Source organism: Aquarana catesbeiana, linkage group LG01 (genome assembly GCF_042186555.1).
Source record: "Aquarana catesbeiana isolate 2022-GZ linkage group LG01, ASM4218655v1, whole genome shotgun sequence".
Taxonomy (NCBI): domain Eukaryota; kingdom Metazoa; phylum Chordata; class Amphibia; order Anura; family Ranidae; genus Aquarana; species Aquarana catesbeiana.
The window spans coordinates 143,057,182-143,129,270 of NC_133324.1; the positions used below are offsets into that span (position 1 = coordinate 143,057,182).

General features: G+C 42.7%; 1 protein-coding gene across 1 annotated transcript; it reads right to left on the reverse strand.

Annotated features, from left to right (window-relative positions):
* Positions 1-20,900: 20,900 nt before the first annotated feature.
* LOC141135221 (avidin-like) lies at positions 20,901-36,773 on the reverse strand. Its single transcript, XM_073624412.1, has 4 exons — positions 36,630-36,773; positions 36,249-36,447; positions 24,872-24,989; positions 20,901-21,100 (listed from the first exon to the last, which is right to left on the reverse strand). Exons 1-4 carry the CDS (start codon positions 36,696-36,698, stop codon positions 21,034-21,036), a joined length of 453 nt encoding a protein of 150 aa, XP_073480513.1. The 5' UTR covers positions 36,699-36,773; the 3' UTR covers positions 20,901-21,033.
* Between the last annotated feature and the right edge of the window lie 35,316 nt (positions 36,774-72,089).

Below are 72,089 nucleotides of genomic sequence, written 5' to 3' on the forward strand. Positions count from 1 at the left end.
TAGAGGCAAGAGGGTATAGGCACAAGTAGAGAAGAGAGAAGACTGGCCAGTCATTATGGGCATTGAATTAAGTAAGGGAATGAAGGGTAAGAGACCCTCAAAAATGCCCAGCGCAAGAGGAGCGCTATATGTGAACCGAAGGTGCGGTTCTGCCTATACTGAGCCCCTAGATTAATGGTTAAAGTGGACAGGGATCCACAATGGGTAACTGGGTTACCAAAGTCCACAGGGACTAAGAATCGTGCAGAGTAAACAGCTAGAGAAACAGCTATCTATGTGAGCAGGATGGATCAAGGGTGACATTAGAACTAGACAGAAAGGGACATTTTCATGTACGTTGTGGGATGAATTTGGGGTCAGGCACTACAACTAGGAAAAGTCAGAAACAGAGAAATGAGAGGTAAAACAGAATACTTTATATGTTGTCAGAGAGGGAAGATGGGATGAGCACTGTGGCTCCCCATCTGATCATAGAATCATAGAAGCTAGATATAAAAGTTATTTAAACAAAATAGGGAAAGTAGAATTTAGACAGGAAAATATTAAAGAGTTAAAAGAAAGTGAGAGAATGATATGCATGTGTTGTGCACAAATGGGAAAAATGTAAGCGATTTTAGAGAGCTATTGGTGTATGTGTGTGCGAATGCTGGGACCTTTAGTTCTATTGCTTGTGTGTGTCATGTACGCAGATGTGACCCCCTCCTTTGTGCTCTCCTGAAAGAAATGTGGCTGGGATGAGAGGTTAGTGATAAGCTGGAAGGACATCATGCCAATTCCAGTTTTTTAGACAAAACATTTATAACAAAATGTGCCGGGTTAACGAATCTAATGGTAAACAATGTGATCACAATTATTTTGAATCTGTTTTCCAAACATGGTAAAATGAAGGTTACATTTAACCGTGTATTACACAAATTGAATATCCTTTGATAGTGGAAACAGTGCATTTAAAAAAGGGAAATTAAGTAAAATTAAGTAGTAATGAGTATTAATTTCTAATATGAGTTTAACAATTTTATTAATAATATAGATATATTGAAACTGGTTTAGACAACCTTTGGTTGGAAATGAAATCCAGGTTATTGGGGAAATTTGTAATGAATGAGATTAGTTTAGATTAAGATAACAATTTTGTAATTTTACATTTATACAATAAGCCCTTATTGAGAGAAAAAAAGATTAAGATGAGGTTGTTATTTTGAATAAAGCTGCCATAATATTTAACAAAGCCAAGATGGATGGAATACATAAGAAGTTCTTCTATAAAAATGAAATTTTAAGGTTTTTGATAATAACTTGATGTGCGGTCCATGATGTAAGAGTAATATTAAATAAAATGTAAATATAACAGACCCATCACATCAAGTCCACACACCCTGTTAGGATAGATGCCACCTGCAGCCAGTTGTTTTATAGTTTTTGATGCTTTCTGGTCCATCATACAGATTCTTGGTCCTTTTGTTTTTATTTATTTTTATTTTTGAAATCCAAAGCAGAATGTGTGGATTGTGAAATGATGTGCCCCTTTTTCTTGTAAGTACAGTGGTATAAGCAGAAGAATATTTTGGATTTATGGGCATCTCTCCATGACCGTAGGGTATTGTTATCATTTATTATGATATTGCCAGGAAGAAGTTGTCTTTTGAAACATGAAACTGGAGTTCTTACACAAACAGTGTGATAGAACACAAGCCATTGTAATATATTTATGCAAGCTGGACCCAGTAATAAATGGTTCACCCCGATATATCAGAGCTGTAGCTCTTATGCAAAGGTGCTATTAGACAAAGTTAGATATTGTTTTGGTCAATGGTCCGACATTCTGTGCAGCAAATTTACAGCTAACTAAATGTTTGTCTAATGAAAGGTTTAAAATATGAGTTTGTTTATGTACAAATCTAACAATGAAAAATGCGTACATTTATTCAAAAGAAAGGAAAAGACGCATGTGTTAAATTGATGGTGTAGGAATCAGCTGCTGTGAGTCCAGTGCAGGACACACTCCCTGAAGACCCAGATATTTAATTTTTTGTAGATTTGAGTATGCAGTTTATCACCCAGAAGGATACTCTGTATTCAAAGTCATTGGATCCTTTTTGCCCAGCTCAAGAAGCAGAGCTCCATGTTTTAGCAAAGCCTGTGAGCTATAAAAAGATTGTATATTTATATAGATAGTCGAGATATAGAGAGCTTTTGGTTCCATTTGAAGGGCCAGAAGTTTGTTTTTACTTCGGCAGGTAAACCAACCAAGCATGCCAAGTTAATTTGATCGGCTGTTTTCAGCCTTCCAGCTTCTTGCTGAGGTAGCCATATTAACTTTCACACATGACCAGGTGACTAAGGATGCTGCATTTACAGCCCCGGACACTTGATGGGTCTGTGCAACTCACAGATTCCACCCTAGTTCTGGCCCAGTATAGCTGGGATTAATAATTCAACTTTAAGGACCCCAGAACGAGAAGAACAAGTGGTCCACAGGGGGCAACTTCTTATGAAACAGGACTTTGGAAAAGGTGCTGCCAGCCACCATTTTCCCTCCAGCTTGACACATGGACCGTGTCATCAGTCACAAGAAGTTATGGCTGCCTTAGTAAATGAGCGTGGGATAGAGCCAGGGTTCACCACAGTTGTTTTTATAACATACCACTTCTTGTTTTACCTGTTACCAAAGGTGTTACCAAAAGCTGAACATCCCTTCCAGAGATTAAAAAAAAAGATATATCCAGATGTCCAAGTTAGGATCTTACAAGTATGCATTTTGTCTGTATGGACATGTTTTTGGATGTCCAGTGGCAAATGCTACTGCAAAGGCCACAGTAAAAAGTGTTATCAGAAGTAGTTTGTAAGTACAGAGTGCCAGAAAGTACAGAGAGTAACAGAGAAAATAATTTTTATAGGAGAGTCCTTAATAGAAGTTTTGAGGTTTTATTTTTACACCCCTTACTGTCTACAATATAGCGGACAAAGTAAAGTAAGAAACTAGAAAACTTTTGCCTGAATGTTTTCTTAAATTTTATCAGGCCTCTAAGGGGGATATTGGACTCTCTCCCTATGAGATTTGGTTTGGGAGTGTGTTACTCACTTGCTTATATTTTGTCTCATCAGCTGAAGTCCTCCATTCGGATCTCACGGAGAATGTTGATGATCTTTTAAGGTTTTTTACAAACTCATTTATGTGTTTTCTCCCTAATTCCAGATCCTAAAAGTTTGGAAGGATCTAAAACTAAAGCCAGGTGACTTTTGGATTGTTAAGAGACATTTATATATAAGGAAATGTTTGGAGACTCAATACAGCATCTATTTCATGTACAGTTTTTGCAAAACTTGAAGGAAAAGTCACCTGGATCCACACCAGACACTGCAAAAATGACTAAATTAAAGAAATCTCTGTGTTTGATTTGTTTCCCTCTTGTGATCACAGTCTAGGGTACTTTTTGATTCAATTACTTTAATTGTAAGGGATATATATATTTGAAAAATAGTTTAGCCATGTTGAAGTCATATTTGTCTTTTGTATGTCTTCCATTTTATGTAGAATTGTCTGTGTTTACATATGCTGATAAGTCAGCATGTCCACAATTCAGCTAGAAGGCCATTCTGGCCACAGGAGTGTACAGCCAGTACTCTGTAAATATGTCTTATCAATCATTTGTTTTTCACAATGAAAAGTCATTTTGTAATGAAAAAGTTGCTCAGCTATTATTTTCTCCGCAATGGAGTTTTTTGCCTCTTTGGCCAGGACTACCTCCACCTAAGCGTGTGGAGGTTCCAGGTTAAAGGTGATAGCAGGTATGGTTAGTGATCAAAATATTGATCAAAAGAGGGGAGACTGTAATGGAAATTTGTACGTTCTGTATATAATTGTATTGTATTTTGTATGTATTGCACTCTGCCCTCACTGTGCACACGGCACTAATAATGTTTTCAGTAAATGTTTACATTCTTTCGAGTCCTGATTAGAATTAGCCTGCCTATGTAACGCCCCTTGTTACCATAAATGTACAATTGTAATATTAATGTGATACCTACGTAATCATGTGCATAAAAACCTTCAATTGCGTCTTAATAAAGCAGAACAGTAATTTGGAAAGATGCTGAGCGTATCTTTTGTGTCTGTTCCCTACTGCAGTAGTTATTATTAATTTGGAACCACTAATCAATATGAGGATAGGAGTTGCCTATCATCAATTTAACCGAGTCAACACTCTAGCACGTACCGCATCAAACTCGTCACTTGATAGATCTTTAACCCCATCGGAGCCCATCAGATCTACCAACAGCCAAGCCTCTGGAAACCCTCACAGGTCCAGACCAACAAAGAAAAAGAAGTCATTTTCAAGAAGACAAGAAGAGGCGGTAGGAAACACAAGCGCAACGAGCAACTCACGCTACACACTGCGAGAGAAAACGCAGAGGAAGTAAAACATAGTGTGATCAATTTGTCCAAAAGACCACTGAACACAGAAGAAACCTTTTAGCAAAAGGATTGAATTTTTGTCCGACCAGACACTTCAATTTTTTTGAAACAATCTTGGACATTAACAGATTTGCAAGGACACTAACTCTTAGGAAACATTTTTTTGATTGCACAGTAGATGAGTTCAGTGGGTCCATAGACAGCTGTGATACAGGTGAGTCCTTGTCTTCACCTATTTTATTTGTAGACAATTGTGCTTTACAAGATTTGACTGATTTGGCGCATGAGTCAGATCCTTTCCCTCTGGACCCCACGGATGTTCACATTGATATTTCCAGGGGCAGATCAGATTTTTATCCGGTGGCAGCCAGGGGCAAAGATCTTGACACATTCCAAAAAATGGTAGAGGGAGTTCTGGTACACCTGGCTCACAGTTGCAATAAAAACAAGTTTACACAGGACAATCTGACCACCAGGGAGAGACAGGCGCTCAACCGACTCTCCATGGATGATCAGATAGTCATCAGGAATGCAGACAAAGGGGGTATGGTAGCAGTCTTAGATGCAGAAGCTTATAAAAATGAAGCCTTACGCCAATTGACTGACGAACATACATACCAGAGACCATGGGGGCCAAGTTTTCCCCCTCACTGGCCAATATTTATATGGGCTGGTGGGAGAGGTCCCGCATCTTTGAACCAGATAGTCCCCGCCGCAAAGACACCGTCTTTTTCTGTCGCTTTATAGACGACTTATTGTTTATTACATCAGATGAAGGGGCAGATTTGGACAGATGGCTCACATACTTTAATGACAATTCACTTAATTTGAAGTTCACTGGAAACTCGCAGGTCAGCTCCATAGACTTTTTGGATGTGAAACTGACAGGCTCTGGAGACACCATCCAATCCAGTTTGTACAGAAAACCTCTCAGTGGCAACACTCTACTCAGAGCCGACTCTGCACACCCTAAACACACTATCACAGGCATACCATACAGCCAGTTCTTGAGGTTAAAGCGTTTATGTAGTTCCCCTGAAGTTTTTGAAGCAGAGGGCGAAAAAATGGCGCATAGGTTTAAAGCTCGAGGTTACAAAGATACATCTATATTAAAAGCACTCAATACAGTAAAATCTATCCCAAGGTCCCACTTCTAAATAAGAAACCACATAGAAAAACCCAACATAAAAGAGAAACATCCCCGAGGACTCCAGTCTTTTCCACCCCATACAGTACAGAATTTAACACAATAAAGAAAATCATTGTGAAACATCTTCCGGTACTGTACAATGACCCAATTTACAACAACATCCTCTCTAAAGGGATCAAGGTTGTTTCTCGCAAAGCACCCACGCTGGGACGCTCACTGTCTCCTAGCCTATTTACAACCAAACGTACCAAAACAAATTGGCTTAATTTCACAGGCAATTTTAAATGTGGAATAAAAACTTGCAATTATTGCGGGTATATTAAAACCGGCCAATACATAAGATCATGCAGCAGCCAAAAAGAGTTTTTGATCCCCGCTTTTATAAACTGCAACACCAAATTTGTAGTGTATGTCATTACATGCACCAGCTGCCAGGTACAATATGTTGGACGCACAACACGACGTCTCAGAGATAGGCTACATGATCACCTGTATAATATTGAGAAGGAGATTTTGACAAATGTATCAAAACACTGGATTTTCACACACCACAAAAACATCTCCAGTTTAGTTATCCAAGGGATTGAGAAAATCATGACACCAGTGAGGGGAGGAGACAGATTCCAGATATTGTGTAAACGAGAAGTCCTTTGGATATTCTCATTAGACACTAGAATCCCACGGGGGTTAAACTTTGAGTGGGACGTTTCACATTTCTATGAATAATATTTCTGAAAGACATGTCCAGCAATATATCTGCACTTCTGTCCTCTCACCTCTCCTTCTAGTCATCCACTTACCCATCAACCCCAATTAAAAAATTGCATAAGAGCTTAAATTGCAACGATCCAATAGTTTGGTCTCATATTGTCTGGCTTAAATATTCCTTCTCTTCTTTTTCAAAATAAAACCTTGATGAGGTTCTTGTATTTACATTTTCACATGGATGAACGATTGGAGATATATCTATACACTCATACCAAAAGGACACTATGGGTTATATTCACCGACTTTTGGTTTGTCCGTTTAGTTATTTATTCTTCATCTCCAATCAGACACCATTGTTCAATGGTAGCTGCAAGCAAGCTACAACACCGGCTTCATAGGAATAGCCCTCATAATTCTGAATGCATACGTCCATTTTTCACTTTCATAGGGCCCACATACACACCATCCTATACCGGGGGTTGTAGCGAGCAAAGAGGTATACCGTCCACATGTCTATCTAGTCACTCACTTGAATTGGCATTTACTTAGAAACATGTGTATTTTAATGCCACACTTCAGATGGATGAGGGGGATGATAACATATTTAGACGTGACATTTTTCTTCTTTACCTCATATAGTTCTGCCTATACATATGAAGACGGTACATCAAGAGATGAGATTGCTGCAAAACAATACGCTTAGTAAACGTTTATCTTATTGTTTAACCACAGTGAATGTTATCAGGTTGATAAACATATGCTTTTAAAGATATATTTTTGAGAGTTTGAGCCACGGAATTATTAGTGCATGATATGTTTTATTATCGTTTACTTCCTGTTCATGTATTATAAGCTCGACAGGTATATATGTAGGAGATTGTATGGGAAATATATATTCACACATAGATCATTTATTGATCGTGCTTTTCAGTTAAGACACCAACACATGGTTCAGTTTCTACTTTATTTAATTTTATATATATTCTATATATACTTTCACGATGATAGATATATATACACATGCACTTTTCACGTTTTATGTTGATTTCCACTTTATTTTTCATTTTCACTTTTTAGATTTACGATATACATAAATGCACATATACATGCATTTATAAAACACTTTTTCTCCTTGTAGATTTCAAATCATTAAAAAAGCACCCACACACCATATATACATACACCTTGTTAGCATTTCAAATTTGGTAGATTTCACATAAGGTCATGAAATCTGAAAGTTATGCAAACATTGTCACAGATCTTCACATGTAAGATCTTGTCGTTTATAAAACACAGTGGTTTTTCACAGTATTTTTTATAACAACCTTTATAACATCCTCATTTATATAATATTCTCATAATATTTGTAAACCGAGTAGATATATGATACCTTTCACACTATGCCGTGGCTGCTGGACCACACGGCTCACACATACCTGTATTCATTTATATAATGGTTTACATGTTTATACGTCTAAGCGTCAGTTTTAGCACCTATCTCAGTCCCGTGGAAAGAAAGGAAACTTTATATCTCCCTAACTTTCCTTCTTCAAAAGACTTTTAAAGCAATATAAACTTTTTATTTATGTTTTTTTTTTGTATTGTCTATAGGAACATCTTGTCTGCACATTCACGTCGTTAATAAACACTCCACCATAAAACACACACCCAATTAACTCCATGTTAAGATGCCACACAACCTAACGATCAGCTGTTTAGAGTTATACAATCAGTATGGGGTCATGTGTGAGACGTATAATGTGTATATAAGTGGCCTTCATTGTTGTACAAACCAGCTATGAGTAAGCGCTCTATGGGAGCGTGAAACGCGTCAGCGGTTATGCTGTATCATTTTAACAGAGCAATGTAAGCATTTTAAATTATGTCATTTTTTCAATAAAGAAGATTTTACCTTTATTATTCCAATCCGGAGTGCGGCAGTCCAGATTTTTCATTGCACCTATACCATTGGAATAGCAATTGCCAGCACCTGGAGCTCTCACAACCATTCACCCAGCGGAGGACGGGAAATTTAAACCCAGTTACCTGGAGCGGTGGTCACCAACCTACCAAGCACCTGATGCTGATGTAACCGATTGATTTTTTTTTAAATGTGAGATCCCTTCAAGACTGCCTATGCTGATGCTGAGTGACTATCCTGTTATGCTGAGTGACAATCCTCTTCCTCCTCAATTTTCATGGTGATAGCTTGTAAGAACATTTTTGGTTCTGGGCACCGCCACCAGTGGCCAAGGCCCAATTTTTCTGCCCCTGTTTAACAGGAGCGTGTAATTACAATTTTTGATGCAATACTTTGCAGCAGGGCTCATTCCTGCGCTCCAACTATAGCACCTGTGAGGGGTTGCAGTGTTGTGGTACCAGCACCAGTGCCCAAGGCCCAATTTTTCAGCCCCTGTTTAACAGGGGCGTGTAATTACAATTTTTGATGCAATACTTTGCAGCAGGGCTCATTACTGCACTCCATAGCATCTGTGAGGGGTTGCAGTGTTGTGGCATCAGTGCCTAAGGCCCAATTTTTCTGCCCCTGTTCAACAGGGACATGTAATTACAATTCTTGATCTAATATTTCACAGCAGGGCCCATTCCTGCGCCCACCAAGAGTAACTGTGATGGCTTACAGTGTTGCGGCACCAGCACCACCACCACCATCACCAAAGGCCCAATTTTTCTGCCCCTGTTCAACAGGTGCATGTAATTACAATTCTTGATATAATAGCAGGGTCCATTTCAGCACCCACCAAGAGTAACTGTGAGGACTTACAGTGTTATGGCACCTGCACCACCACCACCACCAAAGGCCCAATTTTTCTACCACTGTTCAACAATGGCATGTAATTACAATTCTTGATCGAATATTTCACAGCAGGACCCGTTCCTGCGCCCACCAAGTGTAACTGTGAGAGCTTACAGTGTTGTGGCAACACCAACACCTAAGGCCCCAATTTCTGCAGAGTATATGGGGCAGGCCCCTACTTTCAAACATCCAACTTACAAACGAATCCTACTTGCAAACGGAAGGAGACAACAGGAAGTGAGATGAAATCTACCCCTAGGAAGGGAAATTCTCTCCTGTAAGAGTTAATGGGAAAAACGTGTCTCCTCTTCACTGATGCTTTATCAAAAATCCTTATTTCACTAAAAACCCCAAATTTTCAAAAAACATTTGTCATTGGGACAGAAAGAGAGGTGAAATCTTCTGAAGAGGTGCACAGACAGCAAAACAAATGTTACAGGGGTGATAACCCTTCCCTATGTTTTCCAAAAAGCTTAAAAATAGATTTTTTTGGCTGGAGCTACACTTTAAAAATGTGTCAGTTCAAAATTACAGACAGATTCTACTTAACAACAAACCTACAGTCCCTGTCTTGTTTGCACCGCCTGTATACTGCTGTTCAGAGTATATAGGGCCTGGGGACACCACGCCTTTCCTTTTTTTAATTTAGGTGTGGGGTTCCCTTTAATATCCATACAAGACCCAAAGGGCCTGGTAATGGACTGTGGGGGGGGGGGTACCCATGCCGTTTGTCTCACTGATTTTCATCCATATTGCCGGAACCCGACATTACATTAAACCTGCAAGAAGTTTTAAATGACTTTTATTCCTTTAAAAATGTCATTTTAAGCACGGGAAGCATGCGCCAGGCATTTACAGGCATACTATAGCCACCCCCAGGTACGATATTTAAAGGAATATTTCACTTTAAGCATCATTAAAATTACTGCTCCCGAAAAAACGACTGTTTTTAAAACTTTTTTTTTTGCATTGATACATGTCCCCTGGGGCAGGACCCGGGTCCCCAAGCTCTTTTTAGGACAATAACTTGCATATTAGCCTTTAAAATTAGCACTTTTGATTTTGAACGTTCGAGTCCCATAGACTTTAATGGGGTTCTAAAGTTCGCGCAAACTTTCGGTCCGTTCGCAGGTTCTGGTGCGAACCGAATCGGGGGGTGTTCGGCTCATCCCTACTAAGGACGTGGATTACTGGAACCATGTCCTGTGGTCTGATTAGACCAAGATAAACTTATTTGGTTCAGATGGTGTCAAGCGTGTTTGGCGGCAACCAGGAGAGGAGTACAAAGACAAGTGTGTCTTGCCTACAGTCAAGCATGGTGGTGGGAGTGTCATGGTCTGGGGCTACATGAGTGTTGGGGAGCTACAGTTCATTGGGGGAATCATAAATGCCAACATGTACTTTGACATACTGAAGCAGAGCATGATCCCTTCCCTTCGGTGGGCTGCAGGACAGTATTCCAATATGATAACGACCCCAAACACACCCCAAAGACGACCACTGCCTTGCTAAAGAAGCTGAGGGTAAAGGTGATGGACTGGCCAAGCATGTCTCTAGACCTAAACCCTGTTGAGCATCTGTGGGGCATCCTCAGACGGAAGGTGGAGGAGCACAAGGTCTCTAACATCCACCAGGACTCCAGTGGCAACCTGTGAAGCTCTGGTGAACTCCATGTCCAAGAGGGTTAAGGCAGTACTGCAAAATAATGGTGGCCACACAAAATATTGACACTTTGGGCCCAATTTGGACATTTTCACTTAGGGGTCTACTCTCTTTTGTTGCCAGCGGTTTAGACATTAATGGCTGTGTGTTGAGTTATTTTGAGGGGACAGCAAATTTACACTGTTATACAAGCTGTACACTTACTACTTTACATTGTTGTCACATGAAAAGATATAATAAAATATTTACAAAAATGTGGAGGGGTGTACTCACTCTTGTGAGATACTGTGTATGTATGTGTATATATATATATATATATATATATATATATATATATATATATATATATATATATATATATATACATATATATATCACACAGTTGAGTTCAAAAGTTTGCATACCCTGGCAGAAATTGTGACATTTTGGCATTAATATTGAAAGTATGATTGATCATGCCAAAAAACTCTTTTATTTAAGGATAGTGATCACATAAAGCCATTTATTATCATATAGTTTTTTGGATCCTTTTGAAATCATAATGATAACAGAAATCACCCAAATGGCCCTGATAAAAAGTTTACATACCCTGGAATGTTTGGCCTTGGTACAGTTCTTTTCTACCTCCTCATGGCTCAGTGTCTAGCCTGCTTAGTGCATCCATGTGAGAGCTAACATACCCATTGGGGGTTATTTACGAAAGGCAAATCCACTTTGCACTACAAGTGCAAACTACAAGTGCAAAGTGCACTTGAAAGTGCACTGAAAGTGCACTTGGAAGTGCAGTCGCTGTAGATCCAAGGGGGACATGCAAGGAAAATAAAAAGCAGCATTTTAGCTTGCACATGATTGGATGATAAAATCAGCAGAGCTTCCCCTCATTTCTGATCTATCCCTTAGATTTACAGCGACTGCACTTTCAGTGCAATTTCAAGTGCACTTTGCACTTGTAGTTTGCACTTGTAGTGCAAAGTGGATTTGTCTTTCATAAATAACCCCCATTGACTATTTATACACAGACACTAACTGTGATTTAAAAAGCCACAAATGTGAGAAATTAACCTTTAATTGCCATTTTAGCCCGTATGTGCCACCTTCTGTGTCTGTACCAAAGCCAAATATTCCAGGGTATGTAAACTTTTTATCAGGACCATTTGTGTGATTTCTGTCATCATTATGATTTAAAAAGGATCCAAAATGTGATAATAAATGGCTTCATGTAATCACTATCCTTAACCACTTGCCGCCCGCCATATAGCAAAATGACAAAGTGTTTGCGATATCCTGACCGGACGTCATAAGACGTGGTCAAGATAACAAGCCGGTGCGCATCGCAGGCGATCATCATCGAACTAGGTAAATAGTCTCAGTCAGAGTGATCAGCCCTATCCAATCACAGCTGATCACGATTTATCGACTTTTCAAGTCTTACAGACACGAGCAGAGGAGAGCGATCGGTGGCTTTCCTGACAGGGGGGCTCTAAGCTGATTGTTTATCAGCGCAGCCCCCCTCGAATGCCCACCCTGGACCACCAGGGATGCCACCAGGAACACTAGGGATGGCCACCACTGATGACCCCCAGGGATGGCATCCCTGGTGGCCATGGGTGGCAACGTGTGTCCACACATGATGCCAATGTGTGCGCACACATGATGCCAATCAGTGCCCACCAGCAATACCTGCCAGTACCTACTAATCAGTGATGCCAATCAGTGCCATCTATCAGTGTCAATCAGTGCCACTCATCAGTGTCCATCAGTGCCACCATCAGTGCCCATCCATGCCCATCAGTACCCACCTATCAGTGCCCATCAGTGCCACCTATCAGTGCCCATCAGTGTCACCCATAAGTACACATCAGTGCCACCTTTTAGTGCTCATCTGTGCCACCTATGAGTGCCCATCTGTGCCGCCTATGAGTGCCCATCAGTGCTGCATATCAGTGCCCATCATCAGTCGCCATCAGTGCCACCTCATCGGTGACACCTCATCAGTGCTAATCAGTGCCACCTTATCAGTGCCTGGCAGTGCAGCCTCATCAGTGCCCATCAGTGAAGGAGAAAATGTACTTATTTACAAAAATTTGTTTAACAAAAACAAAGAAAAACTTTTTTTTACAAAATTTTCGGTCTTTTTTTATTTGTTTAGCAAAAAATAAAAATCGCAGAGGTGATCAAATAACACAAAAAGAAAGCTCTATTTGTGGGAAGAAAATTCTAAAAATTTTGTTTGGGTACAGTGTAGCATGACCGCACAATTGTCATGTAAAGAGTGACAGCGCTGAAAGCTGAAAGTTTTCTTGGGCAGGAAGGGGGGGGGGGGAGTGCCCAGTATTGAAGTGGTTAAATAAAAGACAGTTTTTTGGCATGATCAGTCATATTTTCAATATAAATGCCAAAATTTCACAATTTCTACCAGGGTGTGCAAACTTTTGAGCACAACTGTCTGTGTGTGTGTGTGTATGGATGTGTATGTGTATATATACAGTGGGGACGGAAAGTATTCAGACCCCCTTACATTTTTCACTCTTTGTTATAATGCAGCCATTTGCTAAAATCATTTAAGTTCATTTTATTTCCTCATTAATATACACACAGCACCCCATATTGACAGAAAAACACAGAATTGTAGACATTTTTGCATATTTGTTAAAAAAGAAACACTGAAATATCACATGGTTCTAAGTATTCAGACCCTTTGCTCAGTATTTAGTAGAAGCACCCTTTTGATCTAATACAGCCATGAGTCTTTTTGGGAAAGATGCAACAAGTTTTTCACACCTGGATTTGGGGATCCTCTGCCATTCCTTCTTGCAGATCCTCTCCAGTTCTGTCAGGTTGGATGGTAAACGTTGGTGGACAGCCATTTTTAGGTCTCTCCAGAAATGCTCAATTGGGTTTAAGTCAGGGCTCTGGCTGGGCCATTCAAGAACAGTCACGGACTTGTTGTGAAGCCACTCCTTCATTATTTTAGCTGTGTGCTTAGGGTCATTGTCTTGTTGGAAGGTAGACCTTCGGCCCAGTCTGAGGTCCTGAGCACTCTGGAGAAGGTTTTCGTCCAGGATATCCCTGTACTTGGCCACATTCATGTTCCCCTCGATTGCAACCAGTCGTCCTGTCTCTGCAGCTGAAAAACACTCCCACAGCATGATGCTGCTACCACCATGCTTCACTGTTGGGACTGTATTGGACAGGTGATGGGCAGTGCCTGGTTTTCTCCACACATACCGCTTAGAATTAAGGCCAAAGAGATCTATCTTGGTCTCATCAGACCAAAGAATCTTATTTCTCACCATCTTGGAGTCCTTCAGGTCTTTTTTTAGCAAACTCCATGCGGGCTTTCATGTGTCTTGCACTGAGGAGAGGCTTCCGTCGGGCCACTCTGCCATGAAATTCCCGACTGGTGGAGGGCTGCAGTGATGGTTGACTTTCTACAACTTTCTCCCATCTCCCGACTGCATCTCTGGAGCTCAGCCACAGTGATCTTTGGGTTTTTCTTTACCTCTCTCACCAAGGCTCTTCTCCCCCGATAGCTCAGTTTGGCCAGACAGCCAGCACTAGAAGGTTTCTGGTCATCCCAAACGTCTTCCATTTAAGGATTATGGAGGCCACTGTGATCTTAGGAACCTTAAGTGCAGCAGAAACTTTTTTGTAAAATTGGCCAGATGTATGCCTTGCCACAATTTTGTCTCTGAGCTCTTCAGGCAGCTCCTTTGACCTCATGATTCTCATATGCTCTGACATGCACTGTGAGCTGTAAGGTCTTATATAGACATGTGTGTGGCTTAAATGAACTTAAATGATTTTAGCAAATGGCTGCAATATAATAAAGAGTGAAAAATTTAAGGGGGTCTGAATACTTTCCGTCCCCACTGTGTATATATATATATATATATATATATATATATATATATATATATATATATATATATATATATAAACCGAATTCACCAAAAGAAAATTATAGATGAAATAGTGGCGCTAATCCCCAGGTGGGGAGATGCCAGACACTCTTATCCAGCCAGGGAGCTGAATACAGACGTGACTAGAGAAAAAGTGAAAAAACATATATTGCTAAATATCCCAAAAAGTAAAAATGAATATTAAATAAAATAAAAAATTCAATATGAGCTAATATAAATTATAACACTCAGTGAAAGTGATATACAAATATATAAATCCAAGAAAAAATATATAATGAAAATTGAGCGGAGTAAATATCTATAAAGTCCAGAAACCAATCAATCGTGAAAAATAATAGTGAAAATATTTGAAGAAAGTCCAAAAAAGGAGTGAGGGTGACTCCAAAACTGCTCAGCTGTGTTTTCAAACATCCACCACACCTCTGTGACGTGAATCCACTCCCTGCTGAAATTCAAACTCACCAGCTGTTAAGGCCTCTCACTCTCGTGTTTGGCCTGACAGAGCCTCTAACCCACTTACATGGGGGTTAACATGCGAGCATACACCTCCACTGCTCCATAGGAACACCGCTTTTCTCAGGTTGGTAAGTATGACGTAAAAATAAAAGAAGCTCCAATAGTGTAATCTCGTTTAAAAGATTTAATCACATATAAAACAACTTGTAATGAACTCACATTTAAAATAAAATAACAGGCAAGTCACTTCACGGCAAATGGAGAACTCCCACAGCACAGCAAGCAATAGCAACCGAAATAACAACAGGCAGGCCACGGCGGACCCAGGAGGTGTGTGTGCTCACGTTCGTCTCACCCGTCTGCAGCACTCGTCCCTTCACTGGAGCTCCGCTCTGTCCCCCTTCACTCCCTCCTCTAGCACTCGTGTGAGATCGCCTTGTAGCTACGCCCCGACATGTTTCATCATAAAGATTTAATCATGGAACCCCTTAACCAGCCTTAACAGCTGGTGAGTTTGAATTTCAGCAGGGAGTGGATTCACGTCACAGAGGTGTGGTGGATGTTTGAAAACACAGCTGAGCAGTTTTGGAGTCACCCTCACTCCTTTTTTTGGACTGTCTTCAAATATTTTCACGATTATTTTTCACGATTGATTGGTTTCTGGACTTTATAGATATTTACTGTGCTCAATTTTCATTATATATTTTTTCTTGGATTTATATATTTGTATATCACTTTCACTGAGTGTTATAATTTATATGAGCTCATATTGAATTTTTTATTTTATTTAATATTAATTTTTACTTTTTGGGATATTTAGCAATATATGTTTTTTCACTTTTTCTCTAGTCACGTCTGTATTCAGCTCACTGGCTGGATAAGAGTGTCTGGCATCTCCCCACCTGGGGATTAGCGCCACTATTTCATCTATAATTTTCTTTTGGTTAATTCGGTTTATATATATTTTATTGTTAAGTGGCAGCTTTGGTAGGGTTTTGACATTTATTAACATAGCGCGGAGGTGGTAATACAGGTCAGGGGTGGCGTAATTTGCACCTGGTTATCTCCAGTTTCCAATATATATATATATATATATATATATATATATATATATAAAATAAATGTTAGCCTGTTTAATAATCGGGCTTTCGCAAAAACAAGTTCACACTTTTTGAGCAACATTTCCAGGCTTGCGAACAAAGATGTTTACTATAGTGGCAAACACTAATGTTATCCTTGTCATCTGGTGATTGGGATATTTTGAAATTAAATTTGTCAGTATCTTCAGCTGTCAAAAACAAGCTCATTGAACTGTACATTATCCACCAAGCATATCTAAAACCAACTCACCTACACAGAAAGGATTGGTTATACAAACTGTACATGCTGTCAACAACCCCAAGTAGACTTTGTCCATTGGATATGGTCATGTCCTGTAATCAATTTTTGGTCCCAAGTGACAGACTTAATGTCCTCCCTGATCACCATGTCCATCCCCTGCTCCTCTGAGATTTTCCTGTTTGGTGTCCTAGGTTGGGAGCTTTTTATGACCTATAAAGTGAGAGCTTTAACCTCCCTGGCTGTATGATTATTTCGGATTTTAGGTGCTGAAAGCGGTACCATTATTTTTGCATGGAAATGTGGCGTTTTTTATTGTAGGCCTGTAATTCTTAGGAATAACTCACTGAAATCTGTCCAAACAAGAGTCTAGTAGACATCTCGGGTATGATAAAGTTTGAAACACAAAATCATAAATTATAATATAATAAATAACTATAAATAATAACAAATAATAATATAATAGTAATAATACTTTTTATTCAATAAATTTTAGTAAATAATATAAATCAAAAAACACTGACATTTTTTTTGGCCAAACAAGAGTGCAATATTAGTAGTCATATTGCTTTGCTTTAGTAAACATCTCGGGTATGGAAAATTTTAAAACAGGGTACAGCACAAAGTCCGACGTCACAGTCAGGACAGTAGAACCGGGTTTCTTTTCTGATTTTCCTTCCTGTGTCGTCACGTTTAGAGCAGCAAACCACACACATCCTTGTGGGTGCTGCCTTCTTTTCCGTTGGTGGAATGTGGTCCATAAAATGTCGACCTGTCAGGCGTTCCGCGTTCACAACACCAGCAGCACGACTTCCAGATCTATTTACAGTGGTTGATGTTTGGTACTTGAGAAATATAAGTTCGGCAACTTTCCAAACAAAGTCTGCATGAATCACAGGCCTGTCACTCTTTTAGAAGAATGAACGCATTCCACAGGCACTGTTCAAGAAGATGCCTGAAGATTTTTTTGTAATATTTTTTTTGTTGCTTTCTCATAGCAGGATAAAAAGTCATGGCCTGGTCAGCTCTGTCAACACCTCCCATGGAGTTGTTGTAGTCCATTACGAGTTGAGGTTTCATTACGTCTTTTCCACCTTTTGTATGTACCATGACAGTAGAGGTGTTGTGAATGGTACTCATTAGGCACACATCTTTTTTATCGCGCCATCTTAGTGCCATCATTTTGCCTTTTGCCAGGCACCGAATTCCATATGTAACCAGTGCTGGCTTCACAGAGCATGAATGATTTTATGCCGAATCGTGCTCTCTTAGATGCGATGTACTATATCCAGCTAAGTCTTCCTTTGTAGGCCATTAGACTTTCGTCAATACTGATGTCTCTATCTGGTACATAGGTCTGCTGGAAATTTTTCAGAATAATTTGATATAGGTCCCAAATCTTTTTCAGTTTTGGAGCTGGATGAGAAGTCTCATCAAATTCTTCATTATTTTGAAAATGCAGATATTTCATTATGAGAGAAAATTTGTATTCCGACATGATGGTGTGGCTAATATTTTGTTGGTTGTCCAGTACCACTTTTGCAGGGGTTTCCCCACCACTCGTTGGAGAATAATTAGGCCCAGAAACTTCCAGATGTCCTCCTTGGTCACTGGTTCCCATTTCTGCTCCTTGAAAACCTCAGAGGTATAGCAGCTTGTTGCTCCTGGTACCGATTGGTCTCTGTAACAATTCTTTCTATGACTTCCTCAGTCAAAAAGAGTTGGAGGTATCCCAAGGGGCTGTCATCTTCAACCTCCACTTTGATACCAGGCGCTCCGGTAAACGGGAACCTTGGGGGCGCTGTGTGCTCCCTACCGCAATCAATCGAGCACCAAGTCCGCACATCACTGGGCACAGTCGCAGGATCATCGCTGAAATCGCTTTCCGTGCCTGATGATGAACTTCCCCATGAATCGCTATCACTCACTTCTGCAAGCGATTCTGTCTCGCTGTCGCTATTTTCCAGCAGGTCATATGCCGCTTTTGAGGTTGAAGCGCGCTTTTTTGATGCCATGGTCGCTCTGCAGTTTCCAGACAGAAAGTACAGTAAAACTGCAGGCAGGGGCACTGGACAAAGCACTGGGGGGCAATCTGAGGTCAATTTTATTTTATTTAGTAATGTAATCCAATAGGATTACAATGTGTCAGTGTGTTTGTGCTTTATACATTTTGAATTTGCCGCCGGTTCCACCCCCTGCGTCGCTACGCTCGCAGGGAACGGAAGCCAGGGCACACAGTGGATCGGGCGGAAGATCCGGCCGCCGAACACAGCGGGAGAACATCGCGGGATCCCGGAGACAAGGTAAGTCACGTCTTCCAGGATCCAGCGATGCGATCCCGAGTCTGGCTCGGGGTTACCGCTTCTGGTACTAAGATCTCACCCCGAGCCAGACTCGGCAATACAGCCAGGGGGGGTTAAGATGGATGCAACCAGCTTCCTCCTAATCTACATCAATGTATCCTTTTGGTTGACCAAATAATTCCATATGAAAAATTTCATCCATACTAATAGAAACTGTTTGGACAAATTTTAAAAAGTGTGGAATTTTTGGAGGGGCTCAGACCTGACTCCTTTGGACAATGCTTCCTCTTTGCACATACTGTGTATATTAAAGCGGTTGTAAACCACTGGACTTTATTTCTTTTTTTACACCCTGCAAGGTAAAGACGTAATGTGCTAGTATGCATTGCATACTAGCACATTATGTTAAACTTACCTTAAAACTAAGCCCTCCTGCGCTGAGATCTCAGAGCTGCAGCAGGCTCCCATATTCGCCCGTCTTGCTTCCAGGTTCGCGGACTCTGGCTCTGTGACTGGCCGGAGCCGCGATGATGTCACTCCTGCACATGCGTGAAGGAGACGCAGATTACGGCACAGGGATCAGAAGGAACAGCACAGCTGGCCTTTTCTTCAGAGCGCATGCGCCAGTGATGTCACTGGCTGCATGTAATGTAAATATCTTCTAAACGGTGCATGTTTAGGAGATATTTATACTACCTATAGGCAGGGCCGCTGATAAGCCAGGACAACTGGCCCTGTTGTGCCGGGCCCAGCCAGCAGGGAGGCCCGGGCAATCTGAATAATTGAGAGTGCAGAATAAAAAAAAAAAGTATTTCACTGGCTGCATGTAATGTAAATATCCCACTGTAGTTTAGGAGTCTCTCACGTCCCACCTGTGTGCTGTGTGTGAAAACCGCTGCATGGGGGCTCCGACAGAACAGGCTGCTGTCTGGACCGGGCAGTCCAATCACCTGTCATTACCCTTTGGTGATAAGAGAACAGACGTAACAGTCACTACATTCCCAGAATGAAGCACAGGAAGACGTCTTTCAGGTGTTGAGCTGCTTGCGCGGGGGAGGAGGGGGGTCATTTCCAACATGAAGTCAGATAGCCGACCAGCTTGTCATCCTTAAAGTATATCACGTGCTGAGTGTATAGAAGCCGCACATCCCCCACCTCTGCTGCACCCTCCTATCCAGTTTGTGTCTATCACACAGGGGGGTGCTGCACACTTGTGTTCTGTCTAGTTTCTTCTTATCCTTATGTAGGAATCTTGTCCCTCATGAGATGTTCACTTATCAGTATACTCCTTTCTGATTGCTGATTGGATGCTATCCTCTTTTTTTCCCCCCACTGTTTTGGCAATGAGCCAGGTGATACTAAAAGGGTTTTATTTTATGTTTGAATTAACAACATATTCTTTCCTGCTGACCATCTCCTGTACTATGTCTGCAGTCTATGACCATCTCCTGTACTATGTCTGCAGTCTCTGACCATCTCCTGTACTATATATGCAGTCTCTGACCATCTCCTGTACTATATATGCAGTCTCTGACCATCTCCTGTACTATGTATGCAGTCTCTGACATCTCCTGTACTATATATGCAGTCCCTAACCATCTCCTGTAGAATGTCTGCAGTCTCTGACCGTCTCTTGTAGTATGTTTGCAGTCTCTGACCGTCTCTTGTAGCATGTCTGCAGTCTCTGACTGTCTCTTGCAGTATGTCTGCAGTCTCTGATCATCTCCTGTAGGATGTCTGCAATCCCTCTGCAGGCATTGCATGCATTATGGCATTGACAGGAGGTCTGTTCTCATCTGAAAACAGTATTTCTTTTGGATAATCAAACTTATAACTAGCTGGAGAAAGATAAATAGCACTTGAAGACAAACCTGCACTTTTTTCAAGGTGGGTCTGGGGAGGGGCCAGGGAGCAGGGCCATGGGTGGGGCTGAAGGAGGGACCAGGGGTGGGACCAGGGGTGGGGCTGAAGGGGGCCCCGTCAGGTAGGCTGTATGGGGCCCTATGATTTCTATCAGCGGCCCTGCCTATAGGTAAGCCTTATTATCGGCTTACCTATAGGTAAAAGTAATGTGTGGAACTTTAGTTCCACATTAATAGTATTTGAATGACAACAAATGAGACACTGGTTGTGTTACTGTTTATAATTTATTTATAATTACCATACAGATAATGTCTGCGTATGTATACGTGTATTTTCCTCTGTGCTGTCACTTTGTCTGGAAAAAAGATTTTGATTTAGTTTCAATAATCATTTTGAAGTCAAAAGCAGTAAATGGTTTGTTTATCTTCACTAACGCCATTTGATCCAAGGCAGGTATTATGGTATCTGGTAAAATACATTAAAGCCAACTTTAAAAGAGAATAAAAAGAAAATGTTTTGGTTACATGCAGCTATTTACTAAGCAACTAACACCAACATATTGTAGAACCTATTTTAGAAGAACGGTGTTGATGTATATTATTATTATTTAATAATATTTATGAAATAATATTTCAAATAAACAATTGATGTAAAGATAGGCTGATTACAAAGCCATCTTGTTGGTTTCTCTAGTAAAATACTCTATCATTAAATTAAATTATATACAGTTATTATTCTATATGATACTCATGTACAAAAGTTAGTATGATTGTACAAATGTTATCTTTTAACATCAATAAAAGCTTATTGTTTTAAAAAAAAACACTCTTCCTCAATGTAAAGCCGCGTACACATGGGCAGACTTTTCGACTGGACTGGTCCGACGGACTTTCCGACGGACCTTCAACTGACTTTTGACGGACTTCCAACTGACTTTTTAACAAACGAACTTGCCTACACACGATCACACCAAAGTCCGACGGATTCGTACGTGATGACGTACACCGGACTAAAATAAGGAAGTTGATAGGCAGTAGCCAATAGCTGCCCTAGCGTCGGTTTTTGTCCATCTGGAAAAGTCTGCTGAAGGTCCGATGAAGCCCACACACGATCTGATTGTCCACCGGACTCGGTCCGTCAGACCAGTCCGGTCGAAAAGTCCGACCATGTGTACGCTGCATAAGATGAATGCCAATTGGTTGCTGTTTCAAAATATTGTCAATTGCTTGCCAAGGATTATTGCACTTTCAGCTTCTCCTCATTAAATAAACTTGTAAAACAGGGAAAAATTGAAGGATAAATACACCTCTGGTACCTTGTTGCATGTCACACACGTATTTAGGGTGTAATGTGTTACTATTAAGCAGCGCACCTCACCCCCACCCATGACAGCGGCGGGGGTTCCTCTGCCTGTAACCGCTGTCACGTTTAAAAACGGTGCAACTTTGCAGGGCTCCGTCCCCAAAGCTGTGTCATTCATTCACAAGGATCTATGAATGAGAAAAACTACAAGTCCCATCTGCCACTGTGGCAGATGGACTTGTAGTTTCAACGAACTGCAATCACACTGATCAGCACGCGTGTAGTTCATTCATTTTTTCTTTAGCTTTGTGCCTGTATGGATATACAGATACAAAGCTGGAGGAAGAAAGACTGAGTGTATTGCCCTGCAGGCTCCTGGGGGAAAAAAAATAAATGCACTTTTTTTTTACCTGCAAAAACATGTGCATTTATGTGAACCTTTAAGCACACATCCACAAATTTGGTTTACCATGGATGGGACAAAAAAGTTCAATGATTTTGATTGTTGAACTGTCCTTTTTTCTGTATTAAGCAACTCTGTTTTTAAACCAGAAATCCCTGCAAAGCAGGGGGAAAATACTTCTGCTGCCCACGCTACTACACACTATTCTGATGAAAATACATTGGGGGTTATTTACGAAAGGCAAATCTACTTTGCACTACAAGTGCAAACTACAAGTGCAAAGTGCACTTGAAATTGCACTGAAAGTGCACTTGGAAGTGCAGTCGCTGTAGATCCGAAGGGGACATGCAAGGAAAATAAAAAAACAGCATTTTAGCTTGCACATGATTGGATGATAAAATCAGCAGGGTTTTCCCTCATTTCAGATCTACCCCTCAGATTTACAGCGACTGCACTTCCAGGTGCACTTTCAGTGCAATTTCAAGTGCACTTTGCACTTGTAGTTTGCACTTGTAGTGCAAAGTAGATTTGCCTTTCGTAAATAACCCCCATTGTCCCCTAAAGTCTCTGCAGAAACCATCACTACCAGTAGTATCTCTCTCCTTTCCCCCCCTCTGCACTTACTAGTTATTTTTTAGGACCCCAGGTCACTACTGTGTCCTGTAGTGGAACAGTGTTCATGGGCAGTGGGAGATGTATGTATCTACCCCTGCATTCTAAGTGCTATGTTGTATGCTACATATTCCTGACCCCTGCACTGTAGGCTGTGCTGTTATCGCTAACCGAAGTGTTCATTGACTCAATAGATGCTGGTTGCTAAGTAGTACTGTATACACTCTGGGCCATTGCACTCGTTGAATGCTACATATGCTATGCATGTTACAGTCCTGACTTTTTTAAGGTAGACCTAGATACAGTCGCTCAAGCCAACTGTTATTTGACCAGAGAAGGCAATGGTCTCATGTCCTTGGAACCCACGTATGATGACTTTTGGAAGGAACAATCAATTGTTTAGCTCAGAAAATGTGCATTTATTTCCCAATTATAAGCATGTCTGATGGCTTCCAGTGCTGCTACCCCTCCACTCTCCTTAGAACAATTGATTTCTCCAGCCTTCAAAAGGTCAGTCACTAGTCATGGATAAGTGCACGGTCTATGTAATCTCAAGGACAATGCTTCAGCGGTGAACCCCTCATCAGACAGGGAATCCAACTAAGAATTGCAAAACAACACACAGGGGGTGCAAATGCCTAGTGCATTACCCAAGGTTTAATAAAAGAAACCAAACAGTCAAATAAATACTCACAAAGAACAGATTTACGTGTTTCGGGCACACATCCCCTTCCCCAGAGCTCAGAGGGATGCGTCCCTGAAATGCCTGCCAACATCGCCAATTGCTCGGTCATTCGTTGCCACATTGATTTACCATCAGAGCGTGTCATGCGCATTGCATCTGTTTGTGAGTATTTATTTGACTGTTTGGTTTTTTTTAATAAACCTTGGGTAATACACTATGCATTTGCGCCCCCTGTGTGTTCTTTTGCACCTCCACTCTCTTTCCCTACACGTTTAACATAGCAACAAACATGAAGCTAAGCTGAGTCAAGCTGTCACATTTGTGTGCCAAGAGCAATGCTTGAGGGAGGTCAGATCATACATGTCTATGGGCTCTTTCACTGTTCATGAGTCTATATGTTGAATTTTCCTATTAGATAGCTATTGATCACCTAAATTTCAGCTGGCATCATGGGTGTCTGCAGAGAGTATACAGTACATGTATGTGCTACAAACATGAATGTCTGGGTAGTAATCAGCCGGTTGAGACATAACCTTAGGCAGCCCATACATTATGCATTTGTTTGATCAACCAGCAGGTTGCTGTAGTATTATATCATTATTGCCAGCGGCACTGATCTTTCAAGAGAAACCTGATAGGCTAGTTGTACACAAGTCGAGCGATAGATTGTATTGTGTACAACCAGTCTGCCCATACATGGATAAAAATTCAGCTTGTCCCTGCTGAACTGGACACATTTTGATCCATGTATAGCCAGCTTTACAGTCCAATTGTCCACTAACTTCTTTCTGATGTTAATCGGCAGCTGTGGCCTAAATTTTTTTAATCCTAGAGTTCAGCTTAAAACAATGTCAGCTAGTGGAATTTTTTTTTTGGGGGGGCAAAACAGTATGAGTGAAAAGCGCTCTATGAATGGAGAAAGTGGACCTTTCATTTTATGTGCCTGTGCTCCATTTATAGAGTGATTTTCATTCCTGAAAGCTATAGTACAGCTTCTATGAATGGATGAGAGCTATGGAAAGGGCAGGCATAGATGTCCCTTGTGTTGATTTTTACCTATAAAAAATCAGCTAAGTTTTACCTAAATTTAGGCTTTTATACAACACTGAGTGTTGTTGACATCCAAGATCTCCTCTCAAACAGTTGGTCAAAGGTAAAGATTCGATGCAAATGCAAAATCCCTTTAAAATGGTCTCTAATTCTCAACAGTGAGTCTACTAGGTGTATACAGTACCTTGTTTGCATCCAGTTATGTTTAGCATCTGAGCTCTCTTCTCTAAGTAACCAGGTAGTTTGTAGAGCTTGTCCTGTTTCATTTCTGAAACATTGGCCTGTGAATACTGTGATAACATCTGTGAAAAAAGGCATCTGGTTAATATCAGTGGCCTACACATCATATGCCCTGGTAGGGCCCTATTATTATCATTCCCTATTATTCTTTTATCTATTGGGAGTTATTATCAGAAGTCTATGAAATATTCTATGACCTTGTAGGGGTTAATACCAGTGATCTATGAATTACTTTGTAACCTTATTCTAGCAAGAGGCATGAATTTTTACACATGAAAATGCCTGTGTAGGAAAAAGGGAAAACTTAAAAAAACAAAGTTGGTTCAGCTGAACTGGATGTATACCCATGTGTTTATTTATTTATTTATTTTTTTATACCCACATGACAGCAAATATGTGCATCTTTTTTTGATAGCTATAATTATTTTACAGAGGCTTCAAATTTCCAGTTTGTCCAAAACATTCTGGCTTTGAGTGGAGCCATTTGATTGCCACACTGATTTCTTATATCCTTCAGGGACCCAAATTATTGACTTTGCCCACCTGTTATGGCCAAAAAGTCTGACTCTTGGTTAGGCCCAGACTGGGACAAAAAACAGGCCCGGGCATTTTGACTGAGCAGCCCATAACATGTTAACCGGCCCCTTCCCCACTCTCCATCCTGATGGGAGAGGGGAGGGGGGAACCTGGCAGAGCTGCGGGGCGGGGGGGCGGGGCTGGGTAAGAGATGTGGGGCCAGAGAGCACAGGGAGGAAGTCGGAGAGCATGGAGTGGATTGGAGAGCAACAGGGACCCGGAGAGCACTGGAAGGGGGATCGGAGAGCACAGGAGGGGAGGTGGACAACACAGGGGGGAAGGCGGAGAGCATGGGGCGAGAGAGCACAGGGGGAGGCAGAGAACATGGGGTTGGAGAACACAGGGGGGGCTGGAGAGCAAAAGGGGGGCTCAGAGAGCATGGGGGAGGTGGAGAGCACAGGGGAGGGGCAGAGAACACGGGGAAGCGGAGAACATGGGGGAAGTGGAGAACACGGGGTGTAGCGGAGAGCACTGGGAGGGCCAAGGGCAGGGATGTGGGAGAGGCGGAGAGCACTTGGGGGGTGGAGAGCACAGGGGAAAAAGCAGAGAACATGGGGTAAAGCAGAGAGCACTGGGGGGGGGGGCCTGGAGAGTACTAGGAAGGTGGAGAGCACAGGGGAGAGGCGGAGAACACGGGGGAAGCAGATAACACTAGGTGGGGCAGAGAGAGCAGGGGGGGAGCCAGAGAACAGAGGAGGAGGGCTGGAGAGCACAGGGGCTGGAGAGCATAGGGAGATGTCAGAGAGCACTGGAGGATTGGAAAGCACTTGGGGGCCAGAGAGCACAGGCTGGGAGGCGGATAGCACAGGCTGGGAGGAGGAGAACACAGGGGGAGGAGGAGAGCACTGTGGGGGGGCAGAGAGCACTGGGGGAGCTCGAGAGCACAGGGGAATGTTCGGGAGCACAGAGGGGGCTAGAGAGCACAGGAGGTGGGCAGGAGAGCATGGGGGGGCTGGAGAGCACAGGTGGATGGCGGAGAGCACGGGGGGGCCGAGAGCACAGGAGGATGTTGGAAAGCACTGGAGGGGGGTTGGAGAGCATTGAGGGGGCTGGAGAGCACATAAGGGGGGGTCTGAGAGCACTGGGGGGCGGCAGAAAGAAGCCGGATAAGAGGAGCAGCTGCATATAGAAAAATCTGATGTTTCCATCAGCTGTCGGGTGCTGCTGCCACCATTGCTGGTAAGGGAACCCGGCAGTGTAGCCTTTCACCTTCAAGGTCGGGTCCGGAGAGGGGGAGGAATCAGATAAGCAGAAGTTCCACTTTTGGGTGGAACTCCGCTTTAAGTACACTTTACATTGCTTAATTTTTTATAAGTTTATATAAAAAGTGTTAAAGTGGAGTTCCACTCCTAAAATTATTTTTGCATAAATCAGCTGCATTAAAAACGAGTAAAAACATTTGGAAAAAAAAAATTTTTTTTACTCACCTCTTAATGCCTGCTGCTAGAGGGTACCTCGTAATCTGCCTCCTTCCTCACCTCGGCTCCTTACATCACTTCCCTCGGTGCCTCCACTCACTAGTGCTCCTGGGAGATGCTTGTCATCATTTCCCAGGAGTCACTGGGCAGCGCCAAGGGCTTCGTTGCCATCACAATGGGGGCAGGCACTTCTGACACCGACGCCCATTGTGATGGCAACGTCTGAAGTGTACGGCACCGCGTCGTACATGCAGCGCATGCGCAAGAACGCTGGTCGCTCAGCTGCACCAGAGCCCGGAAGATAGTGCTTGTGGGCTTCACATGCCCACAAGCACTATGGAAACTGCTTGAAAAGAGGAATATAAATTATATTCCTCTACGAAATCGGCAATCGAGGGCAGATTCAGCTCAGAGTACTCTAAATCAGCCTGATTAACAAAGGATATGGATCCTAAAAAAAATAAAAATAACAGTGGGAACTCTGCTTCACAGCACAGCAACAAACGCAAATGGATCAGCCACTTAATGAGTTGTGGTCACGGCGGACCCGAGGTGTGCAGGCGTCAGACTATCTCTCTCACCTACTCCCCGGTGCCTCCTCGCTCTATCCATGTGTCACTTCCTCATACGATGCGGCAGCGTCACTCGTAATTGGTGGGGTACGTCATACAGTCATAGAGCTGTGTTTGTTGCTGTGCTGTGAAGATCGATTTACTGTGGAAGTGTTTATCTGCGTTTTTGATACTTGTAACATGTGAGTTTTATACTGAAGATTTTTGAGTGCTTTTAATAAATTTGTAAACGTTTTTGCACTATTGGAGTATTCTTTGTATTTCACATATGGAACGATCCCTGCACACGATTCTGACATTGTGATCTGACGATGTGACCCATGTGATGTGGTCAAAAAGCTTTTAAGCCCTAACACGAGAGTGTGGGCATTAGGAGTCGGTGAGTGGATTACCATAGGGAGTGGGATCACCTAACACTTGGGTGTGGTGGAAGTTGAAGAAAAGAAAAGAAAGTCAACATTTAAAGGACTGTTTTGGTTTTTCTAGCAGTCTTCTGAATTATTTATATTTACATATGTTCATCAGTTGTCACTGGGTGGGCACGTATTTATGTAATATTTATTTGCTTTACTTATTATTTGGTTGAGTTTAGGATTTTTTATATATCCATAAGTACTAGCGCCACTGTGTTTGTTTTGTGTCACATAGTTTTCCGTTTTGGCACACAGAAGAGCACCGTGTACAGTATTCTGATTCTTTAAAGTGGCAGCTTTAGATTAGGTATATTCTTGAACCTGAGGCGCAGTGGTGGGAAGTGAGTTAGGAGGGTGACATCAGGACTCACATTACCAACGGTTGAGATATTATTATATCTTATCTTATTTTTATTTTTTTACCCATCTTTATTCTTAGTAGTGGTAAGAATTGAGAAGGCTACTCTAGGTTTTTTATCATTCCAAATAATTTTTTTAAGCTTTAGATTCACCTGGTTGAAAAAATTATTGTTCACCTGGATGGGGAGTGAGCGGAAATAATAAGAATTTTAGGAAGGGTCTGCATTTTAAAAACCACTATTTTCCCTACCCAGGAGAGTTGTGTTTTATTTATTCTAGTAGTTTAGGGAAATTTACTTCATATAATTTAGCTGTTGGATAGGTAAGTTGGATCCCCAAATAAGGAATGGAGGGCTGGTCCCAATTGTTAGTTGTTTTATTTTTAAGGGTCATGTAGCTTTTTTGGGATATATTCATAGGCAGGACATGACATTTGTTGCTATTAATTTTGTAGTATGAGATTTTCCCAAAGGATTCTAATATATTTTGCACATTGGTGAGAGAGGTTTCAGAATTGGATAAGGAAAGTATTATATCATCGGCGAATAATCCTAATTTGTGTTCAATATTGCCCACTTTAATACCTGTAATTGATTCATTAGAACGGATTAGTTCTGCCAAAGATTCTATTGCCAATGAAAATATTATTGGTGAAAGAGGGCAGCCCTGTCTTGTGCCATTAGAAAGGTCAAAGCTTTTGGACAAATTTCCTGAAGTGAATACTTTAGCAGAGGGCTTCGTATAGAGGGACATTATGGCTGAATGAATAAAACCTGTAAATCCAAATTTCATAAGTGTTGCCGATAGATAGCCCCAATGAACGCTATCGAATGCCTTCTCTGCATCTAATGCAAGAAGCAGAGAAGGCACTCCACTATTCTCCACTTGCTGAATCAAATTAATCATACGCCTTGTTCCAGCAGGGGCCTGCTGACCTTTAACAAAGCCCACTTGATCCAATCCGATAAGATAGGGAGTAATTTCCAACAGTCTACTAGCTAGTATTTTAGCATAAATTTTAATGTCAGTGTTTAACAATGATATTGGCCTATAATTGGCCGGTGAAGTAGTATCTTTCCCAGGTTTCGGTATTGTTATTATAATAGCTTCCAACATTTTTGGGGGGAAACTATTACTACTGGATGCTGTAAAATTGTACAATTTAGTCAGGTGGGGTACTAAAGTAGTGGCAAATGTTTTATAATATTCACCAGAGAGGCTGTCGACACCTGATGCCTTATTAATTGGGATGTCTTTAATGGCCTTTGATATTTCCTGTTCTGTAATCGGCTTATTTAGATTATCAAAGGTAGCAGCATTAATCTTTGGAAGCTTGATATTATCTAGAAATTTTGTTATGTCCTCCGGTGAAGGTTGGGGAGTATTCTTATCCTCCTTTAGATTATAGAGGAGTCCATAATAATTTGAGAAGTTGTCCGCTATATCTTGGGGATTGTAAATGACCCTTCCATTGTCATGATGGACCATTTTGTGAATTCAACCTTTGATTTGTTGTTTTCGAAGTTGGGAGGCTAACAACTTCCCTGTTCTGTTACCTTGTGAATAAAAGTTAAGTTTTAGTTTCTTAAAATATTTATCGTGGTTAGTTACTAGAGTAGCTCTTAATTCGTTTCTACAGTTATTAACCTACCTGGCGGTATGATTATTTCGGATTTTAGGTGCTGAAAGCGGTACAATTATTTTGCATGGAAATTTGGCGTTTTATATTGTAGGTCTGTAAATCTTAACAATAACACACTTAAATCTGTCCAAACCAGAGTCTAGTAGATATCCCGGGTATGATAAAGTTTGAAACACAAAAACATAAATTATAATATAATAAATAAAAATAAATAATTAAAAAAAAAAAAAAAAAAAATAGTAATAAAATAAATTTCCCCACAATTCACTATCGCTCAATTCTGCAAGTGTTCTAATTTACTATCGCTGTTTTTTAGCTGGTCTAAAGCCACTTTTGACGTAAAGGGACACTTTTTGGTTGCTATGGACAATCTCCAGTTTCCAGGCAGAAAGAACAGTGTATTTTATGTAAAACTGCATGCAGGGCATGGGCCAAAGCACTGGGGACAAAAGGGATGTGAAATCATTTCATACAGTACTGTAATCTGTAAGATTACAGTACTGTATGTGTTATGATTTTTACTTTTTTTTTAATTTGCCGCCAGGCTCCGCCCCCGTGCGTCGCGCCGCTCGCAGGGAACGGAGCCTGGCACGGAGAGGCTTCGGAGGAGGACGGAGTCCTCGGACACTGCGGGTGACATCGCAGGATCCCGGGGACAAGGTAAGTAAAGCCGCCCCAGGATCCTGCAATGCGATCCCGAGTGTGGCTCGGGGTTACCGCTAATGGTACTGAATTTTAACCCCGAGCCACACTCGGGAATACCGCCAGGGAGGTTAAGTTGGTGTAACAACTGCAGGTCATTAGGTCGCTTTTTATGATCTTTTTCTAGGGTTTTAATATCCCTCATTAGTTTATCTATAGTGGTAGATTTCCTCTTTTTCTCCCTAGAGGCTAGTTGAATTAGCAAACCTCTAATGTAGGCTTTGTGGGCACACCAAAGAGTAGTGCTTGACACAGAATCTTTATCATTTACCATAAAGAACTCCTGTAGCTTTTCTTTCATCACAGACATGTGCTTCTCTTGTGATAAAATATAAGTATTATTTCTCCATAGAAATGTGTTGTTGCATTGCTGGTCCACCTGTATTTCTAATGTAATTGGTGCATGATCTGACCAGGTAATGTTATGAATTTTGGCGTCTATTGTTTTTTGTAAGAGAGTTTTGTCTGTGATGAAAAAATCTATTCTTGAGTAGGTTTTATGTGCATTGGAAAAGAATGTATAATCCCTTTCCGTGGAGTGAAGACACCTCCAGGGGTCATACAGGTCTTCTTGAAAAAAAAGATCACTTAGTCCCAATCTGATGGTGTGGTTCTTCTTGGTCGTATCAATATTTGGTTCCATAGGGGCATTAAAGTCACCATAAATGATAATGTTATCTTTTTGGATTTTACCTATTTTTTTCAATATTTTCCACAAGAATCGGTGAGGATGTGTGTTGGGTGCATAGACATTGGCAATTGTATATGTTATGTTGTCTATGGTAGCCACTAATATAATAAATCTTCCGTGGTCGTCTGTTTGTAAATCCAGCATCTTAAATGTTACAGTGTCTCTTACTGCAATAATTACTCCTTGTTTCTTTTTGTGATTGTCTGAGTGGAAAATATGTGGATATTTGTTGTGAGTGAACTTTAGTGAATTGTTAGCAAAATGTGATTCCTGAACGCATACTATGACTCTTCCAAACTTTAAGGCGTCAGTCCATAGAGCTTTCCGTTTGTGGGGACTGTTGAGTCCTTTTGCGTTTAATGATAGCAGTTTAAGTCCCATTAATGTGAAACCAATAGATAGCGAAGTGTCGCGTTGCTATTCTTAGGATAAACCAGATTATTCCAGTGAGGTTATGCATTATATAGCGGAATGTTGGAGTGAGCCATATAGCTAAGTCCATGAAGGTAAAGCAAAACCAACTTCTTAACACAACTGAAGAAAAACTGTAAAAAACAAAAAACTGTAAAAACAAGGAGGAGTTGTGAACAACTCCTGTGTACTATTATGTTAGTACTTGCAGTTGGGGGAAAAGTAAATCTTTGAGATACAATTATAACGAGTTCCCTGAAGAAATGATATACCTGAGAACATAACGGTATAGTACTCCATATTGTCTATGAAGTTAGTCAGGTTAGGAGCAGGAGAGAATGCCAGTATAGGTGCCCTTTATCCATGGCTAGTTTGCCATTGTGGTGCTATTTTCCCCAGAGGGGGTTTCTCCAAATTAAGATCACCTTCTTTTGGTAATAATCCCCATGATTTGAGGTACTTCAGCCCTTCTTCTAGCGTGTAAATAGAGTAGGAGATGCTATCCCTCTCTATGAGCAATTTAGTGGGAAACCCCCATTTATACACAATGTTATGGTTGCGGAGGATTTTGGTTATTGGATTCAAATTTTTTCGGACCAAAATGGTTGCTTATGACAAATCCGAGTATAGCTAAATGCCCGCATAAGGATCTGGTAGTGGAGAACGTTGTCTCGCAAGTTGCATCAAATGATCTTTCACATGGTAAAAATGTATTTTCGCAATTACATCCCTGGGCAACTTTTCTGGTATGTGAGAGGGCTTAAGCAGCCTGTGCGCTCTATCTATTACCAGCTCTTAAGGAGATATTGTAGGTATCAGATCAGACATCATTCGGCATAAAAATTGTTTCAAATTTATTATATTTTCAGGGATTCCTCTAAATTTTATATTGTTCCGTCTGGATCTGTCCTCTAAATCGGAAACCTTCAACTTTAGATATTTAATTTCATCCTCCAGATCTATGTGTGAATCCACTAAGTCATTGTGGGCTTCAGTAAAATCATTCATTTTGTGCTCAATATAGTCTACCCTTTCTCCCAAAGCATCCATTTCCATCTTGGATTTTTGCATAAAGGATAGCATATCTTATTAGATTGTAAGCTCTTCTGAGCAGGGCCCTCTTAATCCTCCTGTATCTTATTGTTTTATAACTGTATTGTCTCCCTTTTATATTGTAAAGCGCTGCGTAAACTGTTGGCGCTATATAAATCTTGTATAATAATAATAATAATAATAATAACATCTTGCTGGAGAGCTCCCCTTAAGGATAGTAGCATTTCCTTAAGCTCTGTGTCAACTATGGGCTGGCCAGAAGTGGGGAAAGCATTAAGCTTTTCATTTTAAGGGTTGTTTGTGAATGTAGCATTTACATTAGGGTGAGAGTCACTTACATAACTTTCAGCATCAGAAATTCTTCTTTTTTGCCTCAGTGGGCTGTTGATATCTGCATTAGCTGGGTCAGAGCTGTTATGCTGCACGTTAAGCCCCATATACACTATCAGATTTTCTGCTGATTTTTGTCTTCAGATTTACCAAAACTATGTAGTGCAAGGGCCTGCCTGATTGCATACAAATTGAAACTCCTAAGGTTTGACCTCATATTATATGGTTTTGGTAAATCTGATGAAAAAATCAGCAGAAAATCTGATAGTGTGTATGGGGCTTGAAGTAATTGGTGCAAAATTATACAATCTAATATATCCTATATAACTATTGCATACATGTATTAATTTGTCTAATCCCTATAGTTGCTAATCTGTAAGAGTCTGATAAGCACAATGATACAACAAACACCTCTGCTTAGTAAACAAGTTACATTTATTTCCCAATAAAGTAGGAATGTACTAAAACAGAAGAATTGGAAAAAAAACTAACATAAAGGTATTACAAGAAATTGCACTGTTATAAAGCTTACAATCAGAACACAATACAAGACTTATACGTAACACATCCTATTGGCTGGTCTCCAGGTGTTGCAAAGAGGGAGCTCTGTGCTGCATGAAGTTTAGGCCCAAACCAGCACCCAGAGCAAGGCCTCAAGATGGCCGAGCCATGAGGCTTGCACAGACCTGCATCAGCAGAGAGAGAAAGGGGCAGAGAGACCGAATCGCCTGTGTGTGTCCTCCTTTCATTCAAACATACACGCCTACTCGTAGCCACCCCCATTTGCCTTTCATCCAATAGATATTGCCGAGAGGTATTCCTTCCAATGTCTGCCCATTCTCCAGGAAGCATGCTACATTGTCCACTAGGGGCAGCTCCATTAGCCCTGTGCCTTCTCAGCTAGCTCTTACTCTCTTTGAAGCCTGTAATCACACATGTCACAGCAGGTGGGCTTGAGCCAAACCATTGTTCTGATTACAAAGCTTTGATTTGTTTCATTCCAACTGAGTTTACCTGGCTGAGCTTGGCAACAGGAAATATATGTAGACCATCCAGAAATGTGATATTAATTCACGTTAAATTCCAACATATGCCGCTTTGCATCTAAAGGGCGCATACCACCCTTCTTCAGACACGGCTCCTATTGAACAGTCCATAACTGTTTCTCCCCAACGTGTTTCCGAACCAGTACCTATAGAATAGTCCTTAACTGCTTAACATGTTGTGTTTTTCAACATGTGCAGAAACACCTCCTATGGAACAGTCCATAATGGTCTCACCGTGTTGTGCTTCTTAACATGTGGTGCCAAATGAAGTAATCGGTGCAATATTATATAATCTAATATATCCTATATAACTATTGCATACATGTATTAATTTGTCTAATGCCTATAGTTGCTAATCTGTTAGAGTCTGATAAGCACAATGATTTAACAAACACCTCTGCTTAGTAAACAAGTTACATTTATTTCCCAATAAAGTAGGAATGTACTAAAACAGCAGAATTGGAAAAAAAACTAACATAAAGGTATTACAAGAAATTGCACTGTTACAAAGCTTACAATCAGAACACAATACAAGACTTATACGTAACACATCCTATCGGCTGGTCTCCGGGTGTTGCAAATAGGGAGCTCTGTGCTGCATGGAGTTTAGGCCCAAACCAGCACCCAGAGCAAGGCCTCAAGATGGCCGAGCCATGAGGCTTGCACAGACCTGCATCAGCAGAGAGAGAAAGGGGCAGAGAGACCGAATTGCCTGTGTGTATGCTCCTTTCATTCAAACATACACGCCTACTCGTAGCCACCCCCATTTGCCTTTCATCCAATAGATATTGCCGAGAGGTATTCCTTCAAATGTCTGCCCATTCTCTAGGAAGCATACTATATTGTCCACAAGGGCAGCTCCATTAGCCCTGTGCCTTCTCAGCTAGCTCTTATTCTCTTTGAAGCCTGTAATCACACATGTCACAGCAGGTGGGCTTAAGCCAAATCATTGTTCTGATTACAAAGCTTTGATGTGTTTCATTCAGACTGAGTTTACCTGGCTGAGCTTGGCAACAGGAAATATATGTAGACCATCCAGAAATGTGACATTAATTCACGTTAAATTCCAACAGGGCTTAAGAGTGTGCTCTCTCCCCCCTCCCTCCTCCTTCACACTGATCAGCCTGCATTCCTATGCTGTGCTGTGAGTGGGAGGGGCCGGCACCATGCAGTTTCTCTGGAGTCCAGGCTGTTAAATGTGCTTAATTTACAGGGCTATGCTGTGTTATCAGGTAGGCTATAAATAGCGTTGGGCTGCTTCAGGGAGACTCGGTTCTCAGAGCTCTCCTATAGTGTGACCATCCACTTCCGATGCTGGCCACGCCCGCCTATGTTATTCATTTTTTTAACTTTCTAACATTTTTGTTTTAAGTTTATTTAACATCAAAAGAGATTTTTAGGGATTGCTCTAACCCTGTGTTTAGTAGAGACATATTTGATCTCTAATGTAGTCACTTACATAGCCTAAACTTGTAAGCTAAAATGATGACATTCGAGAAGAATTATGTTGTGCTCAGTAATGAGATTTCGGTTACTTATATAGGCTACACAATGCATAGTTGCCAACAGTGTAAAAATATTTTTAGGGACACTTTTTTGGCTGTAGGCGGAGTCGCATTATAATTAGGGTGCGGGGCATGCATTTGGAGGTGTGGCACAGGGGGAAAAGTAAAACAGTGGTGGGTGTGGTTTATGCAAAATAGCGGGCGTGGCTTAAATGGGCGTAGTGCTTTTTTTCTGCATCCAAAACAGGCTACATGATTTTCAACTGCATCATTGACACCAGTGCTTGCAGTTCCAGTATGTTCCGGTTCCAGAAAAAAAAAGCACCGGACCCCAATACTGTTAAAAAAAAAAAAGAAGAAAAAAAATCATCTGGAATCTATCTGGAAACGCATCAAAAATGCAACACCGCACTGGAACACATCAAAAATGCACATGCAGAAACGCATTCGGAATGGATCTGGAGGACATTTTTGTGGTGTGAACTGGCAATAACACCGATAAAGTTAAAAAATGATGTGGCTTTAGTAAATTATTGACATTACAGTATATAGTCTACATAATTAAAGATAATAATGATAAAGTTGGAGAAGAAGTACGTTACTTGTAAACTGCCACATGACGGTAAATCCAAATGTTGGGAGGCCTGATGACTGTTGATACCCAAACAGAGGTGATTCCAGAATGGTTTTATTAGTGGTAGATACAGCTGTTAGGTATTTCCCTACTATAAGCCCATTCTTGTCAACATATACAGTCATATTGGAGCCAAGGTCATTCTGCCACTGACCAGTCAGGTCACACTGTGCAAGACATAGAATAAAAAAAGAAAAAATACAGTAATTATCATACTATATACTAATTTAATACAGGTTTGTTGGAAAAATACCAGTGTTGAACAGCAACCAATTATATTTAACTGGACAAAAAAAAATTATATTTTGATTATTATAGAACTTAAATCCATTCCCATGCTGTGCCTTACCTTTGCATTAATACAGAGACTTATGCTTAGCAGACCCAGTGCTAAAGCTAAATACATTTTCATCCTCATGGTGCCACTTGTGCAGTCCAGTGCTAAGAGAGCTTAAGCTGCGTGTTCTGTCTAATATATAGTGACTTTGGGTGTGACTTTGTAACATTGTAGAACTAGAGTGATAAAACAATTTCTCTTTCATTTTTTACTTGCATGGTCAAATTTTTTCCTGGATCTAATCAGAGTCCCTATTATGCATGCAATCTTACCGTCTTTGCCGGCGTATAAGGCGACTGGGCGTATAAGGCGACCCCCTAATTTTACAGCTAAAATGCTGGTTTTGAGATATACTCACCGTATAAGATGACCCCTTTCAGGTGCTTAAGATGGAGGGTCAGATGCCAGATGAAGGGTCAGGTGCCAGATGGAGGGTCAGGTGCTTCAAACCAAAGCTCCTGGGGTGGATGGTGAGGTGGCCGTGGAAGGAAAAGGAGCCGAGGGGTAGCCGCATTCAGTAACATACTGTATACAGTATTACAGTGTACTGCGCTGAGCCAATCACGGCAAGCGATGTATTCTATTAATGAATACAAAGCCTGCTCGGATTGGCTTTGAGATTCAGAGAGGCGCGGGCTGATGATATTACAACCTCTGCCAATCCGAGCAGGCTTTGTATTCATTAATAGAATACATCGCACGCTGTGATTGGCAGAGATTGGAACATCATCAGCCCGCGCCTCTCTGACTCTCAAAGCCAATCCGAGCAGGCTTTGTATTCATTAATAGAATACATCGCTCGTCGTGATTGGCTCAGCGGATATTGAAGAGGTGGTCAAGCCTTGGTAGGTGGGAATTGCGTAGGTTCCAGTCATACTTTTATCCTCACATGTTGACTGATTAAGGGGGAGGGGGAGCTTATTGGGCATGTTTTGGGTGAATATGCATGTTTCTGCTTGCCTGTTTTTATTTGTGGTGTGCTTTTCTTCTCTTTCAGGTGGTGTGCAGGGCCTGGTCTGGATATTGGGCCGCTCGTGTGTGTTTTGGGGGGCCAAAAGAGCAGACGTTAGGCTTGATGGGAGACAATTGGGCATTTCTAGGAAGGAAGCCTGTGTCCGTTGGTTGGGAGTATCGGGCATGCTGTGGAGCAGGATGGTGCTGGAAGTGCATCACTTTGCACGACTGGACAGGCCGCTGGACGTTTTGGAGTTACACATCGGCAGTAATGATTCGGGATTAAATTTGATTTCCTGCGGCTCCGTATGGCCTTCTCGGAGATGCTTATTGTGTGGTCCGACATCATTGCTTGGACGACTTGGAGATTGGCTAGATTGGTAGAGCGGCTCAATAAGGCCCGTAAAAAGGTTAACGGGGATGTTAGCAGGTTTGTGGTTAGGAATTGGGGGCTGGTTATCAGGCATTTAGAGCTGGAAGTGGATACTTGGCGATACCTTGGACTGGGCACTAGTCCTCAGGAAGGATGTACTGGAAAAAGAGCGAGTACAAAGAAGGACAGCAAAGCTAATAAAGGGTCTGGAGGATATTAGTTATGAGGAAAGGTTGTGAGCACTGAATTTATTCTCTCTGGAGAAGAGACGCTTGAGAGGGTATATGATTTCAATTTACAAATACCATACTGGTGACCCCACAACAGAGATAAAACTTTTTCACGGAAGGGAGTTTAACAAGATGCGTGGTCACTCATTAAAATGAAAAGAAAAGAGGTTTAATCTTAAACTACGTAGAGGGTTCTTAACTGTAAGAGCGGCAAGGATGTGGAATTCTCTTCCACAGGCAGTGGTCTCATCGGGGTACATCGATAGTTTCAAAAAACTATTAGATAAGCACCTGAACGACTACAACATACAGGCATATACAATGTAATACTGACATATAATCACACACATAGGTTGGACTTGATGGACTTGTGTCTTTTTTTCAACCTCACCTACTATGTGACTATGTAACCTTCGGGGTAACGGGGTACACCTCAGTGCAGTGGGGATTGATATGTGGGCCCTGGGGTTGCAGGATGGCATCCAGACAGCATCGAGGGTGTGGAGGGGCACTCAAGGGTAAGGTTTTTCCCTTGGGTGCTGTGGTCTTTGCGGGTGAATGAAGAAACCTTGGATAAGGAAGAGTTCTGGACCCATTGGAGGTATGGGTCCCGTGTGTAGTATTCCAGTTAACGGTGGGTTAGCTGGAATTTGGTTAATGGGTGCACTGCGGTCAGTGGGTTGTCCCCAAGCCAGCATGTCGGCTAGAGGCCTATTATCATATATAAAAGGTACTGCAGTGCATTATTAAACATATGTTAGTTTGGGGTTCCTGCAAAGACCAACGCGAGTATTGACTGATGGTTTTGGTAACAGATGTTTTTTACAGTTATGTTAATTTAGGTTGAATTTGTTTATAAAGAGACTGCTACAGCCAAAATTTACTCCAACTTGATGTGGTCTCCATTAATGGATAATAGTACGGGTGGTTGGAGTATGGGGTTGGTCAGGCAGTTATGGGGAAGGATGGAACATCTGTTATACAATGGTCAAGGACAGGCTGCGCCACTTAGCACTGGGTGGACATTCTTTCCAGGGTGCCTCTGCCAGCCGCTGCTGCCATCCTCACAGCATGGTGGGTGGAGAGAGATGTGGCAGGTCTGAAAGGAGGGTAGGAGCTGCCCAACTTTTCACATTAACAAACGTGTGATGGATTGCTAGGATGTGAGGTGGTTCTAGCAACCAATCACTCACTTGTTAACATTAATTTGTGTCTTTTATATATGCCTAGAGTTCAGCGTCAATATTAACATGCTTGTGCTTGAACTAGAGGAAGTCCAGATATGGTAACAAAGCTAAGCTGGAAGACCTCAGTTACAACTTATTCTTACTGGAGAAGCAACGCTTAAAGCAGAACTTCACCCAAAAGGGGGAATTCTGCTCTTTATCCTTTTCCCCTCTTCTCTGCCATATTTGGAACATGGTTTTTTTTGGGGGGGGGGAGTGGGTACCTAGTTTTGACAGGTACCCGCTCCCACTTCCACGCTGATCGCCTAGGCCGCAGCCTTCTGGGACACGCCACAGGTCACAGAAGGCTGCGGGACCATTCACAAAGCGCCATGCAGCTTGCGCACGTGCAGCAGGCAGCCATCAGTGCTGCCCACATTGAGATGCTGGCGCCGGGGACCCGAAGACCAGTGAAGAACCAACCCAGGTGAGGAGAAGGCTGGACCCTTGGACAGGTGAGTGCCTGTTTATTAAAAGTCAGCAGTTACATTTTTTCAAAACTGACTGAAGAGGGGATATGATTGCAATAGACAAATCTTTAAATGGTGACTCTAGCATTAGGAGAATACTATTTAATCTAAGGTCTCTAAACAAGACATGTGGCCACACAATCAAGCTGAATGAGAAGTGTAATAGAGCATATGATCAACTGTCACTCCATTATGTAATCTACCCTCCATTTTAAAAGCTTGTTTTTAAAGAAGGTACGTGCCTTATCTTACACTTCTTTCTCGTTAGAGTTTTAGACCTTTTTCTTTGAGCCAAGTTTTAATTAAGAACTTGCACTGTATGTGTTTAGGTGGACTCTAGGTAGTTAGTCTTGCAGATAAGCTATCTTTGTAAATTCCTTTCAGCTGCTTAAAATTAATGATGAAAAAATCTCTCTGTAGAAGCCTGGTTAACCCTTAGAAACTTAGGAGCTAGTTTACCCCCTCCCCTCTGTGTTGTAACTCACATATAAAGATATCATTCTTAATAAAGAGTTCAGACTCACTTTGCACATGAAAGCTGCCTGTTGTGTGTATCATTGGGGTCTCCAGAATTCTGACGGTGTCGCTGTGGATTACCAAGGGTGGTCGGCTGTCCAGTAATCTATGCTATCAAATGGGGGTTCGTCCCGGTTAAAGCAGTTATTCCACGGTAAGTTGTTTGTCTTATCTGACGAATTGTTTCCTTGCTGTGGCTCTGATAAAGCTTTAAAACCATTTAAATTGTATAGAAAGGAGACAGACCATGCCTACATAGACTAATATAGAAAAGGGTCTTTGGCAGACCTAATTAAGTCCTTTTGGGAAGGACACTAATATAGAAAAAGGTCTTTGGCAGACCTAATTAAGTCCTTTTGGGAAGGACACAAATATTTAAACAGTACTGTTTACTCCTTGTGGGAAGGAGAATAGTCTATTAGGTAAATCCACCGCAACCCAAAAACTTTTCTGCTTATTCTTTCTGTCGCTAAGACGTATAAGATCATTTGTTGTGTGGATCAGACGATTGTAAGGTAAGACAATCGTTTCCCACTGTCAATATGTGTCAAAAATATGGTAAAGAAGTTCCTCCCCCTCCTCCCAACCCTGGGGAAACATGTAAAGATTATGTAGCTAGGGTTTGTGGTATGGATTGTGAGTTCAGGGTGGACTGAAACTATGCATAGCTCCGATTCTTTCCCCCGGGATGGTGATAATGATAGGTTCCATATGGATATGTTGAAAAGATTATGTCTAGGAGATAAAAAAAAGGCATTTCCCTGGTACTCCGGGGACCCACAATGGCTTATATGAGACAGGGAGGGGAGAACTGGTTAGAAATATGCCCCGTATTGGTTCCAGGGGGATAATAAGAAACAAAAGAAACCCAACAAATGTTTACATAAGGAGGATTATGAGAGAAAGCACAGGGAAGAGGCAGATAAGAAGAGACCAGACCCAACTGCCCCCCCCCTTCCATTTAACCCTCCACCATACACAAACAAAATCTATCCCAGTCTATCAAAAGAAGATATAGATCTTAAACACAAGAAGACATGCACCTGATTATTGATGGAATAATCGGACACACAACTGCATGGAACTGGGTTCATGTCCCGACCATAGCTGAAACACAAGACAGTGACACCAAAGCAACAGATTATGGGCTTAAGACTGTAAATGGTAGGAAGAAAATGTGGGAAGAAATTGAGAAAGAAATGACAAGTGCTTTTAAAAATAAGTCTTCCCTCCCCACTGCTATAGCGTGCAAACAAAAGTCAAGTGTATCAGTATTGGATTTTCGGAAGAGATTCATGGATACCTGGACTCAAAAGGCTGGGTTATCCTTGCAGGCAGATATGACTAGTCTGATGATTCAGACTTACATCTCTAACCTGAAACCAAAGATGGGCTTAATGGTCAAGCAAATGATTTCTGAGTGGCCAACAAGTACTTTGGATGTTTTTCAGAAAACATTAACAGAAAAGGATGCTGCAGGATGTTTCTATATAGCAAAGGAAAAACCAGCAAGTGCCCATTACCAAGGAGGGGCACAGCAAATGCCTCCCTATGGTAATGGTGGGCAGTGGGGAAGAGGAAGAGGATTTTCTAGGTGTCCTCAGCAGTCCAGAACCAGTTGTTTCAACTGCGGACAGGAGGGCCGCTGGAAAAATCAATGCCCATATGAACCTTTCAATAAACAACAAAATAGTCAAGCTCCTGCCCAGATACAGAACCCTCAGTAAAATCAGGGAGTGAAATACCTCATTCAGTGGATCCAGCCAAAGCCACAACAGTGAAGCTGTCCAGGGGGTAGTATCCCAGCATTTCCCCTTATCTCTCGCTCCTTTGACGAACAACCAATAGTGACTCTGCATGTCCAGGGAAAGTTAACCCCTTTCCTCTTGGATTCAGGAACTACTCGTAGTACCCTCAGTGAGGACTACTACAGAGGAGAGACAACGAATGCTGAGCCTTCAATGGGAATTAATGGGATGCTCACCAAAACTTTCAAAACCCCTCCCAGTAGTAAATGTAGAACCGGGATCAGTGTTGTTGTACCTCAGTTTCAGGATAATACCAAACTGCCCTGTCATTCTCTTGGGGAGAGACTTACTATGTAAGTTTGGGATTAGAATAGAGATAACAAATCAGGGAGGTGTGATTGCTCATTCTAAAAAGATCCCCATATGGCCCATAATGCTGAAAACTGAAGTGCAAGAGACAGACACAGGACTCCCCAGTGATTCTGACAAAGTATGGTCAGAGAGCGCTCTAGATGTAGGGCTCATCTTCTGTACCCCATACAAGGCTGCCCTCAAAGAATGGGAACAACCCATTTATCACAAACAGCATCCATTGTCAAAAGAAAAAGAGGAAGGCATTTCCCCTATGGTAGAACACTTAAAGATAGGAATTCTAAAAGAAGTTGTAACCCCCTACAACACACCCATCAACCGAAAAAAAAAAAAGCCAGATGGCAGTTATAGGTTTGTTCAAGACCTTTGAGCTGTAAGTAACCTGGTGGTGCCCATTGTGCCTATAGTGCCTGATGTGCCATTTACCCCTTACCTCCATACCATCCGATGCAGAGTATTTTTCTGTGATTGATTTAATGAATGCATTTTTTTTTTAGCGTCCTCGCGGATAAGGAGACACAGCCAATCCTTGCTTTTTGTTTTTAAATATGCCCCAGTTATGTAGATTCCCTTGTAGTCTACTCAGTGGTCCTCCAGGCAACCCTTCGGTCCTGGACACCCCGTCATGGTTCAATCCTACTATGATTTGGGTTGTGCCTATGCCAGTGCGGGGCATGCCGGCGTGTCTTGGAGCTCTGACATCCTATGCGATGGTGGTGGAAATGGCTACATTATTCACTCCGGGACATACTCATCCACCAAGACACATCCCCCAGACCAGATATGTCTTCAACCCTGGAGCACAGAATGTCTTTGTGGATAGGTCTTGTTCAAGACCAAATGATAACACATACCATGCAGGGTATTCTGTCGTCCAATTTCCTGATAAAATACTGGAAGCAAACCCTGTCCCATTCCAATCAGCACAAGCTGCAGAACTTATAGCCCTTACTAGAGCTTGTCAGGTTTTTGAAGGACAGGATGTAAACATTTACACTGACTCCAAGTACGCATTCGGTGTTGTGCACGATTTTTTAGATATATAGAAAAGAAGGGCTACACAGCAGCAGATGGAAAATCCACATCTCACATTCCACACTTATCACAAGCCTGTTAGAAGCCATACAACTACCAAAATCTATTGCTATATTGCACTGTAATGCCCCGTACACACGGTCGGACATTGATCGGAGATTCCGACAACAAAATCCATGGATTTTTTCCGACGGATGTTGGCTCAAACTTGTTTTGCATACACATGGTCGTACAAAGTTGTTGGAATTTCCGAACGCCAAGAACGCGGTGACATACACCACGTAGGACGAGACCATAAAAGGGCAGTTCAGAACCAAGCGCGGCACCCTTTGGGCTCCATTTGCTAATCTCGTGTTAGTAAAAGTTTGGTGAGAGACGATTCGCGCTTTTCCAGGCCCTAAATAAGGAGGTGGTGGGCGAACTAACAAAAAAAGTCACGTATGTGAGTTGGACCATACTCCTCCTCCACCACCTGCCACAACTCCAACACCACAGCCACAGCCTGGAAGGAAGCGTGGAAGGAAGACAAAAGAGTGATGGCCTGGGTTCGGTCTGGTCTGGCAAAAGACGCAGGCTGTTGTAAGACGACAGCCTCAGGTCATCTGCTGCTGCTCCCGATTTCTCAGAGTCCTGGACAATATTGTGCTCCCTATTAAATGGACTCCTCAGGCTACCAATTTTGCCTGTCAAATAATTGATGTCTGCCCTGGGGTACAAAGGCTTCGCCAATTTCAACAGTTTATCCAGCGTTGCCTTCCTCTTTATTTTGTTATAACCCCTAATAAATGTCTATTTTTTTCACCAATACTTGGCTATGTGTTTTAGTTCAAAAAGGACAGTTTATTTGTGAGTAGGCAGGTACATTTCAAAAAGACAATGTCAAATTAACAAGGGACACCAACACCAACCAATCTCCTTGAGGTTAAAAAATATAAGATAATAATAGTGTTGTGGTAGCTTGACACACAAAACGAAATAAAATATTATGGAGATCACTATAAAGAAAAAAAAAGAATAGGGAGATCTTGATAAAAAAATTAAAAAAAGGAGATCACTATGAAAAAAAAATAGAAACATTATTCTGGAGATCTGGAGAATAAAAAAATAAAGATTATTCAGGAGATCACGGAAATAATAAAGAAATCAGTTTGTCAGAACTCTGCGTGAAAATCAGCAGCAAAAAAACTTCATTATTCTAGCATTCTAAAGAAGAAGAGAATGTGCTGCATTAAAAAATTAAAAAATGTGCAGTGTGACGAATGTGCTATCTCCATTACAAACGCTAGTTTTACCAGACCGAGTGCTTCCGTCTCATACTTGATTCAGAGCATGCGTGGAATTTGTTGCGTTGGAATTGTCTACACACGCTCAGAATTTACGACAGTGGATTTTGTTGTCAGAAAATTTGAGATCCAGCTCTCAAATATCTGCTGTCAGAAATTCCGACTGGAGGGGGGCATGGCTAACTGCCGAGCAAGATGGACGTCTGAACCCTCAGCTCCTGCACTGACCGGACCGAGACATCGCCGCTCAGACAGCTCCCATCACCTCCTAAATTTACAGGGACACTGCCTCAGGACTCAGTAATGTCTCACCCGAACCGCAAAAGAAAAGAATACAGGCTGCCGAAGAAGCTGACAGATTACTTCACACAGCCGCCAGACACAGAAATCCAAGATGGCGCCCGCGGCCCTGCACAAGATTCATCTGCCTATACAGATCTCCCTGATGCAGATGAAAACGAAATAACACCTCAACAACATTCCTCAGAGTCATCTCTACGTTATCCATCCGCCTCAGCCTGCAATAGCCCAGCAGAAACGAGGATGCGACTGGATTCAGCGGGACTCGGCACAGAGGTAAGCCCTGCATCTATCATTACCTCACCTCAGCCATCTGCAATAGCAGCTTTCCCCACATCTGATCAACCTGTTCTAGCTACTTCAGGACCAGCCTCGTTTTGGATTTTAGGTGTTTACATGTTTAAAACAGGTTTGTCTGCTAGAAAATTACTTAGAACCCCAAAACATTATATATGGTTTTTCTTCTAACACCCTAGAGAATAAAATGGCGGTTGTTGCAATACTTTTTTTTGCACCCTATTTGCGCAGCTGTCTTAAAAGCTCACTATTTTTGGAAAAATTTCACTTTTTTGAATAAAAAAATAAGACAACAGTAAAGTTAGCCCAATTTTTTTTTATATTGTGAAATATAATGTTACGCCAAGTAAATTGATACCCAACATGTCACGCTTGAAAATTGCGCCCGCTCGTGGAATGGCGTCAAACTTTTACCCTCAAAAATCTCCATAGGCGACGTTTAAAAAATTCTACAGGTTGCATATTTTGCGGTTCAGAGGAGGTCTAGGGCTAGAATTATTGCTCTCGCTCTACCGGTCGCTGCGATACCTCACATGTGTGGTTTGACCACTGTTTTCATATGCGGGCGCTACTCGCGTATGCGTTCGCTTCTGCACGCGAGCTCGTCGGGACGGGGGGGTTTTAACATTTTTTTTTTTTTAATTATTTATTTTTACAATATTTTATTTATTTTTACACTGTTTTAAAGAAAAAAAATGGTGTCACTTTTATTCCTATTACAAGGAATGTAAACATCCCTTGTAATAGAAAAAAGCATGGCAGGACCTCTTAAATATGAGATCGGGGTCAAAAAGACCTCAGATCTCATATTTACACTAAAATGCAATTAAAAAAAAAAAAAAGTAATTTAGAAAAATTACATTTGAAAAAATATGCCTTTAAGAGGCGTGGACGGAAGTGACGTATTGACGTCGTTCCGCCCAGCAGTGTCATAGAGATGAGTGGGCGCCATCTTAGCCTCACTCGTCACACCACGGGGAAGGACGCGATTGCCTCTGCCGCTCGATGGCTCCGGTAAGCGGCGGAGGGCACCGGATCGCGGCAGGAGGGGGGGCCCTCTCCGACCACCGATAAAAGTGATCTCGTGGCGAATCCGCCGCAGGGACCACTTTTTTCTGAAAGCCAGCCGCCGCATGAAAACGGGGATACCGGGGTTATGGCAGCTAGCTGCTGCCATAACAACGATATCCCCGTTCAAAGTTTGGACGTACAAAGTCGTGCGGCGGTCCTTAAGTGGCTAGACACTACCATGAAAGAGATGCTCATCTCCCTACAAAGCTCCCTGCATAATGAGATAGCAACCATATTTAATAAATTCTCCTCCTGTGTACACCTTATGGGAAACAAAATTCACCTCATTGAAAACCGCATGGGTGATATGACTGCCACTGTTAATGATCTTGTAGACGCACGAGATCATACGCATGATGAACAACAATGGATGAAGGCCAAAATGGCGGACCTCAAAGACAGGTCCAGAAGTAATAACGTCAAAATTAGAGGTATACCCGAATCCATTCTACCTCATGACCTAAACGCATATGCTAGAAAGCTGATTTCCAGTGTCTTACCAGATCTGTCACCAATGGAAACCATAATAGATCGAATCCACCGCATTCCCAAACCGCCACACCTAGCGGCAGATATACCCAGGGATGTACTAATGAGGATTCACTTTTTCCACGCTAAGGATCAACTCCTATTCAAAACCAGACACCTGAGCAAACTTCCTGCGCCATTCCACAACCTACAACTGTTTGCAGACCTGTCGCAGTACACGTGCCAACTGCGAAGGTAACTCAACACCATAACCAAGCCACTAAACAATCACAAAATCCCATACCAATGGGGATTCCCTACCAATATTATTGTCACCAAAAATGGAGTCAAACATATCATCACCATGGTCCAAGAAGGTATTAAACTTCTCAAGATATGGGACATCATTCTAGAATCACCTGAAGCGACAATCACTTCCCAAAGGGGGTCCACACACTCCTCATATGATAAGCAACCACCTACTATACGCTAAGTTCCAAATGACCATCTTTAGTCTGAATTTTCTCGATAAAATTTCTAGTTTTCTTCTTTTGTACCATTTTTGCCAGAAATTTACTTGGTTTATTGCCCCAGCGGTATCTGTCCCTTACGAACCTACTATATGCTATTCTTGAATCCAGCTCCAATGCCTTTTTCAGCTCTGTCCTTTTAGTTATCAACTGTTGGTATACCTCACAGGGTTGCTGTCCTGATTGTTTTTTATGTTCCTGTTCCAGCTTATCTACTTCCCCTGTTAGATTTAGAATTCCCTCCCGTCTCTCTCTTTTCTTCCTAGCCCCCATCTCAATTAGGACCCCTCTAATATAGGCTTTATGTGCCTCCCATAATGTGGACCCTGAAACTTCCCCATTGTCATTTACTAGGAAGTAATTCTCCAGTTCCTTTCTAATCAAGGCATAACCCTCCTCCTCCTTAATCAATTCCTCGTTAAGGCACCACTGACCCCGGATCCCCACCTCTCCTCCTATTTTCATTTCCATGATCAAAGGGGCATGATCTGAAAAGGTTATGTTACCAATCTTAGAATCCACAACCTCATCTATTTCCCTATGTTCTATAAAGCCAACATCGATCCGAGAGTAAGAACCATGCACAGGGGAATAGAACGTATAGTCCCGTCTACTTGGGTGTTGGACCCTCCAAATGTCTACCAATTGGTACCTGGATAGTTTTTGTTTCACCACCTTTAATTGGCTATCGTTCACCTCCTGTGCATGGGCCGTACTGTCCATTCTTGGGTCCATACAGCAATTAAAGTCCCCCATCAGAATCAAATGCCCTTTCCTAGACTCCATCAATTTCTCCAGGATGTACCCGAAATATTTCATTGGATTTTTATTAGGTGCGTAAACATTAGCCAGGGTGTATTCCCCTTCATTTAATCTGCCTCTAATAAATAGGAATCTGCCCTCTGGGTCCACTAATCTATCCTCCAGCACAAAACTTGTTCCTTTTGCAAACCCAATGGCCACCCCTCGAGTTCTACTTGAAATAGTGTCACCTTGGTACCAGGACGGGAAATCGCTTGAGTACAATCTTAGCTTGGATTGTTGTGTGATATGTGTCTCCTGGAGAAACACCACATCAGGGCCTAATATTTTAAGCTCATTAAAAATATTTCTTCGTTTTTTAATCATGTTTAGGCCTCTGACATTGTACGTTATAAATTTTAACATGGACCTAGCTATCCTTCTGCTCTAATGAATAAACCTTTTTTCTTTTGGCCTTGGAGTGATTCCCCAACTTAATTTTGTGACATGAGTGTCTCCCCTTCCCTTGCCCTCCCCCTTCCCCCCGAGTCACCACCATCTTTACTTCCTAGTAAGCAGGCTGGGAACCCCCACGTGTATTTTATATTTTGCTTTCTCATTTGGTCTAGGAGGGGCTTAAGGTGGCACCTTCTCACCAGAGTGTCTTTAGCTAAGTCAGCGAATACTAGTATCCTTGCCTCCTCGTATTGAAGCGGGGTTTTCCCTCTTAATTTTACCATGGGGAACTCTGTTCATTCTCTTACCTCTTGAGCTGGGTTCGCGAGACAATTCTTACCCCAGTCCCTGAGCCAATGTGTACGGCGTCTTCTGGAGTGGATGTCAGCTCTCTGTTACCGTCAGGCTCCAGGTGCTTGTGTACCGCTTTATCCGCTCTGCTCTCAGCTTTGTGTCCCTGTCAGCAGGGATGATTCTTAGATCCAGAGCCCTTTCACTTCATTGCTATGATCCAGAGAGGGGGGAGAGGGGAGGGAGGGGGGGAGGACCGAGAGACTCAGGACGGACGGCGGAGATCGTCACGGCACCGCGTCCGCATCTACTGCTTCCCTCGGAGAGTCTGTCTGTATTAGTAGTCCCGCAGAGCGGCACTCGGAATCCCTTCTTCTCCCTATCCTCCACCGTGCCGTTCGTTTGTTCATCCACGAGGCCGCTCAGCGCCAGCCAGCCCACACACCTCCATCTCCTCCCCTCCCGTCTGACTTCCTACGTCATGACCACTCCGCTCTCCTCTCTCAGTTAACACAGCCTAGAGTTAATAGGCCGTTTGAAGCAATAATTACAGCAAGTTTTTATACTGTTTTGAATCAATCCACATTGTTTTAATCTTCTTCCTCCTTTCATCCTCACCTCGTCTTGATACCCCTTCCATCGAGAGATTCTGACTAAAGCATCCCCAGGAACTCATCCCTAGGTACCTTACGACACAGTGCAGCAATCTTCTCCAGCCGTAAGCACTGCTTATTTTATATTACACTGACACGAAGCACACAAGATGCCAAAATTTCTCTTGCTCAACGTTAAAGGGCTTAATCACCTAGCTAAAAGATCCTCCATGTGGAGAACAGCTAAGGAATCTAACTGTGACGTCCTTTGTCTCCAGGAGACTCATTTTAAAAAATCAGCCGAACCCCACTGTACCAACTGCCAGTTTACCCATATTTTTAAAGCTTTGGGCCCAAACAAGAAAAATGGAGTCATGATAGCAATCAATAATTCTCTCAACTTCACGCTCCACAATAGCATGATTGATGAAGAAGGGAGATATCTGGCACGGGACTGCACCCTGGAGAAAACCAGATATACCATCGTCAATATATACACCCCTAACACTAGCCAAATCAGATTTCTATCCAAACTAATGAAAAAGCTTGAAAAATTTTGCCAAGGCTGTTTTATTCTCTGTGGCGATTTTAATATCGTACCTGATAGCAAGTTGGATACCTCATCTCGTACTTCCAGACTCACGTTTCCTATGGGTTCCTTCATATGCAACAACAACCTTTATAAAACCTGGAGATGTCATCATACCACAGAACGAGACTACTCTTTCTTCTCACACAGGCATAATTCCTACAGCCGGATTAACTATTTTTTAGTAGATAAATGGACTCCAACCAAAACCACAGCCTCCGCAATCTGATTAATCACTTGGTCCGATCATGCCCCAGTATCAATTGAAGCAACTGACCACCCACATCCCACACGACATATGATACGGAGAGCTAACGCTTCCATCATCCAATCTCCCGAACATTCCACCTACATACGCAAACACCTTGAGGAGTTCTTCAAATTCAACGAAGAATCAACTTCCAATAACACTGTCCTCCAGAATGCTCACAAGGCGTTTGTTAGAGGAATTATTACACAGATCAGTGCTAGGGAGAAGAGGAGGAGATCACAGCGTCTAGACACTATCATAGCTACTATTAAAACTCTAGACGAACAAAACCAATCCAATCCTGATCCCGCACTAAAAGACAAGCTAACCCTCCTCAGGCAAGGCAAGTATATGGGGGGTATCCTGCGGCCGTGACGATCCGGGATTCCTTTCCAGTCTGCACCTGGGAGCTGCGATGCGCTCTATGCTTGCCCCCCTCCCCGCCCATCGGGGCGGAGAGCTGTTTGGGGTAGTGCGTGGCGATTTACAGCGCATCGGCGCCACGCATCCTGCCCAGCGCGCGGCGCCGCTTTTGGCGCCAACACGCCGAGCAGTGATTTTCCATCTAGCTGCCCTGGCGGGAAATATGAGCTCCTGTCGGGGGTGGGGATTACCGCCACTGCCTGAGCCCTTCCCAGCCTACGCCATGCTTTTGTGATGCTGATGATTAGCCGGCGTGCACCTGTGTGGGACTCACATATATACTGCCTCCCCGGACACAACCTTGCTGCTACACATTCAAGACACCACACCACATTGTAGCACTCAATCCTCTTTTTAGTTTGTTCCACAAGTAAGTTTGTTCACTGTTTGACACATTTTTATGTTATTCCTTTGTACGCCTCTCACCTTGGGCTTGTTTCTTTGACCCCACCGTATTTCATCCTTCACTCCTCTTCCTGCCATTGGCTCTTGTTCACACAATCAACACATTCATTATATTTTTTCACGTTACGCTTACATACCCTTTTTTTTTTGTTTTTTTAACCCACATAGCTACCAGCAACATGTCTTTGTGTCATCGGGGGATTTGGTTGTATGCGTCCTGCCGCACACGGCTTCAATTACCTCAGCTCCCGGGAAAGACCATGTTTGGAGTCTTGGTTACATGGTCGCAGTATTTTACCATATTGGACCCTCTGTAAGTATTTACAACTAGACTAATGTTACCATTTTTCATACCTTATAGATTAATTGAGCATCCGCCCCTGAAGAGTGTTCTTACACGAAACGCGTCGGGAATATGCGATGCTGACCCATATCTACAATGAATCATGATGTTGATTTTTGTCTTAATAGACTATTTATTTATTTATTTACTTGAGGTATCAATCATGGTCTCATTGTTTTATTTATTTATCCATACTCTTGCTGCCAGTGCTGCTCCCATGTCAAATGCATTTATATGAATTTATCTCATGCAATGTATTAAATAGAAACCTTTTACCTATGTGCTTTATATCCACACCACACCTATATGTTACGTGTGGGTGGATTAATATGATTCAGTAGACCAGAGCTCATGTGGTTTATATACTGCCATGTTTCATATAAAGTTCTTGCTCAATAAACTTTATTTGTTCAAATACACCTCCACATAGTTACATAGTTACATAGTTAGTAAGGTTGAATAAAGACACCAGTCCATCCAGTGTGAGTGTGGGTGTGTGTCTACAATTATCCCTATTTATTTAAGGTACCCATATAGTGTCGTCAATTTTTTACGAAGCGATCCACACATACATTGCACACTCAGGGTGGTCCCTACCCTCAAGGAGCCCACAATCCAAGGTCCCCAACTCACATTCATATACTAGGGCCAATTTTGGACAGAAGCCAATTAACCTGCCAGCATGTCTTTGGAGTGTGGGAGGAAACCGGAGTACCCGGAGGAAACCCACGCAGGCACAGGGAGAACATGCAAACTCCAGGCAGGTAGTGTCGTGGTTGGGATTCGAACCAGCGACCCTTTTTACTGCTAGATGAGAGTGCTACCCACTACACCACTGTGCTGCCTAATGCCCACATGTCAGCCACCTCATTCAAAGTCCCACTTTTTCCCTTTTTTTGCATACATATGTACCGGGGATGGAGGCACACCACATATGTGCCTCATTTAAAGTCCCCCCCCCTCCATTTGACAGTTGATTCTGCTAGCTGCAGTATCAGTATATATATACATCCCAGCTTTGTGCAGCTACGTCTCACTCCAGGCCATTAGTATGTCTGGAAGGCCAACAAGGAGAGACAGACAGTCACAAGCCAATAAAAGAGGGCAAGCAGGCTCTGTGTCTAGAGGCAACAGTGCTAGTCATGGAGACGGTGCATCTTCATCAGCACGTGGCTGTGGGACACGCTTGTCCTTTTTTTCGGCAGCTGGCCGTGTTGAGCCATAACATGCGGAAGACTTGGTAAAGTGGATGACCAAGCCGTCCTCATGTTCCTCATCCTCTCTCACCCAGGCTCAGGGTACTTTGTCTGGCAAAGCAGCTGCCAACGCGGCCTCTTCCCTCGGCTCAATGGCATCAGTCACTCCTTCCCTAGCCCCACCATGTCCTCCTGAGGAATCCCCCGAACTGTTTGACCACAGTGTTGGGTACATGCTCCAGGAGGATGCCCAGCGTTTTGAAGGCTCCGATGATGGTACCCAGCTAGAGGAAGGCAGTAATGTGAGCCCAGAGAGAGGGGGTGCCCAAGAAGGACAGCAATCTGGCAGTCATGTTCCCCCAGCTGCAGCATACTGCCAGGTTTGCTCCAGTGATGAGGAGGGAGGGGATGATGAGGTAACTGACTCCACGTGGGTGCCTGATAGGAGAGAGGAGGAGGAGGAGGAGGCACATGACCAACGAGGCAGGATGCCCTCCAGGGGGCAGCTTAAGGGCAGCACACCAACTGCATCCCACCGTAGAGCTCCGCATGTGCAGGGCGCTGCTGTCTCTGCGTGTTATTCCAAAAGTTCTTTGGTGTGGGCCTTTTTTTGAGACGAGTGCATCAGATCCCACCGCTGCTATTTGCAACATATGTCTCAAGCATATCTCGCGTGGCCAAAACATCACCTGCTTGGGCACCACATGCTTGACCAGACATATGTCGACCTGCCATGCAGTTCGTTGGCAAGCGTACCTAAAAGACCCACACCAAAGAACAAAGCGGACCTCTCCTTGCTCCTCATCAGCTGGGATCTCCAACCCCACTATACCTTCAGTCCTCTCTGAAACCTGCACTGAGAGTAATGAAGGTGTAGAATTTGGTGTGTCACAGCCAAGTACTTGCGGGCAATCTGCTATCGGTACACTGACGTCAGATTGTACCAGGCACATTTCCCTGCCCCAGCTGCTGCACCGCCGAAAGAAGTTCTCTCCCAGCCATCCACATGCCCAGCGGTTGAATGATATCTTGGCTAAATTGCTAGCACTTCAACTGCTGCCTTTTCAGTTGGTAGACTCTGCCCCCTTGCCTGAGTTTGTGGAATGTGCGGTTCCTCGGTGGCAGGTTCCCAAACGCCACTTTTTCTCAAGGAAGGCGACTCCCGCTCTCTACCGGCATGTGGAAGGCAATGTCTTGGCCTCGCTGGACAGGGCGGTCAGCGGTAAGGTGCATATTACCGCTGACTCATGGTCCAGCAGGCATGGACAGGGACGTTACCTATCTTTCACTGCGCACTGGGTGACTCTTCTGGCAGCTGGGAAGGATGCAGGACAGGGTGCAGTAGTGTTGGAGGTTGTTCCGCCACCACGCCTCCAAAATTCTACTAGTGGCGATTCTGCCACACCTCTCTCCTCCACCCCCTCCTCTTCTTCTTCCTCCATGGTCTCTTCCTGTGCTGATTTGTCCTCGGAACCAGAGGTGCTCCGTAGGCATTCAAGGGGCTACGCAAGCACGCAGGCAAAAAGATGCCATGTGGTGCTTGAGCTGGTGTGCTTGGGGGACAGGAGCCACACTGGGGCAGAGATTCTGTCAGCTCTGCAGGGGCAGGTTCAGAGGTGGTTGACGGCATGCCAGCTTAAGCCACGTATGGTGGTTTGCGACAATGGCACCAACCTCCTCTCCGCCCTCCGACAGGGACAACTGACCCATGTGCCCTGTTTGGCTCACGTCCTTAACTTGGTGGTGCAGTGGTCTTTGGGCAGGTACCCGGGCTTACAGGATGTCCTGAGGCAGGCCAGGAAAGTCTGTGTGCATTTCCGCAGGTCATATAATCAAAAAGAAAAAGAAAAACTGCGCTGCAGAGCAAAAAAGGTCAAAGGTAAAAGCTGCACACAAAATACACCAATATCTGTGTATACCATGGAAGATAAAAAATAAATAAAGTGCGCTAATTATATGAAAATACACACATAGATGTGAATACATGTGGGTGGTAGTAAAAACCACAATCTACTGAGAGCAAGTAAATGACTCCATGAGTGGTAGAAATATATAAGTGCAAAACATAAAAACTCAAATAAAAAGGAGAAACAAAAATATGTGTACATGTGAAGTACAATAATATTAAGCAGCTGTCAGGAATGTTGTCTCCGATCCGGGCTGGTCCAAGTGAAATGCCTGGAGAGGGGGGAAGGAAAGCTCTCTTGCTTCCAGTGTGGCAAAGGAAAAAGCAAAAGAGCGAAGCTCCAATAGTGTAAAAAGTTTCGGAATTTATTGAATAAAAGTACAAACCGCAACGGAGAGTGCACGCTCCGTGAGGTAAAAATACAAATAAAAACAAGCCGGCATATAAGAATCGTAATAACCCGTGCATAACATGGGGCAGTCGTGACGGCTTACAACGTAGCCACGCCCTACATGTTTCGTCATTAGTAGACGTCTTCAAAGGGGCACGGGCTACGTGTTAAGCCATCCCCTATATAGTATAACAGTGCGCACCAAGCCTCGTTTTCACCTCCGCTCTCAGGGAAGGGAAAACCCAAGCCTCTACTTGGTGCTCCTCAGTGAATGGATGTTGCCAAGGTGACAAATAGGACTGAAACTAAACAAAACTTCAGCCACTCCCAGCAGAGCCAATCTCTCGCGCCATCTGGAGGAAAAAGCCTAGTATTACTAGACAATTGATATGTCTTACAGATGCTAATTTAGAACGTAAAACTGACAGAGCAGAAAGGAAAAAATCACTGAATCTCACCAAGAGGCACGATGTGGTGGTTAATAATAATAAAAGTGTAGAAAAAAATTGTAAATATATATAGAAGTGTACGGAAAAGAAACAACGTTCATCTCCGTAGAGAAAACCACATTCAAAAAACACATGTATGAAAAAATATATATATGTATTAGAGTCATACCGTAATAAATGGAGGCCCATCCATGAACGCGAAGAGCACTCGGTATCACAATGATGCGACTAAATCATTATAATGTATAATATCTAAACATATCACTATGCTCCCATCCTCTCAAAATTCCTGGAAGCCCTAATCGCTAGATCCTCCCAATGTCCCGGAGAATCAACCAACCAGCAGCATGTGAGGAAGGAATAGATAATACACCTTTATCCAACCGTTGCTAGGAGCAAAAGTGAATGAATGGAAAGGTGAATAAAAATCAAAAAGTGAATGAATAAAAGTAATGAAAAAAGTGGAAAAAAAAATTGTGAATGGATGAAGAGATAAAAAAAGTGAATGGATGAAAAAATGAAAAAAATGAAAAAAATGAAAAAAATGAAAAAAATGTATACAAAGGAGGGGAAAAAAAGGAAAGGAAGCACAGGGCCCAAAGCATCACCTATGAGTTGTCAATGAATGCATTCAACTCAATGTCAACATTTAGGCCTAAGGGTCTAAGGGAGCGGATCTTATAAATCCACTCCATCTCGAGTTTAGAGATGGCCCGTCTTTTAGATCCCCCTCTCCATGGGAGTTTGAGTTTATCAATGCCTATGAACAAAGTACCGCTAGGGTCTTTTTTGTGTTTGTCTAAATAATGTTTGGAGACTGGGTGGCCCAAAAAGCCCCTTCTAATATTTCCAATATGTTCCCCCAGTCTAACCTTTAGCGATCGGACCGTGCGGCCCACATAGTGGAGCCCACAAGGGCAAGTGAGTAGGTAAACCACATGGGTGGTTGAACATGTGATAAAAGATTTAATATGGAAATTAAGCGGGGAATTATTGGTAATGAATTGACACACCTTTCTCTCCGTTAAAGTATTAATAGCACAAACCTCGCAATTTTTACATTTGAAATAACCTGTCATATGTTGAAAGAACATAGGTTTATGAACTGGAGGGTCGCATGCAGCAGATACCACCCGTGAACTGATTGAGGGGGCACCCCTAAAGACCAGCTGGGGTCTGTCAGGAAGGGATGGTCCAAGCACGGGATCATTCATAATTATGTGCCAGTGTTTGTTCAACATCCTCCTGACAGAAAAGTGCTGGCAGGAGTATCTTGTGATCAAGGGACAGACCAGCTGACAGTCCCTCTGTGCCCTGGTTTTATCAGCCAGAAGAGCGTCCCTGTCCAGTGATACAACCTGATTGAGTTTTTCAGTCAGAAACTGCGCTTCATACCCCTTCTCTATAAATCTGTCAGTCAAAACCTTAGACTGAGCAAGAAAGTCAGTATTGGTAGAACAGTTCCTTTTCAGTCGGATGTACTGACTTTTAGGGACAGAATCCAGCCAAGCTTTATGATGGCAGCTGTCCCTCGGGATAAACGAGTTGCGGTCAGTGACCTTGAAATAGGTAGAGGTAAGTAGAGAGTTATTTTCACCTCGTATCTCCAGATCCAGAAAGTGTATTTTTTCCTGGCTGGCCTCATATTTAAAGGATATACCCCTCTCGTTGGAATTGAGTCCATCCATAAAGGAACAGAGAGATTCATAGGAGCCATCCCATAGGAGGAGGATGTCATCTATGTACCTGGCCCACAGGACCAATTCCGGTCTCCGGTGGGCATAGATGACGTCCTCCTCCCATTTCCCCATAAAAAGGTTCGCCAAGCTGGGGGCAAATTTAGCCCCCATGGCTACTCCCTTAGTCTGGAGATAAAACTGTTTATTATGCCAAAAGAAATTTATGTGTAGTGGCATATTCTAAAAGCTCCATAATGAAACGTTTTTGCTTCTTGGGTAGGGAGGCCTCCTTATCAAGGAAAAATTTCACCGATTTAATACCCCAGTAATGGGGGATGCTAGTGTATAGAGAAGTGACATCGGCAGTCACAAGCCAATGCCCTTCTCTATAATTACTAGTCTTGAGTAGATTGATGGTATGTCTAGTGTCCTTAATATATGCTGGCAGAAGTTGTACAAGTGGTTGGAGGAAATTGTCAATGTACTTACCTGCCCTGGAGGTAATGGAATCTATTCCACTAATGATGGGACGACCCGGAGGATGAATTGGGTCTTTGTGGACTTTGGGCAGGTAGTACATGACTGGGATTCTTGACGCAACCGGGATAAGAAAAGATTTCTTGTTTATAATGCCAGATTGAAAACCATTATCCACAATCCTTTCCAGTTCTTTTTTGAAACGGATTCTGGGATCCGACTTAAGGGGTTGGTAGGTGTCCCTGTCTCCAACAAGTCTCTCCAATTCGTGAAGATAATCTGACTTGTCAAGGACCACTATACCCCCCCCTTTGTCGGCTGGCTTTATAACAAGGTCCTTATGTTCACAAAGTGAATCCAGGCCCAACTGTAACTCTCTCGTCATTTTCATTTTCTGAACCTTCAAACGATCGAGATCCCTCAAAAGAACATCCCTGAAGACTCTCAAAGAGGCAGATAAGCCACCCGGAGGGTTAAATAGGGATGCGTTGGCTAGGCCAGACTGTCTGATGGTGTTGAGACCAACAGTTTGGGGGGCAATGGGGTTGGACAGCATATATCTCTTGATGTTTAATTTCCTAATATACTTATGTATGTCCATGTAAGTTTCAAATTTATTGAGTGTTTTGGGCGGTACAAACTTGAGTCCTTTGTCTAAAATTGAAATTTCTGTTTCAGTTAGAGGTGTTTTGCTCAGGTTAAAAATACCCCTACCGCTTACACCCGCTTTCTTTTTGCCCCTTGATTTCCTCCCTCCTCGGGCTCCTCTCTTTTTTCTATGGGTCCTAGATGGTTTTGATGGGCTCTGGGAAAACCCCAATGCTGGGGTTGAAGACGTCTACTAATGACGAAACATGTAGGGCGTGGCTACGTTGTAAGCCGTCACGATTGCCCCATGTTATGCACGGGTTATTATGATTCTTATATGCCGGCTTGTTTTTAATTGTATTTTTACCTCACGGAGCGTGCACTCTCCGTTGCGGTTTGTACTTTTATTCAATAAATTCCGAAACTTTTTACACTATTGGAGCTCCGCTCTTTTGCTTTTTCCTTTGCCACACTGGAAGCAAGAGAGCTTTCCTTCCCCCCTCTCCAGGCGTTTCACTTGGACCAGCCCGAATCGGAGACAACATTCCTGACAGCTGCTGGGGAGATCTTCTCATTACACGGTCCCTGCAGAGGGCAAAAATCTGCATGCCTGATAGACCCTGCCAAGGAGGGGGTCCAACACGGAGGGTAAGAGTCCACCTTTATCACTTTTCTCACTTATTGGAGTCACCGCCAGTGGATTTGCACCATCCTGCACATCTCTCTCCTTTGTCAATCCACTCATAGGGGGATTAGTTGCTGCTGAGCTGTATAGTGGATGGAAGCTTTTTTTCACTGATGAACTTTTTATGTTTGAACCCATGGACTGAGTTTGTTTGATTTTCAGATTTTCACGCTATTAATATTATTGTACTTCACATGTACACATTTTTTTGTTTCTCCTTTTTATTTGAGTTTTTATGTTTTGCACTTATATATTTCTACCACTCATGGAGTCATTTACTTGCTCTCAGTAGATTGTGGTTTTTACTACCACCCACATGTATTCACATCTATGTGTGTATTTTCATATAATTAGCGCACTTTATTTATTTTTTATCTTCCATGGTATACACAGATATTGGTGTATTTTGTGTGCAGCTTTTACCTTTGACCTTTTTTGCTCTGCAGCGCAGTTTTTCTTTTTCTTTTTGAACCTTGTTATACCAATATCAGCTTAACTTGCAGCTGGAGCTAGCTTTTCAATTTTCTAATTTGTCTTTCTTTATTGCCCTGGCATTTCAGTTTTAGTAACGCTACCTACTTCTGATACTTGGGTTTCTGTACATGGAGTGTTGAGGTTCTGTTTTCTCTTCCTAGCGTGTGCAGTGTTTACCCCATTTAGTTGTTGGGGTGGGACTTAGTCTAGACATTGACAATAGGGATTGGAGCCCTTTGGATAGGAACTTCCTTCTTTGGGTGTCAGGCCTCTCTCTCCTTCCCTTGGGAAACCATTATATATTTCCTTGTTTTTGTATATTTGGATTCCCTTATAAATACATACGTCCAGAATTTAGAATGGACGTTTTTGATTACCGTTCCTCGCGGGTCATCGCTAAAGATGGTATCTTTGAAACTGGCGATGCACCGGTGAGTGATATCAGTGGTATGTTCATGAGATTGAAAAATCTCATGGTGTCAGAAATACATACCCAATGGGACATTCTGTTCTTGGCACAATATGTTACGGACTCAATGGTCCCAAGGAGTCTTAGATGGGAAGTCAGCCCCCAAAAAGGAGAGACTGACTTTCAAGACTGGTTCCAGTTTTTTAATGAGGCTGGAGGAAAACTCCTTCAGTTCCTGATTAAGAAAAAAAATGATAAACTCGCTAGACTTGACGGTGAGATTAAAATAATCAAAGAAAAATTATCTCCCTTCAAAGATAGCGAGGAATATAAGGAAAAATCAATGAATGTTAGGAAAATATTGGAAAAAGAGGAAACTGAACAAAAGATTAAAAAAAAGAAAAAATGTTGCCGTGATGTGGGGGACTATAAGGCAGGTTCCGTTTTTGTCTGGCAGAGTAAGATTGCAGCTGAAACGTCTGAGGTGACTGGATGTCCCTCTGCCCCTGGTGGGGAAGAGATGTCTGTGGAGTCCGAGGGATATCAGCGACGTCCCCCCTCAACACAGACACGACAACCTTCAGCTTCTAGGAGGGCCTCCTATCGATCTCCGGTTAGACAAGGTAAACCGCCTCAGCCTAAACCACGTTCTAGGCCGCAGAAGGAAACTGGTAAAAACCAGAAAAAGGGACCCAAAAATCATAAACCCAGTGAGTACAATCAACATAGTAAGGAATATTACTCACAGGGTTTTGGAGACTTCCCCTATAGTTATGACTCCCCTAGGAGAGCTTATACGGACGACCACCCCTCTAGATATCCTATATCCACGCAGAATCGCTTTCAGAGCTTGAGGGATGAGGGGTATCGCCATGATAACTATGACCATCATGGGTACAGAGCAGATTATCATTCTGGACCACGTACTCCAGGTAGAGGTTCACAGAATGATCGACCATACTGGCACCAACCCACCCCTTCTCAGATTAGAGAGGGGGGTGACTGGCAATCTCCCTATAGACAGAGAGAGGGCCAATATCCTCAACCCCAGCATTGGGGTTTTCCCAGAGCCCATCAAAACCATCTAGGACCCATAGAAAAAAGAGAGGAGCCCGAGGGGGGAGGAAATCAAGGGGCAAAAAGAAAGCGGGTGTAAGCGGTAGGGGTATTTTTAACCTGAGCAAAACACCTCTAACTGAAACAGAAATTTCAATTTTAGACAAAGGACTCAAGTTTGTACCGCCCAAAACACTCAATAAATTTGAAACTTACATGGACATACATAAGTATATTAGGAAATTAAACATCAAGAGATATATGCTGTCCAACCCCATTGCCCCCCAAACTGTTGGTCTCAACACCATCAGACAGTCTGGCCTAGCCAACGCATCCCTATTTAACCCTCCGGGTGGCTTATCTGCCTCTTTGAGAGTCTTCAGGGATGTTCTTTTGAGGGATCTCGATCGTTTGAAGGTTCAGAAAATGAAAATGACGAGAGAGTTACAGTTGGGCCTGGATTCACTTTGTGAACGTAAGGACCTTGTTATAAAGCCAGCCAACAAAGGGGGGGGTATAGTGGTCCTTGACAAGTCAGATTATCTTCACGAATTGGAGAGACTTGTTGGAGAGAGGGACACCTACCAACCCCTTAAGTCGGATCCCAGAATCCGTTTCAAAAAAGAACTGGAAAGGATTGTGGATAATGGTTTTCAATCTGGCATTATAAACAAGAAGGAGAAATCTTTTCTCATCCCGGTTGCGTCAAGAATCCCAGTCATGTACTACCTGCCCAAAGTCCACAAAGACCCAATTCATCCTCCGGGTCGTCCCATCATTAGTGGAATAGATTCCATTACCTCCAGGGCAGGTAAGTACATTGACAATTTCCTCCAACCACTTGTACAACTTCTGCCAGCATATATTAAGGACACTAGACATACCATCAATCTACTCAAGACTAGTAATTATAGAGAAGGGCATTGGCTTGTGACTGCCGATGTCACTTCTCTATACACTAGCATCCCCCATTACTGGGGTATTAAATCGGTGAAATTTTTCCTTGATAAGGATGCCTCCCTACCCAAGAAGCAAAAACGTTTCATTATGGAGCTTTTAGAATATGCCACTACACATAATTTCATTTGGCATAATAAACAGTTTTATCTCCAGACTAAGGGAGTAGCCATGGGGGCTAAATTTGCCCCCAGCTTGGCGAACCTTTTTATGGGGAAATGGGAGGAGGACGTCATCTATGCCCACCGGAGACCGGAATTGGTCCTGTGGGCCAGGTACATAGATGATGTCCTCCTCCTATGGAATGGCTCCTATGAATCTCTCTGTTCCTTTATGGATGGACTCAATTCCAACGAGAGGGGTATATCCTTTAAATATGAGGCCAGCCAGGAAAAAATACACTTTCTGGATCTGGAGATACGAGGTGAAAATAACTCTCTACTTACCTCTACCTATTTCAAGGTCACTGACCGCAACTCGTTTATCCCGAGGGACAGCTGCCATCATAAAGCTTGGCTGGACTCTGTCCCTAAAAGTCAGTACATCCGACTGAAAAGGAACTGTTCTACCAATACTGACTTTCTTGCTCAGTCTAAGGTTTTGACTGACAGATTTATAGAGAAGGGGTATGAAGCGCAGTTTCTGACTGAAAAACTCAATCAGGTTGTATCACTGGACAGGGACGCTCTTCTGGCTGATAAAACCAGGGCACAGAGGGACTGTCAGCTGGTCTGTCCCTTGATCACAAGATACTCCTGCCAGCACTTTTCTGTCAGGAGGATGTTGAACAAACACTGGCACATAATTATGAATGATCCCGTGCTTGGACCATCCCTTCCTGACAGACCCCAGCTGGTCTTTAGGGGTGCCCCCTCAATCAGTTCACGGGTGGTATCTGCTGCATGTGACCCTCCAGTTCATAAACCTATGTTCTTTCAACATATGACAGGCTATTTCAAATGTAAAAATTGCGAGGTTTGTGCTATTAATGCTTTAACGGAGAGAAAGGTGTGTCAATTCATTACCAATAATTCCCCGCTTAATTTCCATATTAAATCTTTTATCACATGTTCAACCACCCATGTGGTTTACCTACTCACTTGCCCTTGTGGGCTCCACTATGTGGGCCGCACGGTCCGATCGCTAAAGGTTAGACTGGGGGAACATATTGGAAATATTAGAAGGGGCTTTTTGGGCCACCCAGTCTCCAAACATTATTTAGACAAACACAAAAATGACCCTAGCGGTACTTTGTTCATAGGCATTGATAAACTCAAACTCCCATGGAGAGGGGGATCTAAAAGACGGGCCATCTCTAAACTCGAGATGGAGTGGATTTATAAGATCCGCTTCCTTAGACCCTTAGGCCTAAATGTTGATAGGTTCATAGGTGATGCTTTGGGCCCTGTGCTTCCTTTCCTTTTTTCCCCTCCTTTGTATACATTTTTTTCATTTTTTTCATTTTTTCATTTTTTCATCCATTCACTTTTTTTATCTCTTCATCCATTCACAATTTTTTTTTTTTCACTTTTTTCATTTCTTTTATTCATTCACTTTTTGATTTTTATTCACCTTTCCATTCATTCACTTTTGCTCCTAGCAACGGTTGGATAAAGGTGTATTATCTATTCCTTCCTCACATGCTGCTGGTTGGTTGATTCTCCGGGACATTGGGAGGATCTAGCGATTAGGGCTTCCAGGAATTTTGAGAGGATGGGAGCATAGTGATATGTTTAGATATTATACATTATAATGATTTAGTCGCATCATTGTGATACCGAGTGCTCTTCACGTTCATGGATGGGCCTCCATTTATTACGGTGTGACTCTAATACATATATATATTTTTTCATACATGTGTTTTTTGAATGTGGTTTTCTCTACGGAGATGAACGTTGTTTCTTTTCCGTACACTTCCATATATATTTACAATTTTTTTCTACACTTTTATTATTATTAACCACCACATCGTGCCTCTTGGTGAGATTCAGTGATTTTTTCCTTTCTGCTCTGTCAGTTTTACGTTCTAAATTAGCATCTGTAAGACATATCAATTGTCTAGTAATACTAGGCTTTTTCCTCCAGATGGCGCGAGAGATTGGCTCTGCTGGGAGTGGCTGAAGTTTTGTTTAGTTTCAGTCCTATTTGTCACCTTGGCAACATCCATTCACTGAGGAGCACCAGGTAGAGGCTTGGGTTTTCCCTTCCCTGAGAGCGGAGGTGAAAACGAGGCTTGGTGCGCACTGTTATACTATATAGGGGATGGCTTAACACGTAGCCCGTGCCCCTTTGAAGACGTCTACTAATGACGAAACATGTAGGGCGTGGCTACGTTGTAAGCCGTCACGACTGCCCCATGTTATGCACGGGTAATTACGATTCTTATATGCCGGCTTGTTTTTAATTGTATTTTTACCTCACGGAGCGTGCACTCTCCGTTGCGGTTTGTACTTTTATTCAATAAATTCCGAAACTTTTTACACTATTGGAGCTTCGCTCTTTTGCTTTTTCCTTTGCCACACTGGAAGCAAGAGAGCTTTCCTTCCCCCCTCTCCAGGCATTTCACTTGGACCAGCCCGAATCGGAGACAACATTCCTGACAGCTGCTGGGGAGATCTTCTCATTACACGGTCCCTGCAGAGGGCAAAAATCTGCATGCCTGATAGACCCTGCCAAGGAGGGGGTCCAACACGGAGGGTAAGAGTCCACCTTTATCACTTTTCTCACTTATTGGAGTCACCGCCAGTGGATTTGCACCATCCTGCACATCTCTCTCCTTTGTCAATCCACTCATAGGGGGATTAGTTGCTGCTGAGCTGTATAGTGGATGGAAGCTTTTTTTCACTGATGAACTTTTTATGTTTGAACCCATGGACTGAGTTTGTTTGATTTTCAGATTTTCACGCTATTAATATTATTGTACTTCACATGTACACATTTTTTTGTTTCTCCTTTTTATTTGAGTTTTTATGTTTTGCACTTATATATTTCTACCACTCATGGAGTCATTTACTTGCTCTCAGTAGATTGTGGTTTTTACTACCACCCACATGTATTCACATCTATGTGTGTATTTTCATATAATTAGCGCAGGTCATATAATGCCAGTGCTCGGCTGGCTGACCTCCAAAAGCAATTTAACCTGCCTAAGAAACCTAATCTGTGACATGCCCACCAGGTGGAACTCAATGTTGGCCATGCTGCAGTGGCTGCACACGCAGCAGAGGGCCATCAATGAGTACCTATGGGACTATGGCACCAGGACAGGGTCAGGGGAGCTTGTTTTTTTTCCCCACGTCAGTGGGCTATGATTAGGGATGCATGCACTGTCCTGTCACCATTTGAGGAGGCCACAAAGATGGTGAGCAGTGACAGTGCATGCATCAGTGACACTGTCCCTTTTGTCCACCTGTTGGAGCACACGCTGCGTGGAATAATGGACAGGGCACAGGAGGCAGAACAGAGGGAGGAAGAGGAGGACTTCCTTACCACTCAAGGCTCCCTTTATTTAGACAGTGTTCCTGTGTGCCCGCCGATCACACAGGAGGAGGATTGTGTCAGCATAAAGGTGGAGCCTGGCACTCAGCATCAGTAGCAGTCTTCAAGGGATCATTTACAGTCCGAAAAAACACATGGACTTGCACGTGGCTGGGAGGAGGTGGCTGTGGATCATGTCATCCTTAGTGACCCAGAGGACTCTGGACCGAATGCCTCAGCAAACCTACGCTGCATGGCCTCCCTGATCCTGCAAAGCCTGCGGAAGGATCCTCGTATTCGTGGTTTCAAGAGGAAGGATGATTACTGGCTAGCAACCCTCCTTGATCCACGTTACAAGGGTAAGGTTGCGGACTTTATCTTGCCGTTGCAGAGGGAGCAGAGGATGAAACATCTTCGGGAGGCCTTGCACAAGGTTTGTGCAACGCGTTTCCAGAGCCTGGGAGATTACAATTTCCTGATCCTCCCGGACGTGTTGCTGAGGCTTCGGTCAGTCACAGAAGGAGCGGTGGAGAAGGTGGCCGTCAGACCGATGCGTTCAGACAATTTTTTAGTCTGCAGCCCCAAGGTCTGATCGGTTCCGGCAACCATCGCCAGCGTCTGATTCACATGGTGCAGGATTAACTAGGGGCAAGATCAGACTTGGACACCTTTCCTACCGAAAATCCTCTGGGTTACTGGGTCTTGAGGATGGATCACTGGCCAGAGCTTGCACAGTATGCAATTGAGCTACTGGCCTGTCCTGCATCCAGTGTTCTTTCGGAATGCACATTCAGTGCTGCTGGAGGCTTTGTAACTGATCACAGGGTGCGCCTGTCCACCGAATCGGTCGATCTGCTGACTTTCATAAAAATGAATCAGTGTTGGATCACCAGCTACCAAGCACCTGATGCTGATGTAACCAACTGAATTTTTTTAATGTGAGATCCCTTCAAGACTGCCTATGCTGATGCTGAGTGACTATCCTGTTATGCTGAGTGACAATCCTCTTCCTCCTCAATTTTCATGCTGATAGCTTGTAAGAACATTTTTGGTTCTGGGCACCGCCACCAGTGGCCAAGGCCCAATTTTTCTGCCCCTGTTTAACAGGAGCGTGTAATTATAATTTTTGATGCAATACTTTGCAGCAGGGCTCATTCCTGTGCTCCAACTATAGCATCTGTGAGGGGTTGCAGTGTTGTGGCAGCAGTGGCTAAGGCCCAATTTTTCTGCCCCTGTTTAACAGGGGCGTGTAATTACAATTTTTGATGCAATACTTTGCAGCAGGGCTCATTCCTGCGCTCCAACTAGAGTATCTGTGAGGGGTTGTAGTGTTGTGGCACCAGCACCAGTGCCCAAGGCCCAATTTTTTAGCCCCTGTTTAACACTTGAGAGGGGATATGATTTCAATATACAAATACCGTACTGGTGATCCCACAATAGAAAAACTTTTTCGCAGAAGAGAGTTTAACAAGACTCGTGGCCACTCATTAAAATTAGAAGAAAAGAGGTTTAACCTTAAACTACGTAGAGGGTTCTTTACTGTAAGAGCGGCAAGGATGTGGAATTCCCTTCCACAGGCGGTGGTCTCAGCGGGGAGTATCGATAGTTTCAAGAAACTATTAGATAAGAACCTAAATGAACGCAACATACAGGGATATACAATGTAATACTGACACATAATCACACATAGGTTGGACTTGATGGACTTGTGTCTTTTTTCAACCTCGCCTACTATGTAACTATGTAACTATGTAACTATGTAACAACAAACCAACAGTCCCTGTCTTGTTTGCACCGCCTGTATACTCCTGTTCAGAGTATATAGGGCCTGGGGGCCCCACGCCTTTCCTTTTTTTAATTTGGGTGCGGGGTTCCCTTTAATATCCATACAAGACCCAAAGGGCCTGGTAATGGACTGTGGGGGGTACCCGTGCCGTTCACTGATTTTCATCCATATTGCTGGGACCCAACATTACATTAAAGCCGCAAGCAGTTTTAAATTACTTTTATTCCTTTAAAATTTCATTTTGTGCAGGGACTGTTCTAAGCACGGGAAACATGGCCACTTTACAGGCATACTATAGACACCCCCAGGTATGATATTTAAAGGAATATTTCACTTTAAGCATCATTAAAATCACTGCTCCCGAAAAAACGTCCGTTTTTAAAACTTTCTTTTTGCATTGATACATGTCCCTTGGGGCAGGACCTGGCTCCCCAAACCCTTTTTAGGACAATAACTTGCATATTAGCCTTTAAAATTAGCACTTTTGATTTTGAACGTTCGAGTCCCATAGACTTTAAAAGGGGTTCTAATGTTCGGGCAAACTTTTGGTCCGTTCGCAGGTTCTGGTGCGAACCGAACCGGGGGGGATGTTCGGCTCATCCCTACTAAGGACGTGGATTACTGTAACCATGTTCTGTGGTCTGATTAGACCAAGATAAACTTATTTGGTTCAGATGGTGTCAATCGTGTTTGGCGGCAACCAGGTGAGGAGTACAAAAACAAGTGTGTCTTGCCTACAGTCAAGCATGGTGGTGGGAGTGTCATGGTCTGGGGCTACATGAGTGTTGGGGAGCTACAGCTCATTGGGGGAACCATGAATGCCAACATGTACTGTGACATACTGAAGCAGAGCATGATCCCTTCTCTTCGGTGGGCTGCAGGGCCGTATTCCAATATGATAACGACCCCAAACACACCCCAAAGACGACCACTGCCTTGCTAAAGAAGGTGAGGGTAAAGGCATCCTCAAACGGAAGGTGGAGGAGCACAAAGTCTCTAACATCCACCAGCTCTGTGATGTCATCATGGAGGAGTGGAAAAGGACTCCAGTGACAACCTGTGAAGCTCTGGTGAACTCCATTCCCAAGAGGGTTAAGGCAGTACTGCAAAATAATGGTGGCCACACAAAATATTGACACTTTGGGCCCAATTTGGACATTTTCACTTAGCTGTGTATTCACTTTTGTTACCAGCGGTTTAGATATTAATGGCTGTGTGTTGAGTTATTTTGAGGGGACAGCACATTTACACTGTTATACAAGCTGTACACTTACTACTTTACATTGTTGTCACATGAAAAGATATAATAAAGTATTTACAAAAATGTGTACTCACTCTTGTGAGATACTGTGTATCTATATATAACACAGTTGACTTCAAAAGTTTGCATACCCTGGCAGAAATTGTGACATTTTGGCATTAATATTGAAAGTATGATTGATCATGCCAAAAAACTGTCTTTTATTTAAGGATAGTGATCACATAAAGCTATTTATTTTCATATCATTTTTTGGATCCTTTTTAAATCATAATGATAATAGAAATCACCCAAATGGCCCTGATAAAAAGTTTACATACCCTGGAATGTTTGGTCTTGGTACAGTTCTTTTCTACCTACTCATGGCTCAGTGTCTAGCCTGCTTAGTGCATCCATGTGGGCACTATGCAGTTTCTGACCATCTCCTGTAGTATGTCTTCAGTCTCTGACCATCTCTCGTACTATGTATGCAGTCTCTGATATCTCCTGTACCATATATGCAGTCTCTGACCATCTCCTGTAGTATGTCTGCAGTCTCTGACCATCTCCTGTACTATATATGCAGTCTCTGACCATCTCCAGTACTATATATGCAGTCTCTGACCATCTCCTGTACTATATATGCAGTCTCTGACCATCTCCTGTAGCATGTCTGCAGTCTCTGACCATCTCCTGTACTATGTATGCAGTCTCTAACCATCTCCGGTAGAATGTCTGCAGTCTCTGACCGTCTCTTGTAGTATGTCTGCAGTCTCTGACCGTCTCTTGTAGTATGTCTGCAGTCTCTGATCATCTCCTGTAGGATGTCTGCAATCCCTCTGCAGGCATCGCATGCATTATGGCATTGGCAGGAGGTCTGTTCTCATCTGAAAACAGTATTTCTTTTGGATAATCAAACTTATAACTAGCTGGAGAAAGATAAATAGCACTTGAAGATAAACCTGCACTTTTTTCAAGGTGGGTCTGGGGAGGGGCCAGGGCAGCGGGGCCATGGGTGGGGCTGAACTTGAAGGAGGAACCAGGGGTGGGACCAGGGGTGGGGCTGAAGGGGGCCCCGTCAGGTAGGCTGTATGGGGCCCTATGATTTATGATTTCTATCAGCGGCCCTGCCTATAGGTAAGCCTTATTATCGGCTTACCTATAGGTAAAAGTAATGTGTGGAACTTTAGTTCCACATTAATAGTATTTGAATGACAACAAATGAGACACTGGTTGTGTTACTGTTTATAATTTATTTATAATTACCATACAGATAATGTCTGCGTATGTATACGTGTATTTTCCACTGTGCTGTCACTTTGTCTGGAAAAAGATTTTGATTTAATTTCAATAATCATTATGAAGTCAAAAGCAGTAAATGGTTTGTTCATCTTCACTAACGCCATTTGATCCAAGGCAGGTATTATGGTATCTGGTAAAAGACATTAAAGCCAACTCTAAAAGAGAATAAAAAGAAAATGTTTTGGTTACATGCAGCTATTTACTAAGCAACTAACACCAACATATTGTAGAACCTATTTTAGAAGAATGGTGTTGATGTACAAAGTGGTCAACTTTCCACTTTTCTATTTCAAATAAACAATTGATGTAAAGATAGGCTGATTGGTTTCACAAGTAAAATACTCTATCATTAAATTCAATTATATACAGTTATATTTCTATGGCCCCTTTCACACTGGGGCGGTAGGGGGCGTCGGCGGTAAAACAGCGCTATTTTTAGCGCTGTTTTACCGCGGTATTTGGCTGCTAGCGGTGCGGTTTTAACCCCCCGCTGGCGGCCGAAAAAGGGTTAAAACCCCTCGTATAGCGCAGCTATAGCTGCGGTATCACCGCGGTATAGCCGCGCTCTCCCATTGATTTCAATGGGCAGGAGCGGTTTAGGAGCGGTGAATACACCGCTCCTTCACCGCTCCAAAGATGCGGCTGACAGGAGATTTTTTCTTCTCCTGCCAGCGCACCGCTTCACTGTGAAAGCCCTCGGGCTTTCACACTGAACAAACAGCGGAGGCTGTTTAGGGGCGGTTTGCAGGCGCTATTTTTAGCACAATAACGCCTGCAAACCGCCCCAGTGTGAAAGGGGCCTATATGATACTCATGTACAAATGTTAGTATGATTGTATAAATGTTATCTTTTAACATCAATAAAAGCTTATTGTTTAAAAAAAAAATAAAAAAACTTTCCACTTTTCCTCAGTGTAAAGCCGCGTACACACGGGCGGACTTTTCGACTGGACTGGTCCGACGGACTTTCCGATGGACTTTCAACGGACTTTTGACGGACTTCCGATGGACTTTTTAAAGAACAAACTTGCCTACACACGATCACACCAAAGTCCGACGGATTCGTACGTGATGACGTGCACCGGACTAAAATAAGAAGGTTGATAGCCAGTAGCCAATAGCTGCCCTAGCGTCGGTTTTTGTCCGTCGGACTAGCATACAGACGAGCGGATTTCTGGGTCCGGTGGAGTTACGACGTAAAGATTTGAAGCATGTTCCATATGTAAAGTCCGTCAGATTTTCGGCTGGAAAAGTCCGCTGAAGGTCCGATGAAGCCCACACACGATCGGATTGTCCGCCGGACTCGGTCCGTCAGACCAGTCTGGTCGAAAAGTCCGACCGTGTGTACACTGCATAAGATGAATGCCAATTGGTTGCTGTTTCAAAATTTTGTCAATTGCTTGCCAATGATTACTGCACTTTCAGCTTCTGCTCATTAAATAAACTTGTAAAACAGGGAAAAATTGAAGGATAAATACACATCTGGTACCATGTTGCATGTTACACACGTATTTAGGGTGCCACCCGTGACAGCGGCAGGGGTTCCTCTGCCTGTAACCGCTGTCACTTTTAAAAACGGTGCAACTTTGCAGGGCTCCGTCCCCAAGGCTGTGTCATTAATTCACAAGGATCTATGAATGAGAAAAACTACAAGTCCCATCTGCCAGTGTGGCAGATGGACTTGTAGCTTCAACGAACTGCAAACGCACTGATCAGCACGCGTGTAGTTCATTCATTTTTCCTCTAGCTTTGTGCCTGTATCGATATACAGATACAAAGCTGGAGGAAAATAGACTGAGTGTATTGCCCTGCAGGCTCCTGGGAAAAATAAATAAATGCACTTTTTTTACCTGCAAAAACATGTGCATTTATGTGAACCTTTAAGCACACATCCACAAATTTGATTTACCATGGATGGGACAAAAAAGTTCAATGATTTTGATTGTTGCACTGTCCTTTTTTCTGTATTAAGCAACTCTGTTTCTAAACCAGAAGTCCCTGCAAAGCAGGGGGAAAATACTTCTCCTGCTGCCCACGCTACTACACACTATTCTGATGAAAATACATTGGGGGTTATTTACGAAAGGCAAATCCACTTTGCACTACAAGTGCAAAGTGCACTTGAAATTGCACTGAAAGTGCACTTGGAAGTGCAGTCGCTGTAGATCCGAGGGGGACATGCAAGGAAAATAAAAAAACAGCATTTTAGCTTGCACATGATTGGATGATAAAATCAGCAGAGCTTTCCCTCATTTCAGATCTACCCCTCAGATTTACAGCGACTGTACTTCCAGGTGCACTTTCAGTGCAATTTCAAGTGCACTTTGTAGATTTGCCTTTCGTAAATAGCCACCATTGTCCCCTAAAGTCTCTGCAGAAACCATCACTACCAGTAGTATCTCTCTCCTGTCCCCCCCTCTGCACTTACTAGTTATTTTT

Bases quoted from the DNA above. Each gene is read 5' to 3' on its own strand.
- LOC141135221 (XM_073624412.1), bottom strand. From the start codon at position 36,698: ATGAGGATGAAAATGTATTTAGCTTTAGCACTGGGTCTGCTAAGCATA. The intron at 36,448-36,629 runs GTAAGGCACAGC...TGTCTTGCACAG, and splicing joins GTCTCTGTATTAATGCAAAG to TGTGACCTGACTGGTCAGTG. The intron at 21,101-24,871 runs GTACTGTATACA...GTATTTTACCAG, and splicing joins CATAACTGGATGCAAACAAG to ATACCATAATACCTGCCTTG.